Raw genomic sequence first — 71,344 nt, forward strand, 5'->3', positions numbered from 1 at the left:
CTGCTCTCACCTTTGATTGGTTTTCAGCTGAATGTCCAGGTTGGGCATCATTTTCCAGCAGCACTGTTCTCTTCTGGTGAGCCGTGAAGCATGAAGCCATTTTGATTCCTGGCCCTATTGCTTCTTTGGAGGCCTGGTTTGTCTTTGGTATCAACTCTCATCCTTTGGGATTCTGAATGGGTCTGTGTTCACTGCTGCTCTCTGGGCCACAGGGATATTTGTCATTATCCTTTTGAGACACTGTCTCACTATGTAGCCCAGGCTAGATTTGAACTTATGTTTGCTTCTGCCTCCCAGCATTGGGATTACAGTCATACACTGCCAGAGCCAGATAGCACAGTAAATTTAAACTCCTGTGAAGTCAGATCTCTTTTCCATGTCTGGAGTCTTGAGAGGGTCTTTCATTTCACAACCATAACTGCACTGGTTATCCATGGCTGTGTAACAAATCCTCCCCCAACTTAACAGTGTTCAAACAATGAACTTTGTCACCATATGAGTTTTTAAAGGTTTAATTTTTATTTTTTTGTGCATGAGTGTTTTGCCCACATGTATGTGCACCTTGTGTGTGCAGTGCCCACAGGGGTCATAAAGAGGGCATCTGTCCGCTGGAACTAGGAGTTACATATGGTTGTGAGCTGCCATGTAGGTGTTGAACTGAGGCCCTCTGGAAGAGCAGCCAGTGCTTTTAACCACTAACCGATCTCCCCTGTCCCACCTTGTGGTTTTTGTGGGTTAGGAATTGAGCAACTGGATGAAGTCTGCTGCTCTGGCTCAGCATCCTTGATGAGGTTCCATTAAGAAGTTCTAGAGCAGAGGACTCTGAGAAGAAAGTTGCTTCCAAGATGTGTGAGGTGGCGCTGGCAGGAGGGTCCAGTTCCTGACCCAAGGCGTCTTGAGGGGCTTTCTACTATGGTATCCACTTGCCTAGGGAAAGATACAGGAGAATGAGGAGGAAGCTACTGTGGGTCTCAGTCTTGAGTGTCCCACGCTAGCTTTCTGCCACATTTTTAATTGGAAGAGAATCCTTATGTATATAGTGTCCACTTAAGAGCATGGGGATTGTGTGTATGTGTGTGTGTGTGTTTGGGGGTTGGGCATATGCACATATGTGCACACGCATGTGAAAGTCAGAGGTCAACCTTGGCTGTTATTCCTTAGACACTGGCCACCTTGCTTTTGTAGTGTTAGTCTCTCCTTGGCCCGGAGCTCCCTGATTAGGTTAGGTTGGATGGTCAACAAGTGCCCGGGGGTCTGCCTGTCTCCACCTCTCCAGCACTTCTGTCACAAGCATGTACAACTACTCTCCTTCTTCTCCCCCAAGGTGGGTATTGTGGAATTGAACTCATGTCTTCATGCTTTCAGCAAAAGCATTTTTGCTCTATTGCTCTAGCCCCCAGACTCTGTCATTTGAACATTAGGAGGACCAAAGAACTCATGACAAATGTTTTAAAAGAACTCCAAATACCATTTTTACAAACTATGAGAGTTTGAAAGTGTTTTTGAGTGTGTATATGTGTGAGTTTATGTTTGAGTGTGTGTTTATATGTGATTTTGAGTACATGCATGTGTGTGTATGATTGTATGTATGAATGTACATGTGTGTGTGTGTGTGTGTGACTGTACATGTGAGTGTAGGCTTCCCAGAGGTACTCAGTCATATGACATCCAGGTCCTTCCCTTTAGGGCTCACAGATAGTACCCATATATCTTTTCTTAGTGTGGTCAGTGTTCTCAGTCTAGTTTTTGTGTGGAAGATAGAAATCAGGTGGCCAGATGTGGGGACTTAAGTGGTGTTTTAGAAATCTGGATGATCTCTCTAGAACCAGGTCATATTTTTTCAGCTATCTATTTATGTTTGGGTAATAATTTTATTCATGCTGTTTCCTTTTCCTTTGCCAGTACTGGGGGTGGACTTAGGGTATCATGCATCTGGGGAAAATGTTCTATCAGTACTGGGGGTGGACTTAGGGTGTCATGTATTTGGGGCAAATATTCTCTCACTGTGTTACAGCCCCTGCCCTTCATGGGCTTTCAAGAGTTGGTTCATGGACTGAGTAAGAGATATTCTTTCTCTTTCCTTCTGCTCCTTGGCCCCCTTCCTTGTTTGAGTATACTGCAGTATAGTAAAAGGTTGCTAGTGTGTTCCTGGCTGCTCTCTGCTTGTTCATTTCCTGGCCTCCCAGACTCCCAAAATAACCACACAGAAACTGTATTAATTAAATCACTACTTGGCCTATTAACTCTAACTTCTTTTGCATCTTAATTTAACCCATTTCTATTATTTTATATTTTACCACGTGGCTCGTGGCTTATCAGCAAAGTTCCTGCATGTCTGTCTCCTGCAGTGGCTCCATGGCTTCTCCCTGACTCCGCCTCCTTTCTCCCAGCGTTCAGTTTAGTTTTCCCAGCCTACCTCTATTTTATTACTACCAAGGGTTCTGCAGATGCCTAGGGTCTGGTCAGTCACCTGGGACCATGTTGGTGTCTGAGGGCCATACTGATCTGGGTGACTGGTGTTGCCACCAGTGCAATGGTGGCATCTGGGCCCAAAGTACTGCCAAGAGCCATGTCTGGATCCATGGCGCTGCTGCAGCGAGGATCTGTGATAGTGTTCATGCTTGCTTTTAGCACAGGGGATCACAGAAACCACACAATCTGAGGGCTGCATTGAGCCAGTCCTACCCTTCGCTGGTCCTGGGATGATAGTCTCTACTGGATATTGTGGCAGGAGAGGCTCCCCCAACCCCAAACACACACACACACTTGGGAAAGATGGCTCCACCTCTCACTACAGGCATGCAGCTTACCAGGGCAGCACACTAGAGCTGGACTTATTGTCCGCATGCAGGTGAGCTGACTCTGAGGGTATGAGAACAGGAGAGCTGACCCCACCTCCCTCCTCTGCCATGTGGTGGCATGGACAAGGGAAAGATGCCCTCTCTGCCCTGCCACTTGCTACCTATGGCAGGCGAGAGAGCTGGCCCAGGGTCATAAGAGCAGCAGGGCTAGCCTTGCCCCTCACCGGTTGTAGCACTCAAGGGAGCGGGCGCGGTACCTGGACAACACACTAGAACTGATCCTGTTGTGAGGGGGGTCACAGGTGAATGAACTAAAGGGTAAACTGGGTGACTGAATGCGTCACAGTGTATCTTCCACGATGAGATTCTTCTTTTTGTCCCTTTTAAATTTTATTTTGTTTTGAAGGGGAAGTTGCACGGGCAGAGGTGGAAGTGAGGGGATGGGGAGACAAGTGGGATCAGGATGCATGATGGGAAATCCACAGAGAATAAATAAAAGTTGAGGGGGGAAAAATAGGCTGTAGGCAAGCCTGTAAGACATTTTCTTAACCAGTGATTGATGGGGAAGGGCTCAGCCCATTGTAGGTGGGGCCACTCCTGGACTGGTGGTCCTGGGGTCTGTAAGAAAGCAGGCTGAGCAAGCCAGTAAGCAGCACCCCTCCATGGCTTCTGCATCAGCTCCTGCCTGCAGGTTCCTTCCCTGATTGAGTTCCTGTCCTGACTTCCTTTGATGATGAACTGGGGAAGCATAGGCAGAACAGCCCTTCCCATCCTAACTTCCCATCCTAACTTGCTCTCAGTCACGGTGTTTCATCACCGCAATAGAAACCCTGACTACAATAAGTTGGTACCAGCCCAGTGCGGTATTGCTGTGCCAGGCCTGGCCATGTGATTGGGAGAATTGTGAAAGGACTTTGGTACTTTTGTCTAGAAAAGCCATTTATGTTGACAGCTCAGTGGGATGTTCTGTAAGAGCTTGGAAGATAAAGATGTCGAGAGCTGTAAAAATGATGGAGGCCTGGCTTGTGAAGTTTCAGAGGGAAGCAAAGACTCTCCTGGGCCATTTGAGTAAAAAAAAAAAAAAAAAAAAAAACAACTGTGGTTCTGTCTGAACTGTGGTTCAGTTGGGGCTGAAGACACCAGCTGCGTTGAGAAGAGACCATTAACATTGAGGTGAAGTCTGGGAAGTGTCTCAGTGGTGCGGGAGAATTGTCTGTATTCTGTCAATCATGTTTTAAATAAATGCTAATTGGCCAGACAGGAAGTATAGGCAGGTCAACCAGACAGGAAGTAGAGGCAGGGTGATGAGAACAGGAGAATTCTGAGAAGGAGAAAGCCCACTCCTCCCATTCCTGCCCAGATCACTGAAAGGCAAGATGTAACCTGCCTGGCTGAGAAAGGTACCGAGAGCCATGTGGCTAACATAGATAAGAACAATGGGTTAATATAAGCTACAAGAGCTAATAAGTAGCCTGAGCTAATGGGCCAATCAGTTTATAACCTAATGCAGACTCTCTGTGTGGTTTTCTTTGGGGGCTTGCAGGCTGTGGGGTACCAGGCAGGACAAACCCCCCCCAAAAACAGGCCCTCCATGTTACAGCCTCAGGGTCAGCACACAGAGGCTGTGTTCTAGAGGTGGCCACAGTTGTACCTTATACTGGAAGCCGAATTTGGTATCCTAAGAGTCACCCAGGTAGTGCTGGTTCTGAAGGCATGAAGGGGTCATAGAGAGCAGCTGTGTGAGGCTGGGCACTGTGTGGCAGGGCTGGAGTCCCTGAAGAGAGCCTAGGAGAGGCTATTGGTGAAAGCGCAGTCCAGTTGTAGCAAGAGACCCCAGCATTTTGGAGAGAGCAGTGCTGTGGGGTGATCACCAAGGACAGCAGCAGGTGTGGGGTGTGCCAGCCTAATCTAGGAGACAAGCTGTGTGTGCTGCAGAGGGTGGAGTCAGAGAGGTGACCTGAGCCCTTGAGAGGAGCCCAGAAGATGGCAAGTGGATCCCAGATATTGAACACTGTGTTGTTTACACTGTTGGAGTTTGGTTTGTTCAGATTGTGACCATGCCCTGGCTCTTCCCTCTTGAAACAAGAAAGTATTTAACTTCATTTTGATTTTTACAGGAGCCCATGATTGACAGATTTCAGACTTTGGAAAGAGATTTTAGAGTTTTAAAGACACTGAATATTTGAATTTGTAAAGAATGTGGGACTTTGAAAGTTATTTGTGTTTCAACTGTGAGATCTTGGGGAGGAATGGGGAAAGAAAAGTTGCTGTTTCATGGTGAGGTGGTCGTGTTGCCAGATGACAAGGACTGGTTGTGCTTAATGGTTTTATGTCAACTTGATATGAGCTGAAGTCATCAGAGCAGGGAACCTCAATTCAGAAATACCTCATTGAGACTGGGATATAGGTGATCCTGTAGGGTATTTTTTTAACTTAATGATTGATGGGGGAGGTGCCATTGTGGATGGTGCCGTCCCTGTGCTAGTGATCCTAGATTCTATCAGAAAGCAGTCCGAGCATGCCGTGATCTGTAAACCAGTAAGCAGAACCCTTCATGGCTTCTGCATCAGCTCCTGCCTGTAGGTTTCTGCCCTGATTGAGTTCCTGTCCTGACTTCCTTTGATGATGAACTGTAATGGGGAACCATAAGTTGAACAGCTTGCTCTTGGTCGTGGGGTTTCATCACAGCCATAGAAACCCTAGCCAAGACACTAAGTTAGGGACCCACATACTCACTAGGCTAGGGATTTGCACCTCTCTGATGACAAAACCATGGAGGGACTGAATCTTTCCAGGTCAGGTGGGGGTTGCCTGAGTCTGTGGCAGGGGCAGAATAACCCACTTTGGGGTGTACACCCTTCACCTTCATGGATTCCTGCCTGTTGACAACCAGAATCTGAGCCACAGCCCAGGCCAGCCAGTGCTGGATAAGGAGGAACCAAAAATTCTTCACTGAGTTAAATCAATGTTTATAGAGGGACACCCGAGGCTTCAATCATCTGTTAATGGCTCCTGATGGCACAAGGAGGCTTTCAGTCAGGCGAGACCGATAGCTAAGAGGCCATCTTCCCGGAAAGACGATCATTGGCGTCTTTTCAAAATGGACTTTTACATTCTCGCTGAGCTTTAAAGAACGCCAAGTGGAGCTTTTATCACCTGAGGGGATTACCTCCCAGAACAGGTTAACACCACTTTGCTCCTGGCGCTCATCCTGGGAGGTATGGCATGCCATCTCAGTCTCATGACACTGTGGACAAAGGGTGCGTGCCAACTACGCAGGCCCCCTCCAGGATGGGGCTACGGAGGTCGTGGAGGAAGAGAAGTGGCCTCCAAGTGCCTCCAGGGGGAATGGCTTCATTCCATTTAAGGGTTTTATTTATTGATTACTGGTACCATTTGTGTGTTTATGAAGCGTGTGAGTTCAGGTGTACATGCCATGGCAAGTGTGTGGAGGTTAGAAAATAACTATCAGGGGCTGCTTCTCGCTTTCTATCGCGTGGCTTCTTGGGATTGAACCCAGGTCCACTTTTACCTACTGAGCCATCTTGCTGGCCCATCAGTTTATTTTTTTTATAAGATAACAAAATGGTCAACATTAGTTTTCAGGTTTCTTTGGTGTTCACGTACATACAAATATATCGGCAAAATGTTCAGTGGGCTATTTGCTATCCTGCAGCCACCTTTTCCTCTCCTCATCCCTTTTCCGCCTCCCCTTTCCTTAAGAGACAGGATCTAGCTGTCTGTCCCTGTAGTCCAGGTTGGCCTTCAGCTCCTGCTGTCTCTACCTCCATAGTGCTGGGATTGCAGTACGTGCTACCACACCCTGCTCATATTCTAAACAAAAGCCTCCTCACCCTCTGTCACAGCAAGGCTACGCAGGCACCTCTCTCCTGTCACTGACCACACAGCACAGCTGTTCTGGGCCATTCCTGGCTGTGGCTGTCCTTTTTGTCCCTCTCTCCTAAGCCACTATGCAATTCCACTACCCTGCAGGGGTTGTCCCTGCTCGGGTCCCCTGCGTAGCCGGGGTAACATGATGGCTAATTTTTTGTGTCATGGAGGCAGTCATCTGGCAATGTCTGCAAAGCTCCAGGCGGGTGAATTCCCCAAGAAGAAGGGCTCCCTGGGATCCATCGATTGGTTGTCCAAGCCCCGATTTGTTTCTTGGAGGTAACCACCATGAGCCAGGTGGCAATTTCTCACTTCCCGTGAAGATCTGTTCCCATAGGAGCAGCCCAGGGCAAGGCTGTGCATCTGCCTTCCGACTTAGGTGGGAACAAGGAGGAAATGACTACTTAGGATGCTGTAACAGCCACATGAACCACACAGTAATCTACTATTTCATTTTGAAATGACCAGTCAGTACTCACTTCAGATCACCGCTCACTCTGAATACAGAGCGGTGCTTAATCCGAGATTCAGTAACCAGTGAGTTTGGCTCGAGCATTCCAGTTTCTCTCTGGTGTGATGTACCCTGAGTGGGGATGCCACATGGACCCTGCCCAGAGCCCAGGAGTGTGAAGAGCCCATCAGAGCTTCCAGGGACCTATTGTTTGGTTTCTAGCTGGTTCTCAGGCAGTGGGCTGACTTAGCAGGAGCCGGCATCCCCATGGAGGCTGAACAGTTTCCTTCACTCTTTTGGTCTCAGCTCCTGTTTGGCTATTGGTCAAGGTGGGTGGGTATGTGCAGAGTGCCCTGGCCATCCAGCATTTGTGCCCGCTGCTCACCATGAGGCTCTTTCCTACTTGCTCAAAGGGGACCTCAGAGTCCTCATAAACCTAGTCCAGGCAGTGATGTTCAGATGTGTTTATAGAGTCTTCTCGAGAGAGGAAACATTTGCATGTGTGTGTGTGTTTGTGTGTGTACACTACCTATGTGAGTGTGTGTACATGTGTGTACATGCACGTACCAGGAAGTCATCCTCAGGTGCCATCTACCTTTGTGTTAAGACAAAGCGTCTCACTGGGACCTGAGGCTTGCCACCTGGGCTAGCTCATTGACTGGTAAGTTCCAGAGATCTGCCCATCTCTGTCTACCTCCTTGGTGCCAATTCACCTGGCCTTTTCCACGAATGTTGGGGATCAAACTCGGCTCCTCATGTTTGCACAGAAAACACTTTACTGAAACATCTCTGAGTTGCAGACGGCTAGAATATCTTTGTAGACCTGCTGAGGTCGCCCTTTCACACCCAGGCCCTCACTGCCACCGCCTGCCATCAAATCAATTACACTTTCTATTCATTTTCTACTTAACCCCAAAAGCAAACTTGTTAAAAACAAAAACAAAAACATGAGCAGGGATGAGGAGATGGCCCAGTGGATAAAGCACAAGCTTGAAGATCAGAGTTTGAATACCCTGGACCCCTGTAAAAGCTGAGCAGATACCTGTAATCCCAGAAGTAGAGAGACAGGACTGGGAAATCCCCAGGGCAAGCTGGCAATCTACAATAGCTGATCCATGAGCTCTGGGTTCAATAGAGAGACCCTGCCTCAATGAAGTGAAGAGTGAGGAAGACACTTAATGTTCACTTGGGGCCTCCACATGCATGTGATTACGTGTGCACCCTCAAGCGTGTCCCCGCTTGTGAATACACATACACGAATGCATACCACATACACACACACAGAGGGATGTGCTGTGGGGACAGAGAGAGGGATAATGAGTTCTTCCGTGACAGTCCAGCACATTCCTGCTTTGCCAGTAGAAAATACTGTGCCTTTTAGTCCCAATTAGTAAAACTGGCCATTTTGCAGCTTTTTTTTCATAAGATAATAGGTTCTCCTGGGGCCTGAGAGACTCTCCCACAGCTAGGGCTGTTGGTGGAGCTCTCTGTTTGGGTAGGTGAGGATGCAATTAACGGGGGCCGTAATGTGTTTGTGTTACTTGGGGTCAAACAGGAGTATCAAGCTCGTGTTACAGATCTCCCTTACGCAGACCGAGCCACAGTTAGCTATGGGAACAGCAACTTGGAGAATCAGTCCCAGCTAGGAGTCCCTGAGCCTGCCTTCACCGGGATGGTGATCACCTTTCTCCCGCCACACAGAAATTTTGCATTCAAGTGACTTTCCACAGACTAAGTATATGCCTCTTTTTTCTTTTCTTTCTTTCTTTTTTCCCTTCTGAGACAGGGCTTCTTTGTGTAACCTTGGCTGTTGCTCTGTAGACCAGGCTTGCTGTGTGCCTCTATAGAGCCTCAAGGGTAAACTGAGGTAGCTGATCTTAGTAAAAGGGTCACTCATGTCTGTGAAGGTCACCACCGACCAAGTCAGCTCTTCCCCTTCTCTGGGTTGGGATCCTTCCCTGAGAAGCTTGACACCTCTCTCTCTCTCTCTCTCTCTCTCTCTCTCTCTCTCTCTCTCTCTCTCTCTCTCTCTCAATTCAGGGCATTGCAGGCAGAGCTGAGTGAAGCCACAAGAGCCAGTCTGTCATGGTACGGCTTATGACCGGTCCTGGGAAAATGGAAATACTCTCTGCAAATGCTCTGGGAGTGGCGGCAGCTTGGTGGCCTCTCACCTCCATTCAGAGGAATGGAAACACTGCACATTTATCAAACACGTGATGGGTGCCAGAAAGCCGAACCAAAGTGTGTGTTCCAAGAATTCCCCATACTGAGAAGGGGAAATGGACTAGGCCCTGAGACCCAACCAAGAAGCCACCTGCAATTGCTACCCACTTGCAAAAGAAAAGCTAGTTTTCTTCAATGGAATCCTACTGGGTACACTAACCACATTTAAGGGCAGGCTCCGTGCCCAGCAGTAGATGGACCACACAGAGCAAACCCCGTGGTATTTTTGTAGACTTTTTGTCCCATCATGCTTTGGATATATATATTGTCTTACTGGTCTTCTTGTATGTCATGGTTTTCAATTTTGTATTTTTATTTATTTATTTTTTGTGTGTATGTTTTTTTCTTCTTTTAATTCTCTCTCCTTTTTTTCCATCTTGTTTGTTTTCCAAAAAGCAAGAAAAAAAAAAAGGTGTGGAAGTGGGTGGGTGGGGAGGTTGGAAGGATCTGGGAGGAGGGGAAACCATAACCAGAATATATTGTATTAAGAATACTTTTTCAATAGAAATGAATGAGAAAAGAATTTGCAGCCCCTGGAACCTCCAAGGCAGTCTCATGGCCGTGCCATGCAGAGTCCTGGGTCACAGATGTGGCGTGAACACAGAGGACGGCTGAGGGACCGGGCAAGGCTTTTCCAGGCGAGAGGGAGGGAAGAGGCCAGCACAACAGGGAGCAGCATGCACAGAAGCAGGGTGGCGCGTGCGAGGACTTGTGGACTGTGACGTCTCCTGTTGATAACTCTAAGGACTATCTGGAGACTCCCTGGGAGACCTCTGCTCTGGAGCTTCCTGCTGCACCCCCCTCAGTCTGATAGCCGGCCTTTTACGTCGCAGGGCATCACCTCCAGGACACTGCATTCCTAACGTTCAGTGCTGGCTCTCACTGGTGCACCTAAATATACGGTCAGCCTTGTTGCTGGGCCAGGAGGACCACAGGGCGGCATCTGTGAGCCCCTGCTGTGTGGCCTGATGTACATGCTCTCTGCTCAGCAGGGCCCTCATCAGCATCTCTGGCTATGGAGAGGGGAGCTGTCTTTCCTGTGTCCCAGGAGTGAAGCACGGGGCACCCTGTCTACAGATGGGAAGGAGGTGACTGGGCACTCTCTTGATTCTCCGGTAAAGCCGGCCTTTGTTTTCCATCCAAGTATTAACCAGGCCTGGCCCAGCTTAGTTTCTGGGATCAAGTGCGTTCAAGGTGGTAGGCTTTGCAGACTTTAATTTTTGTTTGAAAACTTCCCTTGCCCACCAGGGCCTTCTCTCTCTAGAGAAGGTTCTCATGGGACCCACTCTGTCTTAATACAACCCAGTGGGATCAGCGTTCAGATTCAAGGTCAGTGTGGACGGTAATGGTATAGGCAGGGCTCATCCTGGCACACAGAGGACCAAACAGTTGTGCCAAGGGAGTGTGGGGGCCTGAACATTCACAGTGGATACAAAGGCTGATGCAATAAGATCCGAGAAGCCTCCAGATGGACCAGATCACTGGACCCCACTATGCATCTTCCTTGGGAATTTGGGCGGTTTTGGAATACTTTTTTTCTGAACTGAGGTCTGAGAATAAGGTAGAAGAGACACCTAAGGGACATGTCCAAGAGAGGACTGTCCAGGGGGGCTCTTAGTCTTCTTTAGTTTTGTTTGCAAATCATAGAGAACCAGCATCTGTCGGGACTGCTGTTCCCCTGTGGTCCATCTGCCAGGCCCCGTGCATCCCCTTGTCCTCAGCAAAGAGAAAAGCCTGCAGCGCAGTGTGCCAAGGGCTTAGGGGGCAGGCTCTTAACACAGCAGGGCCCATCAGATACTGCTTCAATGACAACTCAGGCTGGTGCCTGCCATCATCGGTTCCCAGGAACACAGCCTCAGAAAGTCTCTGGGCTGGAAGGAACACTGGAGGTCAACCTCTTCCCGCCCCTGGGTGGGAACTTCCAGCCTGTTCCAATAATTCAAGAGTTACTTCGACTGATCAGAAGACCCAAAGACGATTTGTTCTGACTTCTTAGCATGCCATTAAAGAGTTGGTTCAACCACGGACCACTGTGGACCCCCACCCCAAGGATGAAGTGTAACACATCTCGTTTTGTGTCTAGCAATGAGGGAAGCGATAAGCCCAGATTTGGGAACACAAATCTTTTTGCCCTTCACACTACAGCTATGAGAATGGTTTCCATGGTTACAGCAGCTTCTCAGAGGTGTCGGGATTTTCATTTTTTTCCCCCTGTAGTCTCCTAAATGTCTAATTTATGAGTAATCAGTTTAGGCAACCTGGAAAGTTTCTTGTATGTATATGAATATCAAGAAACATATTATATATTCAAAGCCCAAAAAGTAGGTTGACAGGCAAAATTTTGGCACATTTTTCTTCTCCCACTATAAAAAGAAATTTGGACTGACTTGAAAATGTTCAAGTTAAACAAGATTCAATGAAAGAAACTCCGTCTTCAGATTCTTCAAAGGCACGTGAGCCTCAGAGGGCTGGGGCTGACCTAATTATGTTTTCTTTAATGTGCAAGAGCTATTTGCCCAGCATCCCATCTGCATCTCGCCATCACATTCAAATGGCAGGGACATTGATTTCTTTTTTAAAAGCATCCTTTGAACATGAAAGTGTTTTTTTTCTTGTTTTTTTCCCCCTTTCCTCCTCGTGAAAGCTGCAATAAGGATGGATCGATAATTACATTGTTGGATAAAAATGAATATAAATTTTATTGAAAAACAACCCCAGCAACAATGTGAGGAGAGCGTCAACAGGCAGCGACCCACATAATCCAGCGCATGTGTTAGAAGGATTAGTCACCTCTGCAGCTTTAGGTGCTTACTCCAAAAGAAATGGCAGACCGCAGATAAAGAGCCTTGGAAATCTGACAGTCGTGAGCGAGGTGGTCACACCATTAACCCCGTGTTTACTGCAGGTCAACCAGTGTAGTTCAAGAATTAGTGGAGAGAGAACCCAGCCATGGGCAAAGAAAACTGGAGAACACTGGGGAAACTTTTCTCCTTTTCAAGTCCTTTGAGAATCTCGCAGACTTTATTGGCAACATGGCCCCCCCTGTTTCACGACAGGAAACGGCTCTTTATGTCTAGCTCAAATCCTTCATGCTTCACTTAATCTATTTACGTCTCTTTCATCTCAGCGGGCTGTGAGAAGTCCATCCTGGTGGGACAATGAGACATATGGAGAACTCAGAATATTCACAATCAGCCGGAGAGCAGTCCAGCTGAGCTGGTGGCACTTCCGAAGCGAACTGAAAAGAGGTTAATTGCACCCTTTTGCTCCACCACGCCCCATCCTTCTGCACCCTGGCACCCTTCCTGGGGCTCGCCTGGCACAGTGATGAGTGTGATCAGTTTCACCCTGTCCTTGGCATAGCAATGAGTGTGGTGATCAAAGCGACCTCGTCCAGGCAGGCTTGTGTCCAGGGTTTCTGTCTCGGGAAAAGATTTCTGGGCGAAACACTCTTAATTCTCATCACATTCTGTGTTTTCTCACCATGCCAGCCAGGAAGTCTCCCCAGGCTCTTCTCACAGTTTGCATGGCAACGCTGACCTCGGCTTATCCACGTGGGATGAGAAAAGCACCTAGTGATTTTTAACGGTTGAGGGTTTGCAGCGGTGTCGACTTCGCATATTGACCACCAGGGGGCGCTCGTGCCATTCGATCGGTCACTGGGACTCGTGGACTCGGAGACAAAGAGGGGGATTTGAATAAAAAGCCTTCAAAAACGCAACCTCCGAATTTCCAGCCTGGGCAGCATGCGTGTAAAAATTCATGAAGATTGGATTTAGTTTCATGTATCTTTACTTCAGTGGAAAGAAACGCAGGCGTTTTTCTGAGTGCTCTTACAGTTGCCTTGACAAAGGGGCTGCCTGGTTAAATGAGGAGGGAGGGGCGTGTGGATGACCCACGCGCTCCGGGAGAGGCTGGCTTGGGTCTCTGGTCCTGAGGACAGCTCCTGTTTATTTGGGGGTAGCATCCTCTACGAGCTCCCGAGTGGATTAATTATACTGTTTTGAAAAACATGGGTATCATTTTCTGCAGGACTAGCAGTGGCAGTCAGGGCTGTGTCTAGTGTGTGGCTGGAATCGCAGAAGCACTTAATATTTTGTTAAAATATAGCACACTTCTTTCTGCTCATAAAACACAAGGGGTGAGGAAAGGCTCTTTCCAGGCTGTGCAAACGCCACCGTTTCCGCTCCACCTTGTAGTGGTGCCTAGTGGTGCAGCGTGGCGATGCCTCCCTGGCTTTTGTGCGTTTTCCAGGAGGGAGTGACGAGATGCTGACAGGTGAAAACTGCCCGAGGACCCAGGGCATAAGCCCAAGGCGGCTCAGTCCCCAGCAGCCATGCTAATCACAAGTGAGGCTACCCAGCTTAATACCAGGTTGAAGGACTGAAGTTTTGGGGTTCTGGAACTTCAGATAGGCCCCACCCAGCAGACACCCACCCAGAGGTCTGGACGGCTATGGCTGAGTCCTTCCTGCTAACCTCTACAATCCCAGAATCCAACGCGGGGCCATGTAGCGGAGGTTATGAGCATTCCAGGCTGGCTCGGGCTGCAGGTGAGCCTGAGGACATGTGGAGTGGCTCTCAGAAGTGAGGGATGGGGGTACTGAGATAGGCAGAGCGAGCAGACACCTAGAACCCCGAAGTTTGGTGGGGACCATGCTGGAGTGCATCCCTACATCGGGATGGGGTTGTAGTGGCCTCTTGGGGCCTTTCTCAGGCCTTTTCTGCCTGCTGCCTGCTGCAGCCTGCCTTTCCCTCAGCCGTTGCCATGGAAACACCAGCCTCAGGTGCTGCTGAGGGCCAGCTAGGCAGCTGAGGATTTTTAGGACAGGCCTGAGCAAGCAAGAGGCCCTCAACTGTTCCCAACAGAAGGCTGAAGTCAGGGCAGGAGTTGTCAGCTCGGAGAAAGACAGGAGGGAAAATGGCTATGATAGGGCTTTCTCAGAGACAGGCACAAACCTTCTCTCCAGGGGCACGTGGTGGTCCCTTCAGCCTAGTTTTGCTTGTAAGGGTCCTGGAAGCAGCAGAATTCTATTATCATATACTGTCCCTAATTCTGCTGAAGTTTCTCTGGGACTCAGGTCTCGGTTCACGGTCATCAGCCAGGCTCCTGACTGGTCATGTAGACGTGTGAGACTCCTGTAGGGAACTGATGAAGGGCCTGGGCTCAGGCTGGGGGCATCCCTAGGCTCTGGGCTGAACTCTGGTAGGCACATGAATCGGGGATCTCTCACCCTTACTTGTGGGCTGCTGGACTCCCAAAGATACCACTCCACCTCTGGTCCCCACCCAGGACATCCCTGTGTGCACGAGGCTGTTTTCTGCCCTTGTCACCTCCCAGAGACTCACAGGGATTGGGGGAGAAGAGCCTCTAGTTGGCTGACTGTTAGCTAGCTCCTTTTCCACATCTCCGTTCTCGCAAGCTCTTGAAGAACATGAAGTGGCTAATGAAGAGGCACTAGGAATATGGAAGGCGAGCGGGTCCCACATTCCCTGGGGTCCAGAAGCAATGGACAAACACTATTTCTTGGGTGACTGATCTCTCTGGTAGACTCAAACTCAAGCATCATTCTCTAGGCACTGTGTGAAAAGCTTCCAGGGTGGGCAACATCTGTTCTCCCACCCAACTCTACAGCAAGGTCCTAACACAAGAGCAGGCATGGGCGCGGGCGTACACTTCACAATACCTTGGATTTACATAGCACCTTTTTCTTCCAAAGGGCCTTTGCCTCTGTCCCCTCATCCACAATCGCACTGAGTCGAAGCCCTCAGCAGCACAAATTCCTCAATGCCTTTGGCAGAGCAGGGAGACTGAGGCAGAGGCCTAGAAGTATTTTCATGCAGATTAGTGGTGTCCCAGGCTCCCGATTGGGCCCTCCCTGGGCAGGGGTGGCCTTGGCCCTGGGAGGGTGCGGGTATATAGCCCTTCACTGGTCATTCACTTTGTACTTCAGGATGTAGGAGTAGAAGTTGTGGTTAGCGTTCTCTAGCACCATGACGTAGACTTCTTGGCAGCCTGTGGTGCTGCAGCTGCCTTCCCAGTATCCATCGGGGTTAAGGGTCAGGGGCCACGTGTCCTGCCCTTTCACCAGCGCTTTGGCGATACCATGCAGCTTTAGTTTGAAGGGTACGTTGCGGTTGGCGGGAAGGACGCCAGAGAGGGGCTCCAATAGCTCATTGCCCTGCCCCCAGTTGCCGAAGCTCTCGGGGAACATAGGCCAGTTAACCTTGGTGTTGGCGCAGCACAGAAGGTAGTTGAAGACAAAGACGAAGTTGCCTTGTTCTTGCCTCTTCTTCACAAAGATTTTGAGGGCGAACTTGCCCGCGTGGGGAAGCTGGACTTTCAGCTCTGTCCTCTTCTCTCGGTTCAGCTGGAAGATGTAGCGCAGTTGCGTCTCCTCGGTGACGGGGCCGTCATCTCCATGGAGGGAGGCCAGGACGCTGATGCCTTCCTCCACGCCAAAGCTGACAGAACAGCGACCATCACTGGTGTGGATGATGGGGTCGGGGTGGGAGGGCTTCGTGATGCCCATCTGCTCCGAGAACCAACTGGGGCCCACGGGCTGGTGAAGCTCCGCGGGCAGCCGGCCAGAAAGGTCCACGAAGTTGCACTTGAGCGTGTACTCCAGTACTGAGCTGTAGATTTCAGAGTTGCCTTTGGCAAAGATCTGTAGCTTGTGGGTGCCCATGGTTGGAGGGTACACCTCCAGCTTCATCCCGTTCTTCTTTAGGCTCAGGAGCCCGTGTTCCTGCTTGCCATTGAGCATGAACATGAACAGGGTTGGGGCACAGCTCTCGATGGTGACCGTGGCTTTCCCATTCACTGTGGGGAGGAAGTCTGTGTCAGGTGACATGGGCCCAGAGGGTGCTGGCGAATGCTTGACAACTAGATCTGGGGGGAGGGGGTTGGAGGGCGAGGGGATGTGACCTACAGAGTGTGTCCCTGTCTGTGGTGTAAATACTTCTAACAGGCTCAGTTTTACCAACGTGATGTCGCTGAATGCGGCATTCCTCTGCTTCGTTTAGGTGAATAGTTTTGAAAAAGCTGATAACTGGGGGGAAGGGACCCATGAAAAACCCTGCCCCAGCCATTTGGTTTACATTAGATAAAGCCTGTCCGGATATTTTACCCTATTCCTGAGCAGGGAAGGGGCTAGATCAATGGGCAGAAAGAGTACCATCTCCTCTAACTCTCTCCCCCCTTTTAAGATTTATTTTTCTGTGCCTGTTTGTATGTCTGCGTGAATGTGGCGTGTGTGGCTGCCTGTGGAGGCCAGAAGAGGGCGCTGGATCCTTGGAGCCGGAGTTTCAAAAGCCTAACTGTGAGCTGGATAAAGGTGCTGGGGACAGCACTCAGGTCCTCTGGAAGAGCAGCACCAAGCTCTCTTAAACACTGAGCTGTCTCTCTAGCTCCTGCAATTCTTAAGCCTTACTTCCATATTGTGCTTACCCCCATCCCCGTGATTCTTTACCGCGTCAACAGCCGTCACATGATCGCGTCACTTTACTCAGGGGATTTGTGCCCAGGAGTGTTAACGGGGTATTTTCCTGTTCTCCCCTCCTCACACTTGCTTCTCACATAGGAGTGCCACAGCTGTGTGTTTCTGGACTAGGCTTTCACAAGTTAGTGCCCCCATCCCCTCCCACTGGCAGCTCCGCCTCGACCTGCACTTTTGTATTTCTTTATCTTGGTCAATGTTTTTCTTCTGACTTTCGCAGCTCATGAGGTCTTTTTCTATCTGGGCTTCCCTGGCTCCTCAGGACAGTGCCTGCTCCGAGAGCCTGGCCTTCTGCTGGAGGTTGGCCACCCCATCCCTTACCCCAGCAACTTCTCCAGCCCTCCATGGAGGGAAGCTGGCAGAAGAGGAGACTGGTTCATAGTCACTATGAATCCGCCTCTCTGTACTCGGCAAGGACTGGCCCTGAAGACTTGGCTGCGAAGAGCCCGCGCCAGCCCTCAGGTGAGCTGGACATGGTGGAGGGCTCTTTCAGAGGACCCACCATGTTCAGAATGAATGCTGGGAACACTTTTCCATGCTCTGCCTTTGCCTGGGCCTGGGTTCTTTGGGAAGAGCTTGGTGCCTCCTAGAGAAGCCTTGGTAGAAGTGTGCTGAGCATCTTAGAGGAGGTGAAGTGCCAGGGACCCCAAAGGCTCTGGAGAAGCCATGCCTGGAACCTCTCTATTCTCCCGGCTTCTTCCTTCCCTCCTGTACCCACTGACCCTCCCCCGTCTTGAGGTCTCTTCCTTCCCTTCCTTTTTGCTCTTCAACTTCGCTTTCTTGCTTCTCTCCCGTCTCTATTCTTAAGGCAGCTCACAACCACCAAGAAATATTCTTTCAATATGTAGCATGAATATGGAATTGAGTTTTAGATTAGTATAAATTAAGAAATCTGGTGTTTACATTTTTATGTCTCCCAAAAAGGCAAACTCAGCCCAGCGATGTGACGACTGCGCTGTCGGGGTCTGCTCGAGTCTTTCTTACGGTTTAATGTCTCACAACAGAGACGTAGACCTCTCGCAGCCTCAGGTGCAGGAAATGAGATCCAAAGTGAGCAGCCAGCGGCTCTTGCTTCAGCCTCCAGAGCTGCCATGTGTCTGTTACTTGCCAGAGACCACAGGAGTCCTGTATCCAGGTCAAGAAACTCATGGGGAAGTTGAAGGGCCAAGAAGTACCAGCTCCCTGCTGCCCCCTGGCTGCACCCTTTGCCCCATCCTCCTTACTCTGTCACCCGGCAGTGTAGGGTGGGGTCAGCGCCATTATCCCTCAGGCCACTCTAGTCGGTTGCCTCTAGGAGCTCAGGCCTCTCTGTCTGGGATGCAAGGAGGCCCTCTGGTGGCAGAGCTGATGCTGAAAAGTGGGTGGGGCTTAGATGGAAAGGAGGAAGTGAGCTGAGCAGCCTTCCTGAGTTCACTTGTGTGTCTAGAGCAGGGCCAGGCTCTGGATCCTCAGGGAGTCATGGGAAACACGAGAGCCCTTTGAGACCCATGACTGCGATTCTGGGATCAGGTCTTGGCCTTCACTGACCTTCAGAGTATTCAAACATCCCCCTGCCATGGTCCCCACCGTGTGCCAGGGGATGCCAAGAGTCAGTTCAGGCCAGCCGCAGGAGACAGCTAAGCTTGGTGGTCTGCTTTCCTTGGGTTACTCTAGTGGGAGGACTTCGGTCACTATTGCTTCCGTCTGTGCACCTGTGGCTCCTTACCTGTCCGGATCATGGGCGTCTCTGGGTGGGCACTCAGCATACCCTTGTTGTAGAATTCACTCTTGTGGTACATGTTGTTCTCAAATTGCCTCAGGGACTGAGGTGGCTTCAGCAGTTGCCAGTTTTTGTTGTCTGGGAAATGGTCCTCAATGAACAGGGCGGGGTGGGTGAGGAAGTAGAATTCGTTGTAGCTGGAGTGGAGGAAGACCTGGTTAGTTGCCATGTGTAGGGGTCCGCCTGACCACCTCCACCCATGTCTGGACATCTCACAGGAGACCCTTGGGACACCTTTATTTAGTTGACCCAAGCACTGGAGGGGTATTACTGACACTAGAATGGAATGGGTACTGCCTGTGGTCCGAATGTGGGACACTGGAGACTCTTCTTCAGTGGGTGTGGGCAGTGAAGGCATAGGGAGGCGGGGAGGCAAGGTGCCAGCCCTCTAGTTCCACCATTGAACCCTTCTTGTCTCTGGGCCTGGGGAGCTGTGCAGTAGGGGAATGAGAAGGAAAGAGAGACTCAACTTGAGCTTGGGGATGCTCTGCTTTGCCTAAGGGGTCACTGTTGAGGGTAACAGAGGTATGTAGGGTAGGTGTGGGAGAGCCAGGGAGAGCACACATCAGAGAGAACAGCCAGTTTCCCGAACAAAGGTGACCAAAGCGGCCGAGGGATTACAACCCACAAGAACGTCATGCTTGGCTCTAGGTTAAGTTCAAGGTTGGCCAGGCCTTGAAGAATGATCATGGTCCAGCCTGTATCATGAGGGCCCAGGGTGACTAAGCTCCATCTAAGCTCTCCTCTTTGCCAACCACATCTTTCTTCCTCCTTCCTCTTCCTAGAACAGGAAGTGGGGAGAAGACAAGCATCTGAACACTTAACTGCTGGCAGTGAGGTCCTTTAGCCCCGCTCCTCCTCACATACCGCCTGGGGCCAACCCAATGGGATTCTGGGTTTAGGTGAAAGGAGCCATGGGGAGTCTGAGGAGAGACCTAGCTGTGGATGGGTGAGGTGACAAGAAACTCCACTTCTTCATAAGTGATCCAGGGCCAGATTTGGGGGATGGTGGCTGTAGCCACACAAGGCTGCCTAGCCCATCTTCCCCTTCCCCTTGTGTCCCCCCTTCAACCTGTGCCCCCTCCCACACCACACAGAGACCAGGTGCTTGGCCAAGCTGAGCCTCGTACTTACAGAAAGGTAAATTTGGAGGTGGCAGTGTCTACCAGGCCACTGCCCCAGGTACTGTCCAGCAGGTGCCAACGGCCCTCAAGGTACACAGCATTCCAGGCGTGGTCGAACTCTCCAGAGAAGCTTTGTCCAGTCTGGTAGCCAAAGCCCTTGGAGTAGCCAGGCACGGTGACACACTGCACACCAGCGATCCTGGGGTGGGGACATGGGTCTGAGAAAGGGCTTGAGTGCTGGGGGTGGGGACGGGAAACCAGAGTGCTGGCCAGGTCCTGTCTGCATAGACTGGCTGCAACCCTGCTGCTTGCTATTCCCCTGAGATGCTTCAGCTCACTTCTGAAGTGTCTCCCCAGGGCCTGCTTGACATGATCTGATGCACAGCTTCTCAGGAGGAAAAATGAGGACAATGGTGAGGGCGGTCTCAAGAACACAGGGAGCAGGGAAACCGCAATGTTCTCAGAAGAAAACCAACATGAAAGAGCTGTACACAGAGGCTGGGAAAGTCAAGACACCTCCGGCGGGTGCTGGTGGTGGGGGTATGACGTAGCTGAGACCCAGCTCCTGCCTATGCTCTCCCTAGCATATCTGCATGGGAATGGGAGAGGCAAGCAAACTGGTGTATCCAGAACTGACCTAGGGAGAAAGGATTGGCTGCCAGAATACCTGGCCATTAGTTTTAGTTTTCACGAGTAGGGAACAGAAGGCACCATGCTGCATTGATGTCTTTTACTGACTGACTGCCTGGGCCACTGTGTTGGCTAGATTTATGTCAACTTGACACAAACGAGAGTCATCAGAGGAGGGAGCCTTGACTGAGAAAATGCCTCCATAAGATTGGGCTGCAGACAAGCCTGTAGGGCATTTTATTAATTAGAGATTGATGGGGGGGGTGTGATTGTGGGAACTGGACTGGTGGTCCTGGGTTCTATCAGAAAGCAGGCTGAGCAAGTCACGGAGAGTAAGCCAGTAAGCAGCACCGCTCCATGGCCTCTGCATCAGCATCAGCCTCCAGATTCCTGCCCCGTCTGAGTTCCTATCCTGACTTCCTTAGATGCTGAACTGTGATGTGGAAGTGTGAGATGAATAAACCCTTTCCTCCCCAAGTTGCTCAGGTCGTGGTGTTTCATCGCAGCAATAGTGGCCTGACCAAGACAGTCTCTCTCTGTTCTGTGACAGTGGAAACACTGGCTGGCCCTGGCTTTGGGGGTCTTTTTTTAAACAATGTATTCCTCTTGCAAAGCAGGCACCACTTTTGGGGAATTTGGACTATGGGAGATGGGTGCCAATCATTTTTGGAGACATAAAACCAGGTCTGGGCTGTGGCCAGCACTCCATGACTGAACCAGCAAGGCCCCTGAAGGCCCTGCCTTCCCAATACCCATTGATCCTCCTCTTCGTCAGCTCCTCCCCCAACGTGGCTCTGGAAGAATGGGCAGTGACAGTCTGGCCCACTTGAAGCTGCTGGCCCCAGTGCTGCCAGCGCCCCGGCGTTGGCTCTGTCAATCAGGAAAACTTGCACTGCCCCACACTTTCCTTGCGTTCCTAAAAGGCCAGCATGATAAGCGCCCGAGCCTATGGAGTGCTGGATGTCCAAAGTGGCTCTGCAGTGGGGTCCCTTTGCCACAGCAACTGTCCTGCCCTCCACACAGTGCTGACCCTGAGACTCTCTCTGATGCCTGCATCAGGTCCCAATCCTCCAATCACTGTAAACATCCGGGCCTTAAAGGAAAGGCACAAGATGATCACACATTCACTGTGCGGATAGGGAGAGGCGTCCCCATGGAGATGAACATTAAGCAGAGTGCCACATGTCATTTGTTGAGCCACTGGGCAAATGTGGCATCAGAAGATGAAGAGACCCTCATGGCTCACACTGCTTCCCATGCGGATAAACACGCATGCTACCACACCAGCCTTAGCCTTCCTCTACCGGCAGAGCCACGCCGAGACCACTCACACTGAGACTCCTCATAGGGGATGACATTTGGTGAAGCCTGTCCTTTTGCCCACAGTGTCAGAGAGGGTTCAGGCCCCCACTTCCCGGGTGATCTTGTGAGATTCTAGCAGCTGGGCCCTGTAGAAAATACTTCAGGGGCACTTGGGGACAACCTGTTGACAGACACCAAGAGCAGCTAGACCCGGATGGCAGGATTTTCTGCTGGTGATGGTCCAAAATGAGTCCTAGAGCAGAAGGTTCCCGGGGCGGGAAGCCTCCGCAGACAGACTCTCTGGGTGAAATGTGTGTATGTGGGGAGAGTGAGGACAGGGCGTGGGAGAGATCCTTGATCTCTTTGTAACCGAATTATGGCTGGTTTTATTTCTTTAAATTCCTCGGCATCTTAATTTTTCCCCTTGGGGTAGCGGGGGGTGCTGTAGCTTAGGAAGAGAATGAATGCCTTGCATGCATGAGGCCCAAGATTCAATCTCCAATACTGTATGAAAAGCAGGGGAGGGGAGCTTACCAACATTTTAAAATAATGATTATGTTACTTTTAGAATTGGGAAAATCTATACACACAACTTAAGTTATATCCTTCAGTGAATTATTTCCCACAGATGCTCAGAACGTTGTGTATATGAATTTCAGTCTGCTGCGGAGGGCAAAGGGAAGCCTATTGTGTTTGAAATGGCTCCTTTCATAGTGAGGGCAAGTGGTGAGCGGAACTGCTGGGCTTGGTTGGGCGGTGCTGGCTCTCTCTGCTCAGAGTGCCGGGATCAAGGAAGGAAGGAAGGAAGGAAGGAAGGAAGGGAGGGAGGGAGGGAGGGAGGGAGGGAGGGAGGGAGGGAGGGAGGAAGGAAGGAAGGAAGGAGGACCATTTAGCGTCCACGCCATCTCTGGGTGCTGGAGCAAACTGGGCACCCATGTAAGCAGTCTGGACCTCCTCCTGGGAGAAGCCTGTTTTAAACAGTGTGCTGGGGGGTGTTCTTCCACCAGAAGAAGAAGGGGAAGGAAGATCTGAAGAAGCGAGAGTGGAGTAGCAAGAAAGGCCTTGCCTAGCCCAGGAGGAAGAAAGGACAGCAGTGACACAGACCTGCATTGCTCCAAGCTGGCATGGGCGGCCAGAGGGTGTAGCCAGGAAATCAGGACTCTATTCCTACCTGGAACAGTCACCTGCAGTGACCTTGCTAGGCTCATTACGGGCAAAAGGGATGGTTGGCATGAAGTGATCTCCAGGGGGCGATTCTCCTCTGACAGGCAGAGGAGAGGGAGGAAGGGCCATGGGGAATGCCTGTGGCAGAACTAAGATGAAAAATGAACTCAGCTGTAAGTTTATGCATTGCTGGAGTATGGCATGGGGATATTTTATTATCTGGCAGCCATGTGCAAGATGAATTGGACAGAAGTCACAATGTAGAGTGTTGTCAATAATCCATAACCTTTATAGGAAGTAAAATAACTCATATGCGTAAAACAACGATTGGAGAACTAGTAGCTTTGCGTCCAGCCTCTCTGGTCACTGGCCAAAGCATGATCCGTGACCCGTTCATGTCATTGAAAGACCACCGACTGTATAAATGGTGTGCCAAGCACAGGAGTGGGTACTGGGGCACAGCACAACACACCACACCACAGACCCAATAAGAGATTGTTCCAAGATGAGGCTCAGTGGCTGCCTTGGAAGTGGTCATGTTTGTAAAGCAAGGGGTTCAGGGAACTGTCACTGAGAAACCCAGACTGAAAGAAAAGTGCTGAGAACTCTGGAATAGGAGCTGGTAGAACTGGTGAAGAAGCATGGAGGCTGAGAAATGTTTCCACCCTTGAATAGCTTGACTAGCCAGCACCAAGTGTGGCTCAACAACCCACCTCAGGCTGTAGAACCTTTTCCTTTAGATAGTTCCAACAGTACCAGTACCAGTGTGTCGGCAAAACCAACTTGCATGCAAGACCCATGAGCAAGCCTCCTGAGACACCCAGAACATCAGGAGAAAAACTGTAGCTCAGCCCCAATCAGGGCCAGGGCCCAGGGAGCCAATCAATGCAGGGAGATTTCAGAAGCCCAGTTGGTCATCCACTGGGGCCTGCTGCATACACACGCAGCAGAGATGCAGGCAAACGGAAGGCAACATTACCTGGTGACTCTGCCTGGCTTCTCTAACTGCCTTAGCTTCCACGAAGGCATTTCCTTGTCACTTACTAAAGATTTGAGCATGCCAGCTTGCTCGGGTGTGTCCCTGAGTACTGACTGAAGAGGTGATGGGTTAATATCATGATGGTCGTTTGATACAGACATGGTCCAGGCCCTGCCACAGGCACTGTGTGATGCAGCTATAGCCTGTGAGTGGCCAGACCCTACTGGCAGTGTGGGGGAAGGGCTGGGCAGGCAGAGACAATCTGCACACAGCAGCTTCTGACCACAGTGAATGAAACTTGCTTTTCTTCCCTTGTTCTGTTGAGAGAGTGTACTTTCTATACTGCAGAAGCAATGGCGTGTCTCACAACGTGCATCCCTGATTTCTTACAAACTTAGGCATGTCTCTATCCTTGCTACACATCTGTCCATTTCATGATCACAGAGGTTTCCTGTCTAGCCGCGGTTCAGAGAAAGAGGGTCCCTGACTTGGGGACATACAGCAAGCAAAAGGCCAAAGTAAAACTGGAGCATAGCAATCCTGAAGCCAGCCTGAGAGCTTTTGGATCGCACCAGGACTTTTGCGGACCAGGATTCCATTTTAATTTGTAAGGCTTTCAGTGATACATGACAAAATTAAAAGATGATTTGCTATAGTAACAGAATTCAAGTTCTCATCCTCCGTCATTGTATCTACAAGGAAGGGGAGTTCTTGATGTCCTTTTCAGAGGTCTTATGTGACAAAGTCAGAGCTGGCAATAATTAAATCATTCAAGCCAGGCCTGGGCATGCAGGCTTTTAGCCTAGCTATTCGGGAGACTGAGGCAGGAAACCTGCCTGAGTGACAGAGTGAGTTGAGGGCCAGCCTGGGTAACTCAGAGAGATGCAGTCTCCAAATAAAAACTGGAGATACAGTTCAGGGATAGCGTTCTCAGCTAGTTAGCATGCCCAAGACTCTGGGGCCAGGCTCCAACACTGATGAAAAAGAATAAAAAAAGACTACTGAGCTCCTGGGGAATCCGCATTTCCGAGAGGTTTGGACGACCACGGCGGTCATTTTGGCCAGCAGCAGCCGTCTAAGCAGGCACGCCGCTGTCCTTGCTCTCTGCGATACTAGAAGATGGATGGATGGAAATGCTGCTGACATATGATTGGTGACAACCAGTCTGCTCAGTGTCAAAGCCTCAGACCGGTAATAAACTCCTGGTTATCTCAAATCTCTGGAAAATCTGCCAGCTGGTGGTGCTCGGGCTGTGATTGCGGGGAGAGAATTTACTGCAGGCTGACTCGGTGGCAGGAGCCTGGGGAATTAACCTTGGTCCCTGCAAGGAGATTAGGCAGAATCAATTAAGGTTGTGGGCAATGGAGGCTAAAGAGAGACTTAATGTCCAATGATAAAAAGTCAGAAGGAAACTGGACCAACATTTGCACAGGCGAGGAACGGGACTAACAAAACACGTCACACTGGAAACTCAGGAAAGACGAGGGGGAAATGGATAACGCCTGGAAATATCCAAGTCCTTACCAAAGCACTTTATTAAGTCAGTCTTTAATGAGGCCTTGCAAGGAGGCAGAGGATTGGGCAGGAAAGCGCGCTGGCCTCTGAGTACAACCGTCTCTAAGAGGCCACCCTGACAGTCCAGCAGCCTAAATCAGCCGGTGTGGGTTGCGTGTCTGCAGTTATTAAGGAATCCGCTAATAAATTTGCCAAACGTCTGGCGGTTATTTCAGGGGTGAAGGGACTTAGGGAAGCCATGCATGAATGGATTACTGATCTTTAAAGCAACACTGAAGGGAACTCACAGAACTGGGAGCTATTATTCAGCGTCCCCACAGTGCAAGGGATTTTGGGCATGGTCACTGCTCGGTTGAGTCTATAAACTGATGTAAAATGTTGGGGTGTATTTTAATGATCAGCTGCAGGGCAGGATGTGGCCATTGTTAAGCATCTGAACCAGGTCAGAGAGCTGACAGTTTCAATCAAGACAAGTGTCAGTTTTCTGAATCTATGTGGGTGGGCTGGCGGATTCTGTAGGAAAGTTTGCAAAAGTGTTCCTATATTTATGAAAGACGGGAAAAGTTAAAAAAAAAAGTATTTCCAAAGTCAGCCGGGGGGGGGGGGAGCATCTCCAAATGGCACTTTCCCTCTTCCCAACAGCCCTCCTGTTGCCTTGAAAGCAGCAGTCCGTGATACACAGATGAGGATGAGGACTGGAAACCCGGAAGTGGTTAGTTAGGGATTGGAGCCCAGGCCTTTCAGGCCACCACCGCCGTACCAGTGGCACAGGGAGCCAGGAGGCTTAGGTGAAATACAGAAGTGCTCATCAGGACACTCAGCGGCAGGATGCTCAGTGGCTATGGGCAGGGATCCTGTGCTGGAAGGAACCCACAACACACCATCAAGGGTGGGGGCGGGGCTCATGAGGCTCCACCCTTTTCTGGGAACTACTGGTAGTTAATGATTATTGGGGAAGGGAGAGTCATTTTTCTCAATGGTAAACTGCCCTTGTTTAACTAATAACCCCCACTCATGCAGACAATCCTAATTAAACACAGTGGCCCCCAAAGATATGAAAGCAGGAGGGGGGTCCTATTGGGAAGAAGGGGTTCAGTTTGAGGGGGGAGAAGAGCATAAGAGAGGACCACGGGAGATCTGATCAAAGTGCATCATATATGTATGAAATTGTGAAAAAAAATGAATAAATTGAGCACAAAACCCCAACTTATTTCAAATCTACAAATTCCTATGAAAACAACCATATTCTGAAACATGCCAGGCAGGCACTGAAAACGTATTGGTGGTGTTCTGTCATTTAAAAGAAAACACACAAGTCTGCCGGGCAAATCCTGCCACTTCTCTTCGCTCTGTAAGTGCCTACTGAAGGCCTACTGTGTGGACCATTCGATGCCCAGAGAAAGGCAGAAAGGGAGGGAGGAAGACAGAGGAAGAAAGGAGGACAGAGAATAACTCGGCGGAGAACCAGGAAGGACAAGGATGTCTCTGTTGCCATTGCCGTGTGGGGAATTCGGGGCCACTTAGTTTTCTTTTCCTTGTTTTGTACAGTTTTGCAGATTATGTACAGTGAGCGATTTTTCTCTAATTCAAAAAAAGTTATTAATGGGCTGACAAGATGGCTCGGTGGGTAAAAGCGCTTACCACCAAGCCCGATGACCTGAGTTCAATACCCCATGTTACAAAGAGAGAACTCACTCCTGGAAGTTGACCTCTGACCTACACATGGATGCTATGGCATGTATGTGCACTCCTACCCTGAGATAGAGATATAAACATATTAGAGTTGTTATCAGAACAGTTGTTGTATGCCTATAATCCCAGCACTTAGGCCAGTCTGGGCCACAGGGCGAGTTCAAAGCCAGCCTGAGCTACATAGCTAGACTCTGCCTCAAGCATCACGGGAAAGATGTAGCTTGCTGGTGGATTATTTGCTTTCCCTGGGGAAGGCTGTGGGTTGGATTCTTCAGTATCGCCCAAAATAAGAAGCTCTGAGACAGGAGCCTAATAGAACACAGACGAGTTTGTAGACACAGGCACTCGCTCACTTTCTGGGGAGGGGACTTTCTGGTGACCCCCAGGACTTCCTGCTTGTTCCCGAGGAGAACCCAGGAGACTTCAGAAAGGGAGCATAGGGAGCTATAGGGATCAGTATGGCTCCTCCAGCCTTGAGGCTGTCTAGCGTTACTGGAAAGTCACGTGGCCTGTTCTTTCAGATGCTCAGCCCATAGCTCCTAGAACGGCGCCCAAAGACACCGCTGAGAACCACCACCTGGATTCCAGGCTTTCCTACCAATGGGTCTCTCCAGGTAGACTTCTGTAGACTCGTCTAGAAGTCCCGCCCCCTCCCCTTCCCCAAAGGACAGCCTTTCACAGGCCCCTTGGCATCGGTAGCCACTGTCCTCTGGCTTCCAGGCCTGCCATTCTTTTAACCTTCAGCTGCAGAGAGAAGGGAGAAGGCAGAAAAGGGGCCTTTTATAACCAAATTATCTTTGCGCATTCATCTGCCATTATGTTAATGCATGGCGAAGCCCGGCAGATGGTCCAAAGTCAATTACGCTGGTGTTAAAAAGGGAGAAATTGACCTTTTCAGGACTCACTTGGATTCCCAAGAAGAGTTTGCAAACTCAAGCTCGGGGCCTGGCATGGGGGCAGAGGCACAGAGGGCTTTAGGAGAAAGAGAAGGACACAGTCAGCCCCGGGACTCCAGCCTATCGCAGGCTGCCTTTCATACCTGCACATTCTTTCAAAGAGGCCAGCATAGCCATCACAGTTGGTCTTCTGGGTCCTCAGGATGTCAGTGGGTTTGAAGGCTTGGCGGTCCTTCTCTTGGGCGGCCTCAACATCGTACTCTGGAGGACAGAGGAGGGGGATGTGAGCACGCAGGGCTCTCAGAAGACCGAGGCCGGCTCAGAGAGGAAGGGGAAGCCACAGAGTCTGCAAGCAGCATGGCCTCCATCTCCAGCTGTCTCAGGAGGAAACTGGCAGGAATAGAAACAGAACTCCAAAAGGGAGGTAGAGGCTGAAGCAGAAAGGGCCAGCTGGCCCTCGTGCTGAATACCTTTAATCCCGACACTCAGAAGGCAGAGGTGGGCAGAACTCTGTGAGTTCAAGGCTAGCCTGGTCTAGAGAATTCCAGGCTAGTCAGGGATGCATGGTATAGGGGAGGAGGCAGCCTCCCTCAGGTTCAGATCTTGGGGAGGTGAGTGCATTTTCTAAGCTATACCTGGAGGACAAAAGAGCTTCAGGGAGGTAGGGTGGAACACTGCCTGTTCTTTATGTCAAGGGACTAAGGGTCCACTCCACTACTTGGTGGGTCACCATGTCCCCATTTGCAGGCGTCAGCCCGATAGTCCCCTCTGTGGCTTGTCAGAACCTGGTGAGATTCCCAAGTTTGTCCTATGGGGAGCTGTAGGCAGCTGCTCAGGCCTAGGTTCCTGAGATGGCTCTGAAAACGTTGGGAGCAGGTGGAAGCCAGCGGCCAAGGACAAGGATGGAACAGCAGGAGGCAGGAGTGAGCACCCTCCCTTTCTGGGGTTGTTTTAAGACCTTCTGGTGTTGTTACTGTGCTCAAACCACTGTGCTCTCCTCAGCCTGTGGCCACTCTTCTTGGAGATGGCCTGTCCCAGGTTCTCATCTCTGTAGAGCAGGCTTACTAGGAATCCAGGCAGCTTCGGGGTGAAGGCCCAGGTCTGGAGGATGTTTTTTTTTTTACCTTCTTTGGTTACTTTGGGCACTAGGGAACCCTTATCCCTGACCTAACTCACTCCTCCTCACACTGAGGAGGCAACAAAAGCAGGAGTCTGAGGGAAATGGGCATCCAGGGCTCCCAGTGCTGCCCCCTGGTGGTATACCTATGTGGTGGCAGATCCAGATCCAGATGGCTCGGACCTTTTCCAGATCGCTGTGGGCTTCCTGGAGCAAGTCACTCACCAGTTCATCCAGGCCACTCTTGACTGTTACCTGTGAGCAGAAAGAGCAGCCTGCATTGGCACCCCGGGATATGGGAGTCTAACACTGCCTCCTATAGCCTTCCATTCTTCCTCCAGGCAGGAAGCTGGAGTGGGGCCCAGGAGGACAGAAGCTATCTGGGGATAAGCGTAGAGGTGGGGGAGTTGGACAGAGCATGTGCTCTGGCCAGATGAATCTCAGGCCCTAGAGCCTCCTCAGCTTTTCTCTTTCCATCTGGGGCAGTCATGTGGGCATCTGGGTAGCTTTAGCAGCCTGTGGTCGTGGTTAATATTTACTAAAGCATATCTATGCTTGGCTAGTTTTATATCAACTTGACACAAGCTAGAGTCATTTGGGAAGAAGAAACCTCGCTTGAGAAAATGTCCCCACCAGATTAGCCTATGGGCAAGCTTATGGTGCATTTTCTTAACTGATGATTGACGTGGGAGGACCCAACTTTCTGTGGTCAATGCCACCTCTGTGCTGGTGGCCCTGGGTGCTATAAGAACGCAAGTTGAGTGAGCCAGGGGGAGCAAGCCAGTAAGCCCTCTGCATCAGTTCCTGCTTCTAGGCTTCCTGCTTTGAGCTCCTGCTCCGATGTTCTGGGATGATGGACTACAGGTTTTAAGATGAAACAAACCATTGTCACCTTAAGGTGTATTTGGTCATGGTGTATTATCGTAGCAGTGGAAAAGCAACTAAGACACCACCTACGTATTTAACACAATCCTTGGGCCTTCTGTTCCTCACTCATCCTGTTGTGGTTGAAATGTGAAGTGTCCTCTATAGGCTCACGTATCTAAATGCTTGGTCTCCAGATGGTGATATCATTTCAGAAGGTTATGGGACATTTAGGAGGCATAGCCTTGCTGGAGGGGCCTTGAGGTTTTACAGTCAGCTCCATTTCCTGTCTGTTCTCTTCCTGCCTGGGGTTGCAATGTGTCCAGGCCCCCCATGCTCGCACTGCCAATCCCCTCCCTGCCACAATGGACTGTAGCTCCTCGAACCGCGAGCCCAAGCGAATCTTCCTCCGCTAACTTGCCTCTTGTCATTATGTGACCACAGCCATAGGAAAGTGACGAACGCGTGCAGTGAAAGGTCAGTCCTAAACCATCTGTCTGGTTTATTCAGGACATGTTCAAGAGGGGCCTGGAGGTGGGTTTGTCATCCTGACTTAGGGAATTCTAAGTCACCTTTGGGGGCCCTTAATGAGGGGGCCAGTTCTCCTACCTGTGAGGCAGAGGCATCAAGCTTCTCAAAGTGCCGCAGATCCAGGGGCATAGATTTCAAGCTGGACCTGTCCCAGGGGTAGGCTGGAAACACAGGAAAACCAGGTCATCAGGGGATTCACGGAGGAAGGCTGTGAGCCCAAGCCTTATGATCACTCGGAGGGTATGTGGCTGTTTCTGTTTAACTTTCCTTACGCTGAAACACTCATTCCAAGAGCTGCTCCTCCTTAGCAGGGTTCCTTTGGACAAAGTAGTTTGGGAACTGTGACAATCCCTGTCTTGAAGATCCACAGGAACTTGAGACTACTTTGAAGATCCTGAAGATTCAGTGCTAAAGACCTAGGCTAATACAACTGTGCCCAGACAATTATTGATGCGCTCTCTCTCTCTCTCTCTCTCTCTCTCCTCTCTGATATTTAGCTTGTTTTTGTTTTTTAAACATTCTGTTAGACGTATTCAATAGTGTTGTTGGACCCTGGCATTGTCAATCAGGAAGAGTCCCAGGACCATGAACTTGGTGTAAGGTAGCTCAACACATGTTGGGTATAAGAAAGCCAGGCAAGGCTGGCCACCTGGGTCCCATAGGAGGCTCCCTGTGGGGGGATCAAACTTTGAATCAGGTCACAGGGGTAGCAAGGAAGAGAGAAACTGGACATTGATGTTGGTTTGTGGCCAGCAGCTACCTAGGCTTTCCCATTGGACACAGTGGGAGAGCCCCCGTCAGTGCTGGGAGGCAGATGTGGGACTCAGGAGCTGACATCATCGGGCTCATGATTACCCATGGAGTTGGAGCTGGAATATCTCAATGAACACAGATAACCATGAGCCCAGCTACTGTGGTACTGCAGTCACCTCCATCAGAAGGGCGACAACTGGCCAACTCCTGCCGAGTGCCCCACTTCTCAGAGTTCTCATCAGGATAGTTCCCATCACTGCCCGGCAACAACATCAGAGTGACAAGTGGGTACCAAGTGGACTTTCACATCACACTCAGTTTAGCTCTTCCTTGCTCCTGTGTGGGGTAGCATTTCTAAAATGGGGTTTAAAATTCTATTGTATTAGCTCCTCCTTTCCTGGCTCCATTTTTTACAATATTTGATGTTTTATATTCAAAATACCCACGTTGATTCATGCCTCATTAAATCTGCCTCCTGAGCAGATTATGTAAGATTCAAATAGAAAAACAGGATTTTGGAGGACGACGTTCAAAACACCAGTAGCATTAATTAACTTATTCTCATTTTAAAGCAAAATAGGCAGGTGTACATGGTGCCATAGACAGTATCTGGCCCCCCAAGTGGGGGAAACTGAGGCCTAGAGGGAAAAGCAGGATTCCAATCCAGACCACATATCACCTCATACTACCCCATTCAGTGTTTTTTTTTCCTCTGCCTTAACCTGCTGCTCATGGATATTTGACATTCCATTATATTTACTTATGTGCATTTTTTTGTGACAGTGGGATTGAACCCAGAACCTTGAGCATTGGAGGTAAGCTTTCTACCACAGCTACATTCCAAGTCCTCCATCTAAGGCTAATGTATTTTTCTTCTTCTTTTTCCTTTTCCTTCCTTCCTTCCTTCCTTCCTTCCTTCCTTCCTTCCTTCCTTCCTTCCTTCCTTCCTTCCTTCTTTGTTTCTTTTCTGAGACAGGCACTCTAGTTCAGGCTTGTTTTCTCTACCTAGCAGAGGATGACCTTAGACTTCTGGTCCTCTGAGTAACATACAGGAGTATGTCAGCATGCCCGGTTGATCTGGTTCTGACATCTGAATTCACCCGTGCTAGGTGGGCACTCTACCATCTGAGTTGCATTTGCAGCTCCAAATCATCATCACTCTGAGTTCTGCTGTTAGTGTCTCCTGCAGAGGACTGCTCTGTCACCGGAAGGGACTGATTTTCAGCACTGGCATATCTGACATTATAGCTTTTCTTTCTACACTTGGGTCCATGACAGACATTACTAGTCAATCATGACACTCTTTCTCCCAAATCCACAGATCCTTTCAGACTCTTGATGTCTCAGTAAGCTGGTACCAATTGGCTGGAGACTGGACCATGAGGCCAACTCACGGCTTTATCAAGAGGCCCCAGAGAAGGCCTGGGACTTACCATGGGCATCTTTCCCTCCAGGCTGCCGGGGTCTCATGTTTCCATTTTTGTCACCTTGTAAACCTGCAATATCCCAAAGGTCAGAGACACTCCAGAAGAGACAGAAAAGCAAGCACTGATGATTCGCTAGGCGGCCGTCCTGGCTGCTCAACCTCTTCACGCTTTCCCTCATACTCCCATCCCTTCACACCACTGCACCGTGGCCAGACCTTCCCTGAGGTCCATGGGGGCAGAGGAGAGATGGGATACAGGAACTGAATGGCAGGAACAGGATCTATGAGCCAGAATGTCTTGGATCTCAATGCTTTATATCCTTCATCAGGCCCACACGGTCCCATCAAGACCACTGTGGTCCAGTGATCCCCACCTCCTCTATGTTTGCCATCTTGGAACATAGCTGCAGACACTAAGAGTACAAATTAGCTCCTTCCAGATCACCCCAAGACAAGAGCTGACTATGGGTAAGAATGATAACAAAGGCACAGAAGGTAATGGGGCCTCGGGGCCCAGAAGGTCATGTATCCCTCGGAGGAAGTGGCCTGATGCAGTGAATTCTGGGAGGTTAAGGTGGGATGGCAGCCATCAGGAGAGTCCCTGGGAAAGAAACAAGGGAGTTTTTGCCCACTGGTTCCAAGCCAGGTCAGAAAGATGCGGTCTCTCTAATGACAGCATGTGAAGTTGGGGGTGGCCTCACTGAGGCAGGTGGCTTGTGCCCCTAGAGGCCACTTAGGGCTGTAAATACAAGAGCTGAAAGCTGAGAAGTGCTTGCCATTCCCAGAAATAGGTTCTTTTTTTTCTTCTTTCTTGGAAACCTCCCCCCATCTTCAGATGAAAGGACAGGGTTCAAAATAGTTAGCACTTACTAGGAACTCAGAATAATCCAGCAAGGGAGAGTTACTTATTTTTTTCCTTATGAAGTAAAAGTAATCCAAAAGAAGGGTACGTGAAGCCATACAGTGGCCCCCGGAGCCATGCTAGGCTGCCTTCCTGAGATCCTGACTGTTGAGGACAGTAAGGATGGTCTCAGAGCATTTGGGTTCATTGAGTGGCCACGGGAGGGACTTGAGCCTGGCTGCTCTTGCAGCCTTCCCTCCTCTGCTTGCTTTCCTCATGAGGCCCCCGTCAGCTCAAGAGGCAGGGATGGAGTGTCACTGTGCTCTTGCCGGCCTACACAGATTGACAACTGCCACACACGATAGGTAAAGCCAGAGGTTTCAGGTTTGTGCCTGGTTTTTCCTCTCTTGGCTAGGTAACTTTCTTGGCTGGCCACGTATCCTGGCTGAGTCTCACTTTGCTGACTTGAAACTCTTGTGAAGAATACTAGTTTATGCATGAGAGTCACAGAGCTGAGGCATAGGAAGCACTGTGTAGGCCGCAATGGCATCTTGAAACACTGATGGCAACAATCTGGGGAGGGGAGGCACCATTGGTTGCATGCCATAGCGCCTAGACCTTATTACAGAGACACAGAACAGCAGGCTCCGGGTGCTGGGCTTTGACTGTAAAATGCCCCCATAGACTTATGTGTTTGAACACACTGGTCCCCAGATATCGGTTTTGGAAGGATGTAGATGCCTCTCTGGAGGAAGTGGGTAACTGGTGGGCAGGTCTCGGGTCTCTACAGCCTATTTCTACTTCCTGTCTGCTTTCACCATGCAAGGCAGTGAGGAGTCCAGCTGCACACCCTTGCCATCATGGAGCTTCCTGCTGCCAAACCTTCTCTGTCACCATGGACTGTGTATCCTCAAATCATGAGCCCAAAACGAGCCTTTCTCCCTTTAGTTGATTCTCGTTAAGTGGTCACAGCAACAAGAAGACAAAGCAACGGGCCTGGATAGGACAGTCATGCTTCCATCTTCCACCAGGCTGTAGGCTCAAGCCCCTCTTTGATTTTTCTTAGAAGATGTGCAGGCTGGAGTCTGACTCACCCACTCTCCCTGACAACCCTCTATCGAGCGGCACTGTACGGATACATACGCTTCGCCAAAGAGAACTTCTTGAGTAGCTGGGGCATGGCGTCTTGGGGGTGGATTTCCACCGTCAGCTGAGTACCTGCAAAGGGGGAGGTGACATCTTCAGCCAAATGCTGCCAGGAAGGGCACACCACCCATGACAGATGTTCAAACAATTGAACACGCTTCATTTTAGATCTTTCTGTTGACTAGGTAGCTAATCTGGGTTTTACAGAATAACTCAAACAAGGAAAGCAAGCACTCTCTACCCCTTCAATGCAGCCATCATCCTAAGTAGAATCCATGGGAAGAAACACCTGCAGACCCTGGGAAGTCAGTGATGTAAGAGAATGGGGGTGGGGTGGGCTGGCAATGACCAGGGTGCGTGCTGTTTGAAAGAAAATGGCCTCCAAAGGGAGTGGCACTATTAGGAGGTGTGGCCTTGTTAGAGTTGGTGTGGCTTGTTGGAGGAAGTGTGTCACTGTGGGGTTGAGTTCTGAGGTCTCATATATGCTCAAGCCACACCCAGTGAGACAGACCACTTCCTGTTGCCTGAAAGATGTAGAACTCAGCTTCTCCGCCTTCTCCACCATGTCTGCCTGCACATATGCCTTAATTCCCGCCATGATGATAATGGAATAAACCCCTAAACTGTAAGCCAGCCACCCCAATTAAATGCTTTCCTTTATAAGGGTTGCTGGGGCCAAGGTGTCTCTTCGCAGCATTAGAAACCCTAACTAAGCCATGGTATGAGACATCGGTATTGAGATTAGCCTTCTCTTTCCCCCTCTGCCTATACTTGGTCAAAGGCAGAAGTCCACAATGGAAGTAAAAGAGCACTCAAGAAAAAAAATTCAATTTCTACTCAAAGAGTGGGAATGGGGACCCCTAATTGTCACAGGGAGTTGGGACATCCTCTGCCATGTTTTCCCTTTAGCCTGTATTTTCCTGATTCAGCCCATGGGCAGGTATGCAAGCAGCTGTGAGGTTAATGGCCAGGCATACATGGCATGCATAGCCTCTCCCTCTGTCTCTCTTTCCCTCTCTCTCCCTCCCTCTCCATCTCTCCTCCTGATTGTTCCTAGACACAGTTCTTAAGAGTATATGATAGAGTGAAAAGACCAAAGCTTTAGCTTTCTGGCTAGAGGAAATGGAAGTGGCGGTGAAGGCAGACTTCAGGGTGTAACTCCCTAAAGCTCCCGCGGCCACCTCTGAGCTGTCCTTCACAGGTCTCATGTACTGTACCATAGTCTGAAAACTGAACTCTGGGGAAGACCAATGTCCTCACTCTGAACTGGCCACAGCATGATGCATGCATGCATGCATGCAGGCCCTGCAAAGGCCACCACTTAAAGCTGCTCTGCAGAACACCCAGGAAGATCTCAATTTGAGAAAGAAAAGATACTAACCGATGTCAGTCCCATGACAACCCACATTTAACTCAAAGACGTTAAAACGACACAACAGCCATGCTCTGGAGAGTAAGGGCAAGGCATTTTGAAATAAATGGAAAGACACAACACTCAGCAAAAAAATGGAAGATGTCAAGAACCAAGTGAAGATTTTCACACTGAAATAGAAGACAGGTTACAACGTTCTCCAGGACAAAGGAAAGAGCTAGAGAGCAGTACACAGGGTCCAATCTGAACACTGAAAAAGCCAACAGCACTTCAGGGACCATAGGACCATAGTTAAAAGTCCATTGTTCATGTCACTGACAGACATCTCAATCGCAGACAATACAGTATCTAAAAAATAACAAACCATTCAAATTTGACAAAAGGCATACACTTATGGACTCAAGTTTAATGCGTCCCAAACAGGATAAATAAAAGAAGATTCAAGTCCAGACATGATATAATCACATCAGTAAAAGAAACCCTCCTGAAAGTGCTGAGGGTAAGTAATACATTATATCTCAGATTGCTACAGATTTTTTTATCAGAAATAAAGTCAAACGGATGTGAAATCTTTAATAAACTATGAAAGGAATTAACTGTCTCTGTTCAATAAAAACACCACTTGAGAATGACATAAAGACATTTTCAGATACAGTGAATCCAAGACACTTTGCTCAATGACAGGCCTACTCAGAGCAAGGAGCGCATCAGAGATAGAGAAGTATTATAAAAGCGTGGGGAAGAGCCAGCTTATCAAGATGTGACAATGTCAAATATATATTCACCTGAATACAAAGCTTTAAAATACGTGGACGAACACTCACAGAATTATAAAGAAGAACGGACAAGTGTACATTCTAGTAAGAGTTTCAGCGCTCCTCTCTCAGCGATGGAAGCAACCAATAAGATGAAAATCAGCCACTGAGGAGAAGTATTAAGCAGCACCGTCAGGTGGCGTGGCCTGTGGTGGTGTGGAGAATGTCACGTGCTGGTAGTGGAATACACATCATGTCACGTGTTCATGGGGTATTCGCTAATATTCCTGGTGTGTGGAGGACGCCCTGCACTTCCCAAGTGCTTTGCCTTGATAAACATCAGGACACTGACATCTTTGTTTGTTTTTTTTTCAAGGTAGAGTTTCTCTGTGTAGCTCTGACTGTCCTGGAACTCCCTCTGTAGACCAGGCTGGCCTTGAACTCACTGAGATCCGCCCGCCTCTCCTCCTGAGTGTTGAGATTAAAGGCGTGTGCCACTGCCCAGTGTGGATACAGGCCTCTTTAACACTTTTCAAATCAGTTTCTATGGGCAAATTCTCCAGCTTATTGAAGGGAATGGGGATTTTGTAAGGCTTTTATTTGACACTGGCCAGCTTTCCCATGAATGGTTCAATTGATCTATGATTCCACCAGTGGGGTAGGGGATGATGCTTCCCCCCCATTCTTGTTGGGGTTGATGTCAAAATTGCTCCCACTTTGTCTTTTTCCCAATGAGAAGCGTTTTGTTTTACTTCTCGAACATAGGCAGCCCTCAAGAGTTAGTATGGCCAGTTAGCATGCGGTGGAAGCCGGGTTACTATTCAAGGTTTGAGTTCAGCCGCGGAGAGGCTTGGCAATGCTTGCTTGCACCCTTGGCATCCCCGCCACAGTGCCGTGTGTGCACCAGACTGTGGGTGAGAGACCACAGGGAGCAGAGCAGGGCTGCTCAGGTGAGGCCATCTGAAACCAGCTGGTCTCCAGCCAGTCCACCAGCTGACAGCCAGCACATGCTCCAGTCCAGCCAAGAGCCCAGATCAGCTGGGGATGGCGTGGGCAGTGATCGGCCGGCAGACCTGTAGGCTTGGAAGGTACCAGTGCCGCTAGCAGCTGAGCCCTGTGCTGGTGGATAACAGAAACATGCCTGCTAAGCTTACTGGCACCCGCTTTCATAAATCCTTTAAATTTTTATTAACGAAGGGTACCTTATTGTTTTATGTATTTCTTTAATTTTTTTAGTGTAGTGGGTTTTTAAAAGATTTTATTTGCTATTTAAATTTGTGTTTTGTGCGCTGACTATAAATATATACACGTATGTGTTTGTGTATATATATATATATGTATATTGTTTCCTTCAATGATTTTGTAAGGAAGAGTTCCCTTTATTAATTCTTTGTTAAATATATTGCAATTATTTTCTTTTGTGGAGAAACAATATTGATTTTCTTATGTACTCTTAAAGCCTGCTTTGCATGCCAAAGAGACCAAAAATAGGATGTGTTCTCCCAAGACCAAAAGGCTTAACATTCATTTAAAATATTTAATTATTTATTATCTAATCAGTTAGTTAATGTGTGTATCTGTGTGTGTACGCCTGTGTGTGCATGTGCCTGCATGATTGTGTGTGTAAAGGCTGAGAGAGGACACCAGCTATCCTCTTTCTCTCTCTACCTATTTCTTTGAGGCAGGGTCTCTCCCTAAACCTGGGGCTTGTGTTTTGTCTAGGCTGGAAGACAGCAAGACTCAGAGAGCCTCTGGCCTCTGCCAGTCTCGGAGCTGGGTTCCAGGTCTTTGAGAGGGTGCCTGGCTTGTCACGTGCGTGCTGTGGTCTGAACTCTAGTCCTCATGATTGTGGAGCAAGTGCTCTTAACCTCTCAGCCATCTCTCTAGCCCCACATACAGCTTCAAAGTATAGCATCTAACGCATTCGGTGCCAGTGAACACCGGCCTTGTGATCGTGTGTGGTGAAGATGCTGGGTATTTCAGGGTTTGGGGCACGAGTCCATTCTGGCCAGAGGATCAGAGCCACCATCGCTCACAGCGTATTCCCTTGTGGGCCAGGTCAATGTGTCCTCGTCACTTTCTCATGCAATTCTTTCTGAAGTGTTTTCCAAGGTCATGTGTGGCCACAGATGTCTTAGGGAAGATGAAGTGTGAAATGCTCCCCCACGCGCTCTCTCTTTTGTGGGCAGTCACCCAAAGTGCTTTCAGCCCCACAGTAAACGGGCCTGTCCATCCAGGGTTGTTTGGAGATCGCTGGGCAGAAACGACCTCCATACCCTTGAAGGAACTGTGAAGGGGAGCAGCTCGTTGGCCTGTGGTGCGACAATGAGGTTGACATTTCTCCTAACTTAGGTACACCCAGCCACTCCCCATCCAGCATGTTTCTTTGTTAAGAAACAAATCACTGCTGAGGCGCCCTGGGGCCATGGGGAGGGGGCCTCATGTTTATGGGGTGGGGCTGTGGTCCAGCAGCTCTGTCACCATCTGGGCCCCCTTTCTTCTCTCTGCAAATCTTCACTCTGTCTCCTGCCCAGAACCTGGCTGCCCCTAGGCTGTGCTATTGTGTTATTCCGAATGCAGTCAAACTCTCACCCCGAGTCTGGAGTCATGTGCTCCCCCTGCTCCCCCAGAGATTGAGGAGAGCATCTGAGAGATGGCCCTTGATACCCCAGAAATGGCCTGGAGTCCTCACTCTGTGTCAAGATGGAAAGCATTCACTAGAGAGGGAGACAGTGCACCAACCTCACTTTTAGATCAAATGAAACTCAGGTTTTAATAAAAAAAAATAAATAAAAATCCTTTCCCAGCTCTCGTTAGAGAGAGGCATGGTCTAGGGCCAAACTCAAGTCAGCTAGATCACAAGCAGATGCCAATCATACTGACCTTCACCACCAAGCAACTGACAAGGAGGCCTAACTGGCCTCCCTCAAGGCACCCTTCCCCAGCAATTCATTTGCCATCTAAATAACCTTCTGAAACTGCAGGCTTGGGCATTTAGTAAAAGCATTTTAGGGATTATATTCTTGCCAGTCCTATGAAGTGGCTTCCAGGCCACCCCCTTTCTTAACAGTGCTGGCTCTCCTTTTCTCTTTTCAAAACAGGGATGCACACAGGGTACCAAGTCTATGTGGGCACTGTCCTGGGCCTGCCATTCACCCAGTCAGGTGGTATTTCCTACACGACACCTCTCCTAATGGCTCTAGGTTTTAATCGGTATTTGTCTAAAGGCTTAATTTACTCAGAATATCTAATGTGGGCCTGGTAAGTGGGTTTTGTGTTGTTCATTAACTCTGACTGATTGGAAGTGGTTGCCTGGAGCATCGATCAATTAACAAATACTGCCATGCAAGCCCATGTGCATGAGTGTGTGCATGCATGCATTCACGTGGGGGTAGACAGGTGCGCAGAGGAATCCCAGGACTTACGTTTGACACTCAGCACCATTGAATCTTTTTACACGTGCTGATACACTCACAGCCTGGACATACTTTTATGTTACACTGACAGTCAGGAAAATCTTAGTAAAGCATCTGTCATCTTAAGGGCACTCTCAAACGAACCATGCACAGCCACATCTTCCAAGACGCATGCTCTCTGCATCCAGGCTGTAGTAGTTGGCAATCAGTCAGCTGTGCAAGCTGGGAACAAGCATGATGGGTGTGATTTCAAAACCGACTCCTCAGCCACAACCCCGAGGGACTGATGTCACAGCGTCTCCAAGCAATCTCGTTCCTGTCATCCAACTCACATGCCCAATGTGGAGCCATCTTCCAGAGCCCATTTGTACTAAGATCCATGTTTTCAAGGTGCTTTTCATCACCCGCTGTATAAAATCTACCACTGAACAAGCTGCTGAGCAGGGGCAAAGCTGAATCTTTCTGAACCAGGGCCTTGCATTTCTCGCTGGGGTGGGGCAGGGATGTTGTATTCAGCCTACTTGAGAGGTCCCTGTCTTGCAGGGGTAGGACAGTGTGGTACCAAAGTTATGTCCACTTGGCTTTAAGAGGTACACAGACATGCTCAACTCCTGGGTCTGACTCATTCTATGGAGTTGCATAACTTCAGGCAACATGTTTGGGTGTCTCTGTGCCTGAGTTTCTCCATTTTTCCATCCATAAAGTGGATCTCACTTTTGAGAGGCGGTAACTTCCCATAGATTGTGGCTGAGGGGAAGGAACGAGGAACCATGAAAGGTGCCTAGCTTCATATCTGGCACACCCTGGTGTCCTACCTATGGTCTATGCTGCGATTGTACCTGCCAAGAAAGCTGTTGTGGGACTGACAGGGTCTTTCCCTTCATGGGGTTTTTCCTCTTTCCCTTGGCCACAGCCACCCACTCTCCACACCAACCAGACACATGCCCGCCTATGGTGTCTTCATGCCAAAGCTTCTAGCTAAAAGGCTCTCCCCATATTCCCATTGTGTGTTCCCCGCCACCTCTTTTTTCATTCAGATGATATGTCTCAGTTATTGCTCACCTGTTCTTTTTTCTCGGGGGTGAGGATTCTGGAGATCAGACCCAAAATCCTCATGCATGCTAGTCGAACACTAAGCCACACCCCAGACCCATCTATTCAGTTGACAATTGTTTCCTTATAGAGAATTTTTAGGTTATCCACACAGGCTCTCTGACTGCAAGGGAGATTTTGCAGACGCGTCTTAACTATAGATCTCAGAGTGATTATTCTAGGCTATTTGGTTGGGCCTTAAATGTGACCACATAAAACTTTATAAGAGGAAGAACTGCCTGCTTATAAGGAGAGGAGGCGATGTGATAATGGAAGCGGAGACCGGAATGACGGTCATAAAGTCAAGGAATGCTGGCAGCCTGTAGGAGCAGGAGGCAAGGAGTGGACTCCCTTCCAGAGCTTCAAAGGCCCCAGCCTGCCGACACCTGCCTTTTACCCAGAGGAGCTGACTTCAGACTTCAGACTCCCAGAAGCTTAAGACAAAAATCTTCTTGCCGTTCTTAGCCAATGAGCTACAGGACACTGCCCCTCCATCCCTCCTGCTTTAATTTCTCCATCAGCTTTGGTTTTGTTCCCCACACGAGATAATGGCCACCCATTCATGAGCTTTCTAGCAAGGTATCTCTGTCATGAGCGTTGGGCAGCCAAGTCAGTATAAGAGATGTATTATGGCCTGCATTGGTACTTGGGCTTCAGGTACTTGGGCACGCCTGTGTCCCTTGGGTTGTATGGCATAGTTTCCTTTTATATTATGGCATCAGCAATGGCAGCGAGCCTGAGACCCCCCCCCCCAGGAGTCTTCTCATCAGGTTCTCTTCCAGCAGTAGTTTTGGAAGCCTCACTTCCATCTCATGCTCTTAACTGCAGACTCAGCCTGGCCAGCAGTGCCCCTCCCTGCCTACCATTTCCAAGCACCCAGAGCAGTACTGGGAAAGCGAGGACACTCAAGGAAGGAGCTGGTGGCTTCACCTTGCCTGCCGCAGACTCAGCTCTAAGTGGCATGCTTCAGCAGGCTCAGCTTCAGCAGAGGTCAAGGAACCTTTGTGACTCAGGATAAAGGAGGACTTGGATGCTGTGAGCCAGCGGGGAGATCGGTTTCCAGGGAGCTGCTCAGCTGTGTGAAGGTTAACAGCTGAGACCTTGCTGGGGTTGGAGGGGAGGGTACCAGTGAGCTGGCCTTGACTCTTGCTGGATAACCATCCTAAGCCTTGGTCTCCTCATCTGTAAAGCAGCAAGACTGTCACCCGGTTGGGACTGCTTTGATAATTCACTGTGTATACCGACTGGGTCCCAGACACATGCCTGGCACTCAGTGAGTGGTAGCTGTAGCTGTAACAATGGCAGTGATGGGGATGGGGTTCCATGACCCAGGGGCTTCATTTCTTGACTGAGGGGGAGGGGAGAAGGGAAGACTTGGACCACGCAGCTTCTCAGTTCTTCCTCTGTGATTCTGGGAGATGAAAGGATGCTCTAACCTCCGTGGATCAGAGAGGAGTTACTCCCTATAGCCTGATCTCCATATCCTGTGTTCTCTGACTGGGGCTCCAGAGCCAGGCACACAGGCACAGGAGATAAGACAGCTAGCGATGAGCCTCCTTACCTTGGTTGTCATAGGAAGTGATGACCTGAGGCTGCTGAAGGCATTGCTTCTCGGACAAGTTTCCTATTTAAGAAAGACAAAGAAGGTGCCAGTGACCACTGTGACCACGGTATAATGTTCCCTGGTTGGGGGACAGAGGGACCTGGGTGCACCCGATACAATTGTATGCTGATGGGGGCCAAGCATATCTACAGGCCTGGTCCAATGGTGCACAATGCCACGGTGTGCACATCTCTGGGCTAGCACAGCCATACTCCTGGGAGTCCACAAGTGCACACGCCTGCAGCAGAAGCCTGCCCAAGCTGGGGTTCACTTCAGTGGTCTGTGAAACCACCACTTCAGACTTTTGACCACAATTTCCAAAGCATTTTCTTACACACAGATGCCTGACTGATCACCATACCTTTCTGTGAAGTGGGCTGGGAGGTTCCAACACAGTACTTGAACTCTTAAGTTTCCCAGCTCCTAGTTCATCTTCCTTCTGAGGAGCAAAGGCAGCGACTTGCCTCTAGTCTTGAAGATGGGAGGATACTCAGTTTGGTTTTGTTTCACCAATATTACAGGACGTCCAACATGTTTGAGTTCTCTGTACCCATTGGGGACATTTTCAAGTTGTGATAGCTCATAGGGTCAGTAGAGATGTCTACTTCTTACTACAGGTCATCATGGGGACCCATGGTCTTTTCTATATCTCCTAGACATGAATTCATTTCTGCTTCATGGCTGCTCTGTGGCTGTTGACTGTCCCCTGAACTCTTCTTCATGGACATAGGAAGAATCTAGGGAAGGTCCAGGATTAGGGCAGAAGGAAGTTCCCACACCACTATTCCCTTTACCCTTCACTATCTCCTCTTGCTCACTGTTCAGCCTGGGAACTAGCATATCTCTAGGGTTGCTCTCCTCAACAGTGCAACCAAGCATCTAGGCTACTCAGGGCTTCTCATGCCTACTCGTAGCAGAAGTTGGTCAAGGTAGGTAGGTGAGGCACCGAGCTGGACTAGACTTGGGATCTACACAGTAGGGGCTTGCCCTGGAGAACCTGCATGCTCCAGCCTTCTCCCACAAACAGGTTGACGCCAGGTTCCCAATGCTTCCAGAACACGGTTGACTAACTGTGTGCCAACGTGGGGTGACGTGGCATTGCTGGGCTGGAGCTCTAGGCCACTTAGGCGAGGACAGGGAGGCTGCCTTTCTGCGGGCATGGCTGGCTGTACCTCCATGAGGAAACAGGAGCTGGGAAGGGAATCCTCCAGGAGGGTGATTGGCTGGCACAGCTCGGGTGGGGTATTTATAGTCAGGGCCGCACAAGTGGTTTCTCTCTAGCTGTAGGGCTGTAGGGCACTGGACACTGTGCTGCTAGGCAGACTTCAGCCAGGACCAAGGAGAGCAGCCAATCACAGCAGGGGAAGCCCGTTGCTGGGCAAGCTATGGAGAGGGGTGGCTCAGCCCAAACACCTGCTGCTCCCAAAAGTTTGGAGTGTTCCAGGATTCCCCACCCTTCCTCTCAGCAACACCCAAGCCCAAGGAATATACAGGGTGGCAACAAGAGGATAGATGTGCCCCTTTGGGTCAGCACCACGCGCAGTCACATTTGTGCACACTGTCAGCACACGCCACGGGGCAACTTCCTTCTGTGAAGAAACTCCTCCAACTGCCAGGGCTGGGATCCTGTTGGTTACTGGGACTGGGTGACTGGGGTACCGACAAGGCACCTATGAGACAAGGTCAGTTTCAATGCTAGTGTCCTGAATCCCAGCATCAAAAAACATGGAAAGAAGCAGCTCTCTTTCCCCTCTGCATGCACACCATTTAAAATGTAAATGAAGCGGTCCATCGAAACTACACCTATTGGTAGGATGGCCGAACCACCGTGTTTCCTGGATTTAGGGCTTCCAGAGACACTCTCAGGAGCCTTGTATTTATACCACCTCTTCAATCATGAGATTTTTTTTGCAAGGACTATTTAAATCACCCTCTGTGGACTGATACCGAGAACCCCAGAGTCTTTTAGAACTGTCTTGAGAGTGGCTTACTATTTCGTTACGACTTCTTCCCAACCTCCCAGCCAACTGTGAAGATGCTCAAAGCAGAAGATATCAGTATTTCCTGAAAGGCCCTAAAAGGGTTGCCAGGCGATTCATCCAAGGCAAGAGAGCTCTGCACCCACAGGATTTTCTCTTTGCATCCACCAGTGGCCGTGTTGCTCACTCACATACTCACACATGGACCTAGCAGGCACGCGCACATGCTCTGGGCGGTCATTCCAAAGGCTTCTCGCTGGCCCACAGCACTTTACTGGCTATGATGTCAACCGTCAGCGCCCCAAGTGGAGTCTTTCCCTACAGCTCAGCTCCAGTTAAAGAAGCCTTTGTGTGGATCTGTTAGCCAGGCCACAGAAGCATGAGTTCCTTAGCGGGTGTGTATGCGTCTCGAAGACGACTCCTCCCTTTGAACAAGGTAAGGGACACGGGGAAAGTGCAATCATTTGAACACACCCCACAAGGACAGGGTTCTGGACCCACTTGTTATCTAGTTCATCTCCAACACTTCCATACTTGCGCCTGGCACAAAGTAAATGCTAACGACAGCGGTTGAAGGAATAAGCATGGATGAGTTTAGGTTTGTATTTTGCTTTTCCTTTTTGGCACTGCCTGAAGGCTGACGAAGCAGAGTCATTCTCTGAGTTGTACTCTTGTCTCCCCCTTTGTGGAGGGTCAGCTGTTTGATCCACAGCCCACATGGCTGGGGTCTGATGGAGCTCCTGAACCACGTTCTAGGAGGAGAGGTCTGATTCCTAGCAGAATTCTGCATTCCCATCATGCATATTATCATCGATGGGTTTCCCCGCAAAGCCAGGGTAATCAGCCTCCGAGGGACACAAGGTCCACTATATTTGGTTTGTCCTTCATGTTTCAGAGAGTTTCGGGCCATCACGAATGAGCACTGCCTGGACCCAGACAGAAGAGGCCTTGGAAACGAACTTCTTATTGTATTGTGGAGCCCAGGGAAGTAGGTCAGTAAGGATCTATAGCACCCTTGACGGCTCTTTCCAGGCCTCAAGTAATACTCTTTTAAGGCAGGCCACTATCCTAGTCTGTTCAGAAACAAACAAAAGCCATTTTAAACCTGTGTGGTTTTTGTGGCATGAGCAGCCCTGCCTCTGGTGGGAACACACAGACACAGCCCTGCCTCTGGTGGGAACACGCAGACACAGCCCTGCCTCTGGTGGGAACACGCAGACACAGCCCTGCCTCTGGTGGGAACACGCAGACACAGCCCTGCCTCTGGTGGGAACACACAGACACAGCCCTGCCTCTGGTGGGAACACACAGACACAGCCCTGCCTCTGGTGGGAACACGCAGACACAGCCCTGCCTCTGGTGGGAACACGCAGACACAGCCCTGCCTCTGGTGAGAACACGCAGACACAGCCCTGCCTCTGGTGGGAACACGCAGACACAGCCCTGCCTCTGGTGGGAACACACAGACACAGCCCTGCCTCTGGTGGGAACACGCAGACACAGCCCTGCCTCTGGTGAGAACATACAGACACAACCCTGCCTCTGGTGGGAACACGCAGACACAGCCCTGCCTCTGGTGGGAACACGCAGACACAACCCTACCTCTGGTGGGAACACACAGACACAGCCCTGCCTCTGGTGGGAACACGCAGACACAACCCTGCCTCTGGTGGGAACACACAGACACAACCCTGCCTCTGGTGGGAACACGCAGACACAACCCTGCCTCTGGTGGGAACACGCAGACACAACCCTACCTCTGGTGGGAACACACAGACACAGCCCTGCCTCTGGTGGGAACACACAGACACAGCCCTGCCTCTGGTGGGAACACGCAGACACAGCCCTGCCTCTGGTGGGAACACGCAGACACAGCCCTGCCTCTGGTGGGAACACACAGACACAGCCCTGCCTCTGGTGAGAACATACAGACACAGCCCTGCCTCTGGTAAGAACATACAGACACAGCCCTGCCTCTGGTGGGAACACGCAGACACAACCCTGCCTCTGGTGGGAACACGCAGACACAACCCTGCCTCTGGTGGGAACACGCAGACACAACCCTGCCTCTGGTGGGAACACGCAGACACAACCCTGCCTCTGGTGGGAACACGCAGACACAGCCCTGCCTCTGGTGGGAACACGCAGACACAAGCCTGCCTCTGGTGGGAACACGCAGACACAACCCTGCCTCTGGTGGGAACACGCAGACACAGCCCTGCCTCTGGTGGGAACATACAGACACAACCCTGCCTCTGGTGGGAACATGCAGACACAGCCCTGCCTCTGGTGAGAACATACAGACACAGCCCTGCCTCTGGTGGGAACACGCAGACACAACCCTGCCTCTGGTGAGAACATACAGACACAGCCCTGCCTCTGGTGGGAACACGCAGACACAGCCCTGCCTCTGGTGAGAACATACAGACACAGCCCTGCCTCTGGTGGGAACACGCAGACACAACCCTGCCTCTGGTGGGAACACGCAGACACAGCCCTGCCTCTGGTGGGAACACGCAGACACAACCCTGCCTCTGGTGGGAACACGCAGACACAGCCCTGCCTCTGGTGGGAACACGCAGACACAGCCCTGCCTCTGGTGGGAACACACAGACACAGCCCTGCCTCTGGTGGGAACACGCAGACACAGCCCTGCCTCTGGTGGGAACACGCAGACACAGCCCTGCCTCTGGTGGGAACACGCAGACACAACCCTGCCTCTGGTGGGAACACGCAGACACAACCCTGCCTCTGGTGGGAACACACAGACACAACCCTGCCTCTGGTGAGAACATACAGACACAACCCTGCCTCTGGTGGGAACATAGAGACACAGCCCTGCCTCTGGTGAGAACATACAGACACAGCCCTGCCTCTGGTCGGAACACGCAGACACAACCCTGCTTCTGGTGGGGACACACAGACACAACCCTGCCTCTGGTGGGGACATGCAGACACAGCCCTGCCTCTGGTGGGAACATACTCACTACCCCAAGCAAAGCCAAATCCTCTCTGATAGCCCAGCCAGCAAATAAATGGGTGCTTGTTCACCACAGTTTTTTTTTTCAGCTGCAACCTCCAGAAAAACAGGACCCCTGATGCCAGGAGAACTTTCCAGACTCACAGTGGCCAAAAGGCCTGGCTGAGCTGCAAGCAGCCGTCTTTGCTCATTGATTAGATGTTAGGGCCAGTTTCCCGATGAACACAATCCAAACCTTCCAGTTATTTTTCAGGGTATTGAATTATAGAAACTGAATAGAAAATAGAAAGAAAAAGAGATTTACCTTGAAAGCCGTTTCTTTCCAATTCTTGCCATTTCCGGATTCCATTTCTGACACCTTGGAATCCTGTGAGATAAGGACTGGCATGAGGCTCTTTGTGGAGGGGCCCTAGGGTGAGTGCCATGCACCGCTGTACCATCTACAGACCCATCTGTCTTAAACAAGGCTGGTGGGGACCGAGATAGGCTGCCCTTGAGGAAATGAATGCGACCCCTAAATTAAAAACATCTTTAAAATGTTAGAATGGTAGTTTTTAGTGATGGTGGGATTGGCTATCAGGATTTTCCAGAAGGAATTTTTGCTATACAAATGCCCAATACTCATTATCATGCACATAAATAAGAAAGCATTGCTTTCTCTCTGCTTTGCCTGCCAATTTCTGGTTTGGGGGGGTGCGTCTTGAAGTGGGGCAAGAAAGCATGGGACAGAGACTGCCTGTCCCTGTCGGAGTGGAAAGTGACAGTTGCCTACTTTCCCAGCCTCCCTTGCAGCTAGAGTATGGGCCTGTGTGGTAGAGGCATGGTCCATCCGATGCACCTGTGTTCGGTTCTGGTCATGACGCAATGCAAAAGGGAAGGGAGGCTCTCTCCCTGGCCGTGGCTGGAAGTGGCAGTTGAGAGGTCAAGTTCCTGGCACAGAATTGACGCATTTCCAGGCAGTGGGAGCCACTGCAATAGAAGCAAATTTCTGGTGCAGGAAGAGTGTCTGATGGACCTTGGTGGCTGCAGAGGGGCCATCACAAGATCAGCTCCGTGGCACGCTTGGGGGCAGTGTTCCCGGGAGCTCTGTCTCCAGGATGGCTCTTTAACCTTTCACCCACTCAGAAGCCCCCAAGTCCTCCTCAGCCTCCCCCCACTCCCTTGATATTTTCTGCAAAAGTCTCCCCAGTCTGCTTTGTGGGAAGTGCTATTTTAAGGAAATACCTGGGAGAATGCTGGACTCCCAGAGAAAAGAAGAGACACCCTGCCAGTCTTGCAGCCTAAACCCCTGGCGACTCTCCTTGCCTTTGTGTCCCTCTGACTCCTCTCTGCTGCAAGGCCACTGTGGCTGCCTTGTGACAGTAATGGAGCTTTATTCTCCTCTGACATAGGATTCAGGCCTCTAGCTGCGCCTCAGAGAGCAACTAGCTTGCAGGGGACAGGAAGAGACACCCGAAAGTCGGCAGGGCTCTTTTGGGTTCTTGCACATTTGTGCAAGGCCTCCGGACAAGGACTGTGACTCGGTGCTTTTCTCTCTCAGGCTGTGTCCCAAAGTATGGGTACACACTGGCCAGTACAGCCTAAGGCTTCCAGGGTCTGGAGACCTTGGGGACTATACTTTGATGTGGAATAGCGGACCTGGTTCTCTCCATTGTGCGGCATCTTTAAGAAACCTTCATTGGGAAAAATCTTTGTTGAAAAATACCAGTGCCTTTCAAGTAGGGGTGCTTTACCCTTGACTTAGGGCCAAAATATATATACTGATCTGGGGCCATGGGCATTTTTGGTAGAATTCAGGTACCTGGAGGGCAGTTTTGATATCCAACACTTCAGGGCTTCTCTCTTTACCCTCTCTGGTGACTTCAGGACAGATATGATGCAAAGGGACTCTACTGGGCAGTGAGGACTACCCTGACTTGGAACTGGGCCTCACTTGCTATACACGGGGAGCACGGTCTTTCGTATTGTGTTACATGCGACAACAGCCATCTCATTTCCATCAAGAAGCAGAGGACATTTTCTTTCTCCTCCAAAGACCGTAAGCCGGTCTACCCCTTTCTCCCAGAAGCAGAACAAAGAATTAGAGACTTGATTAAGCTAAGCAGCTCCCGTGCCCACAGTCCCTACTTCGCTCTAACTGCTGTGAACACTCTCGGCCTGGGGCCTTTCTTTCCCTCACTACCCAAGCTACATCACTGCTACAGCCCGGGGCCGCAGGTGGGTCAAGGCCGTCTATAGAACCACTGTCCTAGCAGGGCGACTGGGTGGACAGTGGGTGTCCCATGTACACAGAGGCTTTGGAGCCAGAAAAGCCAAGACAAGGCGTCCCGAGTAACTCAGAGCTGAAGGGAGAGGGGGAGTCAGCAGCCATCTTTCTCTGCGTAGTTGCCGTACATTTCTCCTAAAGAAGCGGCGCAGGGTTAGCCTCGGAGACCCTAAAGTTAGCCGCAGAAATTTCCTTTAAGATCAGCGCCATGAGGCCCGCCACGCTTCTCAGGGATTTGTCACCATTTATACTCTATTCAACTTGTGTATACGGAGAATAGAGGGGGATCCCGCCTTCTGCAATCACCCCATAAGCTTTCACTTGTCAGTTTTCATTTTCCCATCAAGTCTGCAGAACAGTAAAATTGAAGCTAAATTCAAAGTGCGATCAGAAGACGTCAAACTCACTGCATCGCACTCGAGCCCATATTCTCTTTACCCATTCATGCCTTAAATTTGTTGGAGGTTGGAAGGGTTGGAAGGTGAAACTGAGGCTCTGAGTTATCTCAAACTCTGACTCAATCAAGAAGATCCTTTGGGGCCCCTGGTGCTCTATGGAGTTTGGCATTCTGCATGGGGACTAGGCCTCTGCAACGTGTGATCAGTCTAAGGCCCCGGCTTTTTCCTGCAGAGCGTTTTCCAACGTGGTTTGCATACTTCAGGGAATAGCGGGAGGAAACGGGCTTCCGATACGACAGAGCACCCATAGGCCTGCATGGGGAGTCAACCTGGGACAACCACCGCGCGGCTGCCGCTGCTGAGTGTTGCCAAGGGACACCGGTGCTGTGGCGTCCGGGCACAAGCAGCCTTGGGGGAGAGGCTTGGGCTGGCCTCGTTCGGGGCGCCCCCCGGCGGGCAGACCCCGGGGCCTTGTGGTTGAGGTGCCCCGGGATCTCAAGAGGACCTGGGCCAGGCGCGCGTTACCTCCTCGGTTTTGCAGCAGCGCGCTCGGGTCCTCTTGAGAGTCCAATTGCGTGGTTTGGGCCGCGCGCCGCTTCTCAGAGTGCACGATGAGCAGCATGTCGATGGCCACGGCGTTGCTGTCCTTCTTCAGCTCCATGGTGCCGCCTCCCTCCGGGCTCGGCGCCGTGGCTGCTCGCGAGGCTGCCTGCGCTGCAAATGGCCCCGTGCTCGCCGCTGCCTGGCGCGGGAGAGGGCGAGGGCGCGGGAGAGGGCGCTGCCCGGCCGCCAGGTCCGCCCGGCGCCGTGTTTCGCTGACTCTGCCAAATTTACCATTAGGACCCGCCCGGGAGGGCGCTACCCTCCTGAAGTGCTTCTAAGTCACCTTTGAAAGAAAATCCCCAGGCCGGGCCCTGAATTGCACCCGGTCCACACTTTGCAGGCTTTCTGACCCTTCCTCCCTTGCAAAGGAAGTTCAGGTCCTGGGCTCCAGCAAAGTTCTCCCTTCAGCTGACTTCATCTCCACCATCAAAGAGAAGTCACTGGCCAACCCCGAAACTTCAGATCAGAGCTGGATTAGTTTGGGAAAAGAAAGACAAGCAGCTGAAGGTTGAATTGCAGGGTGTGCAAATGTTGGTCACGCTTTTAGCCTTGATCCCTTTGTTCCCTTGGGTGGGTTAAGGACGTTGATAGCTCTTTTCGTAGGTTGAGGTGTTATGGTGAGGCCCCCAATCTCCCATTGACGGCTGGTTCATGGGTCGTGTCCACTGGGCATCAAACTAACAATCATATTTTGCCTGAGATGGAGGTCTTAAAAAAATCTCCATTCCTTTGGGAAGACTAGCTCTTGCCTGAGGGGAAGAGAGGAGGGGGAGAGAGAGAAGAGGCCAGGGAACTGGGAGCTGCCTGCTGCTGTTAGGGAACTGGACCTGAGAACCCCTTCTATTTTTAGCCAGGCCTGCCCTGCCCAGCCAACAGCGACAGGGCGTTTGGCTGGAGGTCTAAGGAGTGTTTACATGGGTTTCTGCCTGGGAGCCTTTGGCACCATACTTCCACCAGGTGGGCGACAATTCCCCAATTTGTGTTTACACAGGTGATAGAAGCCACCTCTGCATGGAGGACTTGCCCTGTACCCCTGTCGTGGTATACAACTCCTGAGAGCTCTGGACCTTGTCCTTGCAATAGTCACTATCATATAAGCCGTGTTCCAGCTCCAGTGGCACCACTTGCTGGCCCTGTGACCTTGGGCCAGCCATTTCCCTTCATTTCTCACCATCAGGGCATCGTTGGGGTGATAAAAATCCTCCCAGGGCTCCCGTGAGAATGGCATTTCTGTACGGTTCCTGGCACACAGGTGGTCTGCAAATAGGAGCCGTCTTTCTTCTCTCCTTTTAAAAGGAGGAAGCATACAGGTAGAGAATCATGTCAGTGGTGGAGCCGTGGGGAGCACACTCTTAGATACTGAAGGTCCTTCTCCAATGTCCATGGCTCACACTTTGGTGTGTGTGACGGCTGATGCCCCACTGGGTCACCACTGCCCCCTCTCCAACTGGGTGTCTGTCATTAGCTTCCAGCAATGTTGAACTGGTGTTGCTAGACAGCTGAGTCTCTTGATGGACAGGGGAGATAGATGACACTTGAGGCAGGTTTCATTCTACTAAAGTGAGTCCTGTTCCCTGGTTATATGTGTGTCACCACACACACACACACACACACACACACACACACACACACACACCTGGCTGGGCAAGAAAGGACTGGATTATGCAAACCCTCTGGGTCTTGGAAGTTGTTCAGGCAGACATGGGAACCTGAAGATCTGCACGCATACCCGTCTCCTGGTATGGCCTAAGTCCTTCGAGAGCCAGTGTTGTGGTTTGGATGAGAAATGTTCCCCACCTGTTCACTGTTGAGAGACTTGGCCCTCAGGTGATGTGGGAGGAGCTTACGAAACCTTCAGGAGGCTGGGCCTTGTTGGAGGAAGTAGGTCACTGGTTGGAACCAGCTCTGCTTTCGGTCTGAGTTCTCTGAATCCTGGTTGGCCACTGAGCTGGGAGCAAGCAGCCACATTCTCAACAGCAGGGCAAAAGCCTCTCCTACTGCTGGGAACTCTGCTGTGGTTTCCCCACCAGAAACTGAGCGAAAACGAATCTCTCCTTCTCTAGACTGCCTCTCTCAGCTATTTCGTTCAGAGACGAATGCGGGCCTGCTATCTGAGAGCAGCTAGAAGGGGATCAGTGTAGCGTGATTTCTAACTGGTCTTAATAAGAAATAGAATAAGATCTGGGCCAAAATCTTCCTTGTTGTAGGAAGCCATCCTGTGGGTTGTAGGCTACTTTGCAGCATCCTACTAGATGTCAGTAGCACCTCCTTCCCAATCTTAATGGCCTAGAATGTATCCAGATGTCAACAGATGTTTCCAGAACTGCCGTGAGAGCCTGAAATAGCGTCAACTTGACTCTGGATCCCGGTGCTGTCAGACACTTGGACCTATCCTCATGGTTCTTAGTGACAAGACCCAATTTCAGTGGCCTGCAAAGCTGTCCTCTGCCTGGAGCTTGGAGGAAGGACTGAGTGTGCTTCTCCCTCTCCCTGCTTGAATCCCATCCCTTGGCCTGGGTTGACTCAGTTGTGTTCCCTTTTCTGAACACAACTTTTCTTGGAAAGAGAGGGAGGATTATAGAGAAGCTGAGGAGCCTGAGACATTAGAATGGATCAGTCAGGAAGGGGTGGGATGAGGAGAGCAGCAGAGAAAGACCGAAGCGACGGACACAGCATTTAGGCAGGGGTTCTACTCCGTCTGCTCAAATCCCGACTCCAGTTGAATCTTCAAGACGAAAGGAGCTAGCCTGCAACTCACGCCCTGCATCAGCTCATGCCATATACACCTCTGCTGCAGCCCAGTTCCAAACACCCCTACCCTTTCAATTTTTAGGTTTTCCTCCATAGGGTACCCCTTCATCCTGACACCAGATTGAATAATGGGCTCCAAAGATTTTCATTCCAACCTAACTAATGAATCGCTCCTCTTGGTTTAGGTCTGATAAGATAGAGGAGGCTACGTCCATTTTTGGGTAAATCTTTAATTATTTAAATCACAGTGAAGTGGAAATTTCAGAATCCAAATGACACAGAATAGTCAGAATTCACTCGGCACCGAATAAGCAATGCTTTGGTAGAATGATGGATCACATGTACGAGAGAGGGTTCACAAGATTATGATGGAGCTGAAAAGCTCCTACTGCCTTAGGGACATGATCACTATTATAACAACTGTGGCACAACACAGCACACACGTGTTTCTATTGATGCTGCTCTAGGCAAACCTATTATCTGTCAGTAACCATAGCAATATATTTATGCAAAGTACATACTTGATGATAGTAAGATTATTTTACTCACGCTTGTATTTACACTATACTTACCCTCTCTCCTCCCTACACTATACTTTTCTTGTTACGGTGTGCTCTTATTTATAAAAAAGCTTGCTATAAAGGAAACCTGACTTTGTTTGAAGATGCCATAATGCTATCTTACATATGCTAATGTAAATACTCTTTTTAAAACAAAATTTCTTGCTCCATTACTGTGCTTTTTTTCTTGTGTTTGATTCAGTCTTGTGTTTGTTCATCTTAACCCCAGAGACAATGGCTACTCTATATATGCACCTGCATCTCTATCTCTCAATATCTATCATGCATTTACATATCTAGTTAGTGATATCTTCTAACTGAAATAGGTAGTAGGCTACACCAAAGCCTCTTAAGTGGTTCAGTGAGACCAAAAAGATGTGAGGTATTAAAAAACTTGGCAACAATGAAATGTTTCTAAATGTACAATGACCCAAAATTAACTCAAAATCAAATGTGTAATTGGTCTGAGGTATTACTGACAGGTCTCACCCTAAATGCATTGTGGGACTTGACCGCAGCCTTGGTTCTGAACACACGACATGCACACGTAGCACCGTGCATGCCATCCCACCACGAGACACCAACCAGGGCTGCCCTAGATACTTTGGCTCAGATCCAAGGCTACATTGTACATTATAAATTGGAATGAACTGTTATGTTTCTATATGTGCTGAAATTTTTGTGCATACCAAATTTTGTACATAGAGTTTATTTATAGAAAATAAAAAATTTTAAATATATTCCTACTATTATTCCCCCAGGATAAAAACACTAAATTAGTTTACCTTTTTACTGTATTGTGTCAGAATATTTGATTCTAAAAATTGCTGCTCAAGTTGCTGACATGAATTGCATTTTAAAAAATGCAATGAATTTCTGTTTGGCATTAGGATACATTTTCCAACAATTTCTGAAACAACCCTAAATATCCTTATGCTGTTTGGTCCTTCCTGTTTAAACAAAGCCATGATCTCAGCATTAATGGTTATAGAATCCAAACGTATTGAAGACCTGGATATCAATCCACACACCTACAATCACCTGATTTTTGACAAAGAAGCTAAAAATGTAAAATGGAAAAAAGGAAGCATATTCAACAAATGGTGCTTGCATAACTCGATATCAACAAGAAGAAGAATGAAAATAGATCCATAGCTATTGCCATACATAAAACTCAAGTACAAATGGATCAAAGACCTAAACGTAAAGCCAACCACACTGAACCTTATAGAAGAGAAGGTGGGAAATACACTTTAACGCATTGGCACAGGAGACCACTTCCTAAATATAACTCCAGTAGCACAGACACTGAGAGCAACAATTAATAAATGGAATCTCCTGAAACTGAGAAGCTTCTGTAAAACAAAGGACTTAATCAACAAGACAAAATAGCAACCTACAGAATGGGGAAAGATCTTCATCAACCTCACATCAGACAGAGAACTGATCTCCAAATATACAAAGAACTCAAGAAACTTGACATCAAAAGAACAAATAATCTAATAAAAAATATGGGGTACAGATCTAAACAGAAAACTCTCAACAGATGAATCTCAAATGGCTGAAAGACACTTAAGGAAATGCTCAAAATCCTTAGCCATCCAGAGAAATGTAAATCAAAATAACTCTGAGATTCCATCTTACATCTGTAAGAATGGCCAAGATCAAAAACACTGATGACAGCTTATACTGGAGAGGATGTGGGGTAAGGGGAATGCTCTCCATTGCTGGTGGGAATGTAAGCTGGTGGAGCCGCTTTGGAAATCAGTATGGTGATTTCTCAGAAAATTAGGAAATAACCTTCCTCAAGACCTGCAATACCGTTGTTGGGTATATACCCAAAGGATGCTCAATCATACCACAAGGATGTACTCAATTATGTTCATAGCAGCATTGTTTGTCATAGTCAGAACCTGGAAACAACCTAGATGCCCCTCAACCAAAGACTGAATAAAGAATATGTGGTACATCTACACAATGGAGTACTACACAGTAGTAAAAAGAAATGACATCTTGAAATTTGCATGCAAATAGATGGAAAAACCATATTGAGTGAGCTAACCTAGACCCAGAAAGAAAAATATAATGTGTACTCACTCATAAGTGGCTTTTAGACATAAAGCAAAGGAAAACCAACCTACAGTCCACAACCCCAGACAACTTAGACAACAAAAAGAACCCTAAAAGAGGCATACATAGAACTACACAGGAAGGAGAAACAGACAAGATCTCCTGAGTAAATTGGGAGTGTGGGGGTCATGGGAAAGGGAAGAAAGGAATGGGGAGGAAAAGAGGGGAGTGAAGAAAAATGTATAGCTCAATAAAAGCAATAAAAAAAAGATTTTGAGTCTTACAAAAAGTAATCTCAAATACTGGTCAAATCTGAAAAAACACTGAAGACACCCTATGCCCTGCAGGAACAAATACTCAGATACAATTTAATTTTTTGTGTAAAAAATAACAATTATGTTATTAGTATGAATAGTTGCCTTCCTCTTCAATAAATGGCAAAATTATACATATAATAATGAATTGTTTTAAAGTATGTTTCTCTATGGTTTATTGTCAGTAAATGCTTGATTTGTATTATTTTATATACTTATAGACCTGTGATTGCAGAAATTTTTTTTTTGTTTTTTGATGAAAAGGGGTCACAAGAGGGAAGTGTTTAGAAGCCCTGATATGCCTTTTCCGGCTTGGTTTATGAAATACACTGCATGATGCTCATACAACGATGAACTTGTTTAATAATGTATTTCTCAGATCACAGCGCTCTTGACAAACAATGCATGGCTGTTGCCTTGTTGTCAGCTTTATCTTCCTGGTTTGGCATGCAGGCACGGGCAGCTGTCACCCACACTGTTCTGAGCCCGGGCTGCTGCCTTGGAGATGGAGCAGGGGCGGGGAGCTTACTCCTGGCTGTAGATTCTCGTCTGAGAGGAGTGTTTCCTTGTGTCCTGTCTCCTGCTGCTGCTGCTTGTCCTTAGAGAGAGAAGCTCTTTAGGACTTCCAGTTTGGACCCTTTTACTTCCCTTGAGCTTCCAAGAGGAAAACTTACCTCTTCCCCAGAGATGTCGGTACAGTGTAGGCTTTTTAGCAGGGAACCTGCTGGCACAGCGTACTTTTCTCCATCGATGTATCAGGGAAGGGTAAAAGGAAGTGAGAGGACACAGGAAGGTGACCAGGCCAAGTTCTTAGAGCAAGGTGACTCCTCTGGGTGTGTCATGGTGGTCTTCCAGCAGCAGAAAGCCCGGGAGTTCTGCCAAACTCATGACCAGGATGGAAAATTCAGAAGACCAGACAAGAAAGAAACTAGCCACCTAAATTCTGTCATTTAGGCACGTTCACGTGGATGTGTCCTGTTACTTAACTTTTCCTCTGCTATTGCTGTAACATATAATAAGTGGAGTATAAAACCCATAAGAAAATAACAACAGACTGGTATCTACGCATAGCTTGGTATCATAGTTTTTCCTCTTTCCGTACACACAAGGAGCTTCCTCAAAAACTATTTAAAAGGCTAATCAGTGACAACAGTGGTTTCTTCTTTGCCCAGTGTTAAGAGTTTGGTTTGTTTCACATTATCCTCTCCCCCGAGTGACGTCATGGCCAATGTCTGTGTGCCTACACCTTTGACCACATGGCTGGCTCCTTCCTTAGAATAGAGTCCTGGAAGTGGGATCACTTACTCAAAAGGTTATGACTATTTTAAGGCGTGAGATATATACAATGTCAAATGACTTTCCAAAAAGATTGTGTCTACTTACAAACTCTCTAGCTGTGTGTGTCAACTTCCTGCCATCTGTCACATGCATTGGAGCTGTCGTTACATACGACTTTAACATTAGGACTGGTAATTAATGCATGTTGTAGATTTTAATTGCATTTTATTACCCCTGGAATAAACTTTGTATATGTGTATATTTATGAGCGGGTTTATGTGTGTGCACCCCTGCCTATGGGCATGTATGTGATGGCCAGAGGATGACCATTTTTTTCTTTTCTGTTTTTCTCTCTGTTTCAGAGAGAGATAGAGACTCTCACTGGCCTAGAACTCACCAAGTAGGCAAGCTGGCTAGCCAGCAAGTCCATCTTTGCCTCTTCAGTGCAGGGATTATAAGCATGAGCCACCTCGTTTAGCTTTTTTACATAGGTTCTGAGGATTGAGCTCCGGGCCTCTGTTGCAAGGTTTACTAATTCAGCCATCTCCCCAGTCCAGCTTTACGTGTGTGTGTGTGTGTGTGTGTGTGTGTGTGTGTGTGTGTGTGTAATTGACTTCAAGGCTCATATTCTTCCTTTCTGTTTCCTACTGCAATGGCACAGACATTTAAACACTAGTTGGAAGGAAGAACACTCTTCCTTCTACTCAGATCTTTCTTCTTTTACAGTGAACTCCCTGATGAAGTCGTTGCCAAACCTCTGACCCCTTTAATCTCTCCGAGGACCAGGCCATTGCTTCATGCTTTACTCGATCCTCAGCCTCCTGCTTTCCCCACACGCTGTGCCCCTGTGTGCTACTCGCTGCAGGTGCTCAGAGAATGTTTGAGGCAAACTGGACAGACCCATCTCGGCCATATCTTGGCGATATGGCCGAGCCTCCCGAAGCAGTTGCTCCTCTGCACCGTTCTCACAGACCTTCAGGGCCCAGGGAGGGAGGTTAAATGAGGACAGGTGGCTTTAAAGGTGCCTTTCTTGGCTGCTGGCAGAACCTTCTGGAGCACAGATTGGGGACAGCTTCATTCAGAGAACTGCTTAGTCCTGTTTATACACCCCTACCCTTTCTGCAGCCAAGAGCCAAAGCATGATTTTTTTTTTAAACAATCTCCACTCTTGCCCTTTCTGGTGTCTGCCTTCCCAGCCTGTCATTAGTCATTTCTCATGTCACCCTAACTTTTGTGAGCCCTTTAATTGGTTTCCTGTATTTTTTTTTCTGTCCCTAGCTCCTTAAAGTCCCATCTTGTTGCATACATTCAGGGGCAAATGTGGTCCAAACCTCAAGTACTATGACTGTTGGAGTCCTGCTCCATGATATTCCTGGCCATTTCCCAGGGATAGAGATGATGAGAATCAATTTGTCTCTCACTACCATTTCCAGAACATCCTGGTCAATGCCAAGAGAGAGAGATCCGGCAGCACATGAAAGCCAGACGAGCGGTTGCCTCTTCAGCCAAGCACGCATCACCAACTTATCGACATGTCCCTTGCATGTTCCTTGTGAGTAGGAGACCACTTCCACCCCCTGTTCCTGCTCAGGTCAGGCCTGTGGTAGAGCTCACATCTTGTGCTCTTGTTTCCAGAGACTCATCCTGCCTATCCCACAATAGCTAGCCTTGGACTGATAGATCTGTGTCCATTTTATTGACAGGAAAGTAAAGGATGAAGAGTCAGGAGACTGAAGAGATGGTTCAGCCAGTAAAGTTTCTGCTATACAACCATGAGGAAGACAACTGGAGTTGACCTCTGACCTCCACAATCATGCATACCTAACATGCATGTGAATCTGCACACACATGTAAATACATTCACCAACATGTAGCAATGTACACACACACACACACACACACACACACACACACACACACACACACACACAGAGGCAAACTTGGGTTTCCTCCATGGCTTCTGGGGAAACCTTGTTTCCCCATAAAGTCAAACACACTTGTGTCCTTTCCAGGAAGGCTGAGGTTTGGGACTGATATCTGTAGGGCCTGGGGAATGCTAAGAGTGACAACTGTTCCTTGAGAAAGAACCATTTTCTGGACAGGGGGAAGCTGTCTAACAGGCAGATGAGTCAGGCAGAGACAAAGGCTTTGTAGAGTCCACACGGAGCTACAGACACAGCCTTTTGATCAATTCTGTCGACCCCCGGGGGGCCAGTCAGGAGGGTGCCACTGGGAAAGACAGCCTAGTGGCCTGGATCCCAGGGCTGTGAGAGAGCCAACTTTCAGTGTCAGTGCAGACTCAGGCTTGGCCTGTCCCCGGGGCAGAGTGTCTAATAGGAGCCATGGGTATTTTTAGTCTCACGTGTGCAGGCGCAGGACAGGATGGGCTGGATGGGAACAGCTGATAAGCCATGGTCCTTAATAAGCTGGGAAAGATGACATGAGGGGTGGAGAGGGGATACTGGAACTTTTCACAGCCCTTGTTTTTTTTTTTTTTTGCTTTTTAGAGAACTCTCTTTACATAATTCACACGGAAAGATTGGGGTCAGGGTGGTTATAGATAACCCTGGCTGCAGAAACCTGGAAATGGTGTATGTTCACTGCCTGCATCCCATCAGCCCCTCCATACAGGCCTTGCTCTGCCCTGGTGGGGAAGAGCTGGGGCAGGAACTACTGGGGGTCATTTGTTCTGGCTAGGATGCTCCCAAAGACCAACCTCAGTTCCCTGTGTGATTCAAAGGAGCACAGGCGATAGCTAAGTGGTATCATCCATTACTATGAGTATAGAGACGAGGAGATGGAGGGTCAAGGAGGTCCAGGGACTGGGTAAGGTCACCCATCTGGGCAGAGGCAGAGCTGGTGTGTACCTTCTTAGCATGGATGAGCGCCGACCACTGCTCTCTTGTTGTAATATTCAGCTGTATCTAGGATGCCTGTTCATTTTCTGTAGCCTACAAACATCTCCTCTGCCAACTCTGTGTCAAGGACTGTATGACTGGACTGGGCAGTGATGATGATACCATTCCTGCTGTCAAGGAGCTCTGGATTTACTGAGGGCCACATACAAGTGTCAGCCCAGCTGACCCTCTCCATGTGGCTGGAATACAAGCTTGCCCTGGGAGGAGAGTGCTTGGCCGGTGTCCAGACTTTGGTGTCGAGCGTGAGGACAGCAAAATCTCTGCTGGTACGGTCAGTTCTCCTTCTCTGTGGCAACTTCTGAGGGCGAGGCTGGGCAGGCGGCCAGGGAAGCACAAGTGCGTTCTCCACCCATGCCTCCGAGCTTTGCGGTGCACGGAGCCTGGGGCAGGGCGCAATAAGCGAGGGCCTGGGCGAAATGGCACATGGAGGCTGCACCCAACACCCGCTGCCGTCAGTCACCACCGTCCGCGTTTGTGGTTTGACAGCAATGGCAGCCAGAATGTGAACAGTAATTGGGGCGAAAGTATTGAAGAGAGTTCCTTGCAGCCTTCGCTTTGGCCCCGGGCCAACTTGGCATGGGACTGCAGCCATCTGTTTGTATATCTGCCTATCCATCCTCTTCAATACTTGAGTACCACATATCCGCCTCTATCCATTTCACTTAGCCGCTTACCCACCCACCCCTTCATCTATCGCGACACAGACATTGATCTTGACCCATCTGCAGCCATGCCCTTCTATCCATTCTATCGGACATCACCCATTCATCATCCATCCATCCTTTCTTCCCATCCAATCACAACCCCTTTACTCCATCTGGAACCAGACACCATGTTCTAGGCCTGGGTTGGATGCAGTGGAAGCACAAAGATGCATGAGTCCCTCTCTGTAGTTGACCTAGAAAATAGCGTGCAGATCCACGGAGAAGGCAACAGGTTAGAGGAACCCCAGAGGGTCACGGAGAATCTGGATGGAGTGAAACAGAGGACCATGAACGAGCATCAGTTAGGATTCTTGGGCCTCTCTGGAAGGACTGAGATGGGGGAGGAAGGCAGGCAGGCTTGGGAAGAGTTTCAGTTATGGCCTGGTCATTTGTGTCCCCCCCCCAATCCTATACGGAAATTCAAGTCTTCACTGTGATAATAATAGCAGGTGGGTCTTTGGGAGGTAATTAGGTGACGGGTGGTATTAGCATTCTTAGGACACAGGAAGAAGGACCAGGCCTTCCAGACACTGACTTCTCAGTTTCTCAAGCACCACCTTGTGAGAAGGAGGCTCGAGAGCATGCGCAGCAGTGGAGGCTGGTGCCAGATTGTACCTGCTCGCCACACGGTGGGAGCACCCCTTGGTGGTCGCATCAGCTCCAGCGATCAGCTAGACTCTCTCTGGCTGGAATTTATCAGCTGATGTTGGGCCAGATCTGGGGGCACCCACACAACAGCTTCCAGATCTAGCCTTGTTGGGGTGTCCTCCTGTGGGTGAGGTGGGAATGAGAAGGGCAGGTTCACTTCCTACCTTCCCTCAGGACACCACCCAGGCCTGAACCCAGGTCACAGTTTCCTGCTGGCACATTATTCCTCTCTTTTCTAGGTCAATACCTATTCTTCATTGCTTGATCCCACCAAACTGTCCCCAACCATTCTAGTAAGTATCTAAGGGTCATTGATTAACAACCTCTGTTCCAAAGCTGAGCATTTCCAATGGTCAAGGTAGGTGGCTGTGGGACCATAGCAGGGTGGAGGCACGGCTGCATTTGTACAGACAGATGCCTCTGACAGCTGCACAGATGGTTCTTCCAGGGCAGTGGGGGAGGCTAGGAGAGGTAGGAGGGTCAGTGCCAACTAGAGATTCTAGGGCTGCACACCTCTCTCCCACTCTACGCCATTCCCAACTCATGGGTCTTCAATTCTCTGAGGTCAGTCTTTCTGTCTGTTGAAAAAAAGAAACCTATGTAGCTTGCGTGTCCCCATTCAGGGAGCAGAATTCACCAAGAACCAAGAGAGGTGACTGAGCACAGCCGGTACTTGATCTTTGGACTCCTCCCTGGTGTGCACACCCTTTGGGTAGCCAGGGAGACATAGGCATGGGAGAGGAGTTCCTTCAGGCCTGAGCTACCTCAGTTACCCGTCCTTCCTCCCCAGCTTGCCCCTCGGCATGGCCGGCCACCCACCTGCCAGCTCAGCTGTCCTTCTCCCTCACCATGTAATCCCTGCCAGGAAGAGAGGAGGGAAACATGAGCCGGGCTTGCACCCACTGCATCCTGCCATCCTGTCCTTCCTCCAACCAGGAGGGGGCGGGTGGCTGGGGTGGGGACAGGGGAGGACAGGGCTGGGGAAGAGCTCCCAGGCCCAACTGCCTCTGGCTGCAGCAGAGCAGGCAGCCTGTAGCAGGCAGGGTGCGGTGCATGGCAACTGTAGGGCTCAAGGCTTCCCTCTGGAGCCTGCATGCTGACCTGCTCGGCTTCCTGCAGCCCAGACCTGCTAGGCTGGCTCAGCCCAGTTCCCTTGAGGAACCCATTTGTTCCTCTGTATCAGGCGGGCTCCTGGTAGGGGTTTTCTCTTTGTATTCTAAGACTATCCAGGAATGACAAGGCGGAAGCGCCTGCACTTTCCAGGCTAGCTGTAGCCTCAGCCTCCCCAGGTAGCCCAGGAACCACACTTACTGCCTAGACAGAAGGCGAATGAGGCAGGGGAGCATCTGCTCTGCGCCGCATAGGGCACGGGCAGCATCGGACTGCTCCTGAGCCTGATGCAGGACTGCAGGGATGTAGCCTCAGCTGCTCATTTCACCCTCAGAGCATCTATCATGTCCGTACAGGAAGAGCAGGGATGCAAGCAGGCTACACATGAGCATCTCACTTTGCTAACTCAGGTACACTAGGGTGCAGGAGTGTGTGCCAGGTGTTTGTGCAGGGAACCTTCTAGAGGTGATTCTGTCTGTTCATGTAGAGAACTACTTTCTGGTATAGATAAGGTATTGCTTTATGGTCATTCATCTGTGGAGTATGTATGTGCATGCATATTCACATACATGTGTGTGTATGCGTGTGTGCGTACATGTACCTACATGGGTGTAGTTAGGCTATCTGAACTTTAGGGCTCTTTGGGTACTTGAAATGTTGGAAGAGTCAATTGATTTCTCCGGACCTACATTTCCTCATGGAAAAGTAGATGTATTCATTCCGGCCTGATACTGATTGTGGCCCACGTAGTAAATAAAGGGGCCAGGATGCCATATCCTTTCCCTCGCCCACTGCAGAGATGCTCTCAGGCTGCCTGGGGTCTGACCCTAAAAAGGGGGGAGGGAGGGTGAATGGTGGGGCATGGCTAGAGCCATGGGGTGTGGCAATATTGGCTTCTCGTTGGACACTGGCATGGTCTTTAGGTCATGCCCTGAGGGCACCTTAAAGCCACTCTGGCTCCACCATGCAGGTCCAGGAGAAATCAGGTTCAGGTACTTTGAGCAGCCTGGTTTCAACATCTATCTTCTGATATAGAAGGGTGACGATAGGACACAGGCCCAGGACATCTCAACTACTGTGACCTTAGGTCACGGATGACCAATGCCTCCAGGTGCTTCCTCTAGGCCTGGCAAGGCCTGCTGGGTGCAAGTCTCCACAATGCCCTTTTTTAGCCCACTCCTGGCTTCTGGCCCCAGAAGCAGCCCTTGCGCAAGCCAGGCAGGGAGCTGGCTGCTCACAGGGTTACCCGAGGCAGGCAGAGACTGGACAGGGCCAGGCCCTGAATCACTGGTGACAGTGACTTGTTTGTGGCAGGACAGTTTGCACTCCCCAGGTGGTCTCTGACAAGCTGCCACTGAGGGAGGAGCCTTAGTGATGACACAGGCCTCTGGCCAAAGCTTAATAGCCATCTGTTGCTGGCCTGGAAACATCCAGAGAAGGAGACAGGGAAGGGACAGAAAGGCAGATGCAGGGACAGAGAAACTCAGGGAGAGACTCGAGACAGAGGGAGAAAGTCAGACACACAGAGCAGAGAGACAGGTCCATGAATAGGGTCAGGATGAGGAGAGAGAGAGAGAGAGAGAGACAGAGAGAGAGAGAGAGAGAGAGAGAGAGAGAGAGAGAGAGAGAGAGAGAGACTGAAACAGAAGGAAAGAGATAAACGGGCAGAATTAGTGGATAGGACATGGAGACAGAGTGATAGAGACAGGTGAGGTTTTAAGATGAGAGGACAGAGAAGCCAAGACTCCTCTGGGTGCAAGACAGTGGCCTGCACTCTGGGGTGGGCTGGGTAAAAGTCCTGCTCTTTGCATGCCCCCTGGTGGAAAGGAAGATCCTGAACCTTCTGCCTGGCTCTGAGGGAAGATGTCACGTGAGCTTCTTTGCCCACCCCACCCCACCCCACCCCGCTTGGCTCCAGCATCCAGGAAGTGGCAGTCAGGCATTAGTGGGCAGCAGAATCACCATGGGGCAATCCTGGTGTCTAGGATGTGTTCTAGGATCTGATTCTCTCTAGTCAGATGGAGGCCAGGAACCTGCAAGCCTGACGCGCTCCTAGAAGTTTCTACAGAAGGAATAGCACCAGTCACAGAAGCACTTCACTGCCTTTCCAGGATTGGCTCTTCCTCTAGCCTTCTCTTCCCATTCTGTGAGGTGCCTGGGGAGGTGAGGGTCAGGCTGGAGCCAGGGCAAGGAGATATAGCAGAACTCAGGTCTACAGGGTGAAGGCCGTTACCTCTACATGTGGTGGTTTCCAAAACAAAACAAAACAAAAAAACAAAAAAGCCCCCCAAAACTTATGAAGCATTGTCTTAGTTTGTGTTTCTATTGCTTTGACAAAACATCATGATCAAAGCAACTTGGGAAGAAAAGAGTTTATTTAACTTACACTTCTACATCCCAGTTCATCATCAAGGGAAGTCAGGAAAGAAACTCAAGCACGGTAGGAGCTGTTGCAGAGTCCACCAGCCCAGGAATGGCTCCATTTATAATGTCCTGGGCCTCCCCCATCAATCAGTAATTAAGAAAATGTCCTATAGGCTTGCCTACAGCTGGATCTCCTGGATGCATTTTCAGTTGAGGCTCCCTCCTCTCTGATGACTCCAGCTTGTGCCAAGCTGTCATAAAACCAGCCCATACCAGTGTCTTCCTTTGAAACAGTGGGGCTGTGCAATCATGAGACATTAAGGTTCCTGTACATCCACGTTGTTACCTGGTCCCTATGTGGAGCCTGGGGACACAATGATAGTCTCCTGTACACTTATGAGACATTGAGGTTCCTACACCTCCATGTTGTTATCTGGTCCCTCCTCATAGCCAAGGAACACAACGATAGTCTCTACTTACCCCAAAGTTGGCTTCTCCTTGATGAAACACATTATAGCCATGTGGAAGCCACCATCGTCACTTCCTGTAGTCATCGTCTCTGCTACCTCCAAACTCCACCATCACCTTTCTCATAACCTCCATCACCTCCGCCTCCATTTCCCCACCCTTATCCTGATCATCACCTGAGCCGTTCCACTGATCAGTTCTACCACCTCTGCCATCTCGACAGCTTCCATCTCCACATCCTCCCCAACCACCTGTGGGGCTCCCGTTGCTACTACCACAGTTCCCCTGACCTCCAACATCTCTACCACCTTCATCTCCATTGCTCCCACCTTCTCCAACCCCATTTCTACAGCCAGCATCACTTTTATCATTCTCTTAGTTACTATTGCTGTGATAAAACGCCATGACCAAAGCCACTTGGGGAGAAAAGGGTTTATTTGGCTTACACTTCCACACCACTGTTCATGGTGGAAGGCAGTCAGAACAGGAACCCAAACAGGGCAGGGACGTGGAGTCAGGAGCTGACACAGAGGTCGTGGAGGGGTGCTGCTTACTGACTTCCTTCCCATGGCTTGTTCAGCCTGTTTTCTTATAAAACCCAGGACCACCATTCCAGGGGTGGCCTCACCTACAATGTTCTGAGCCCTTCCCCATCAATCACTAATTAAGAAAATGCCCTCCAGGCTTGCCTACTGCCCAATCTTATAAAGGCATTTTCTCAATTGAGATTCCCTTATCTCAAATGACTCTTGCTTGTGTCAAGTTGATGTAAAACTAGCCAGGACAGTCACCTCCACTCCTTCCATGCTACCCCCCCACCACCACTATCACCTTCATCACCTGCACCTTCACCTCACCCACACCACCTGCCTACCAAAACAACTCGTCCTCCATACCAAAACAGTAGGAAACAAGAGTGAAGCAGTGTGATGTAGGCAAAGGAACAGGGGTCACAGATTTGGTGAGGTAGCCTTCCTTTCTCTTTGTCAGTCTGTGTTTGGGGTTCTGGTCAAACATCATATTGGGGTGATATCCTAACTTTACATTGTACTTGAACTCCATCCCCGGCACCTTGAGGCCACACAATCCCATTGTCTGTCAGTGTGGCAATAACCAGCAGGACCTCGGGTCAGGGAGCCTTTCATCAGATTGTCATGGTTTCGTTGTCCTAGACTGTTGACAGGTGCTGTTCCGATTGATCAGCTTCTGGGTAATGTGGATTATTAAATATTTCTCATAACATCAAAGCTACGGCAGGTGAACTGTGACTCAGTTCATGTTACTTATTAATGAGGCTGGTGATTTCAGTAAGGGTAAGGCTCCTTCGTCACTGTTCCATGGCTTCTGGGGAGTTAAATTGCCTGGAGAGTTGAATGTAAAAAAAAAAATCTAAGCTAAATATTGAACCAGTGTTTGTTAAAAAGATGGGATTTGGAATCTGGTGACTTATTTCTGAACACAAGAAAGGTTTTCAATGATTGCCAACAAGATGATTGTTGTAGACAGAGTGATCATGTGCCTGTAACATCCATATGTTACAGTCAGAAGTGGGAGAGGCATGGGTGGCTTTAGGAGGCAATTTGTCATCATTGAGCTTAGTGCTCTTATAAAAAGGAGCCTCAAGATCTCTCCCCTCTTCCTGTTGTCTAGGAACATAGTGAGAAGCTGGCTGTCTACAGTCTAGAAGGAGGCCCTCACCAGAGCCCAGCGAGGTTGGGTCTTGGAGTTCTAGACTGTCAAACTATGGACTTTCTTCCTTCCTTCAGAACTGTGAGAAATAAACCTGTTTTTTTTTTTTTAATAAAATACCCAATTTATTATAGTAGCCTGAACTGAGACAAAAGTCTCGATCAAATATGATTTCTCAGGTTCTTGGAGCTATCTGCGCAGACAATCTTGGGGTTTGTTTTCTTCTAATATGTACATGCTCCTCCCCAAATCCTCAAATACGTTCTTAGATGGCCACTTCTGAGCCCCCCGCCCCTTGTGAAGAAAGCAGGGTACAGGTAAGTGGGGAAGAAAGCAGGGTATGGATAAGTGGGGAAGAAAGCAGGGTACGGATAAGTGGGGAATGCCAGGCAGGGTTCATCAGTGCAAGGAAGCTCCTTACACTCTTGGCCCTGGAACCATAGCCGGTGCTGATGAAGACGAGCAATTTCCCACCACTCACAGGAGTACAGTGAAGTCTGTCTTGCTGTGGGTGAATGAATTGCTTGTATTTGACTGACGGAAGTAGATGGCTGTGTTGGCTAAATTTCAATGTTGGCAATCGCCTAGGAAACCTAGTTGTGTCTGTGAGGGCGTTTCCAGAGAGGTTTAATGGAGGAGGTAAACCCATGAAGGTGCCACCGTTCCCATCACTTAGCTTTGGCCCCGGACTGGGATAAAAAGGGAGGAAGTGGGATGGAGCCCCAGCACTCATCTGGATCTGCTTCCCAACTCTGGATGCAAGGCCAACAGTCACCCCCTGCTCCTGTCCCAGACCCTGGCAGTCATGGACCATACTCTTAGACCATGAGCCACCATGAACCCTTCCTTCCTGAAGATGCTTTTGTTAGGGACATGATCAAAGCAATGAGCAAATTAACTAACGCAAGAACATTACCGACAGTTTAGAAAACAATTTGGTAATTATTAATAAAGTTGAAATGCGCGTACCCATGACAGCTCAGATCATGTACCAAGCTGGAACTGAGAAGATTACAAACCAGAAAACAACTGTGCTAGTTTGCTTTCCATTGCTGCAACTGAGCACTTAACAAATCCAACTTGGGAAGGAAGTGTTTATTTGGCTTACAGTTCACAGTTCATCACGGAAGGAAGCCAAGACTGAAAGCAAGAACACGGATTGGGGAGCTGAAGCAAAGGCGTGGAGGGGATTGCCCATTGGCTTGCTCCCCATGGTTTGATCAGCCTGCTTTCTTATACACCCAGAGATCACGTGTCCACAGCGACACTATCTCCAGGAGCCTTGGCCCTCCCACATCAATCATTAGTCAAGAAAATGCACTCCGAACTCATGTATAGGCAATCGGATGGAGACATTTTCTCAACTGAGTGATCTTCCCCAGATCACTGTACTTGTGACAGGTTGTTAAAAAGCCATACAGAACAGCATCTCTTACGTATGATTATGTAAGACACGGTGTCCTTCTATAGGAAAATACCATAAAGCAGTTACTGTGGGTGGACCAGATCTACAGAACCCATGTTCATAAGCATCCAAAAATGAGTTAGTAAATTAAGGTTAGAAAACTTTCATAACGTGTAAAACAATACTACACATGGTCTACAGATATTTATATCTGTAGAATGGTTTGAACAAATAAGTAGATATGGTGCTACTTTATATTGCAGCTTCCAGAATTGTTTTGTTAATAAATAAAGATCAGGAGTGAAATACCAGGGAATAAACCTGATCGATCTATAGAGTGAAGGAGAAACGATCACCTGACCCTCTTCTCCACCTTTCCTGATCAAAAAGACCTCACAACCTTTAAGTCCCTCCTTATTATCTCTGTGTCCTTCTATCTTCCTCTGAGTCCTCCAAAAACTCTATGATTCACTCCAATGGTGGTCTCAGAGAGCCAACACACACAAACCTCCAGCAGCAACTTCAGAGTAGTGATTCCTCTAGGGAGAGGCAGGAAAGAGATTCATAGAGATCATCAATACATCTGTAATATTTTACTTTCTCCAAAAAAGATCTGAAGCAAATATTGAAATAAAAGTTAACCTTTGTTCAATCTGAGCAGTGGGCACGTGGGTGTTTGTTATGCTATCAACTGTACTTTTCGGTGTGTTGGAAATATTTTTTTTTTCGAGACAGGGTTTCTCTGTGGGTGTTGGAAATATTTTAAAATGAAAATAGTGATTGTGCAAAGGGAAAAGAAAACCTCGACTCCTGCCTCCATGGGAGGGTTCAGGCAGAACTTGAGCATGGTTCTCCTTGTGCATCGAGCCTGTAGATGCTTCCAAAACGGAGCTGAGAGCCTTTGCCCTGGTTCTTGTGGCTATGGGGGGCCCTGTTCCCCCATGCTGTTGATGCCATCTGTGGCAATCCATGGAATGTGGTATCGTCCTCCCAGGAAAGCGGTGTGTGCATGTAGGCATGCCCAGGTGAGTGATGACCTGGCTGGTCAGACATGTCACTGGATACTTCCAAGGACAGGCAGACAGCTTGTCAAATGAGTAAAAGTGTAGGTGGACTACTGATGTGATTTTGTTTTATAATAAATAAGTTCTTTGGCAATTTCACACACACACACACACACACACACACACACACACACACACACACACACTGCATTTACTCTTGTTACTTTCTCCCCTGACTCTTCCATCTCCCTTCTATTTCTGCTGACCTCCCTTTTCCCTTCCTTTCTTTTCCCAGATTCAGGACTTTTAGTTTTGTGGTGTGATCCCTCTAGCTTAACCAAGGTCTTCTGTAAAACAGTTAGATTGGGATTATCTGTTGGAGCCTGGTGGGGTCATCAGTGGGTAGAGAGATGAAGGCAAAGACTCTCTCTTTCTGCGACTCTGTCCTTAGCAAACAATTCAGCAATAAGGGATAGATAGGACCTCAAAGCCTCGCCTTCACCTTTGCCTGGTTACTAATGCCCCATGCTCATGCTGTTGAGCGTTCAGCGCGAAGGCTGTGGCCTGCACACAAGGAGGCATCTTGCAGCCTTTCTCCCACCTTCTAGTTCTCACAATGTCCCAACCTCTCAACTTCAGCAATATTTTCTGAGCATGCCACTGTTGCCTCTCAGAACCTTGTGTAGCCGTAATGTTCTGCCTTCACTGCAGTTTATTGGAAAGAGAGAAGACGTTTTTGAAAATGATTCCCCTACTTCCTTGTGGCCCTAAGCCTACTGTATACACAAGGGATTAAATTGTTGCATACTAGAGTCTGGTTCAGTCTATACTGTCACTCACTGGCTTCCGTCTGTCTACTGTGTCACCTCTGAGCTCTTCCTGCCTCTAAAATCAAGTAATGATAAGAGCGACATTCTCCCTCCTTCTGAGGGACACCTGAGATCCCACACAGGGAATGCTTAGCAGAGCTCTGGGGCAGGGCAAGCCTTCGCTG

At 49.4% G+C, this 71,344-nt stretch overlaps 1 protein-coding gene across 1 annotated transcript; it reads right to left on the bottom strand.

Moving 5' to 3' along the window:
- Positions 1-12,043: 12,043 nt before the first annotated feature.
- On the bottom strand, positions 12,044-51,224 carry Ky (kyphoscoliosis peptidase). The gene is made up of 11 exons (XM_075964863.1): positions 50,990-51,224; positions 48,105-48,167; positions 42,800-42,862; positions 34,601-34,675; positions 32,624-32,686; positions 30,516-30,598; positions 29,189-29,297; positions 28,069-28,186; positions 19,758-19,946; positions 18,570-18,760; positions 12,044-16,188 (listed from the first exon to the last, which is right to left on the bottom strand). The coding sequence occupies exons 1-11, from the start codon at positions 51,123-51,125 to the stop codon at positions 15,293-15,295; spliced, it is 1,986 nt and encodes a 661-aa protein (XP_075820978.1). The 5' UTR covers positions 51,126-51,224; the 3' UTR covers positions 12,044-15,292.
- Between the last annotated feature and the right edge of the window lie 20,120 nt (positions 51,225-71,344).

This window comes from Microtus pennsylvanicus, chromosome 3 (genome assembly GCF_037038515.1).
Source record: "Microtus pennsylvanicus isolate mMicPen1 chromosome 3, mMicPen1.hap1, whole genome shotgun sequence".
NCBI classification, from domain to species: Eukaryota; Metazoa; Chordata; class Mammalia; order Rodentia; family Cricetidae; genus Microtus; species Microtus pennsylvanicus.

Excerpts from the sequence above, each read along its gene's own strand:
- Ky (XM_075964863.1), bottom strand. The coding sequence starts at position 51,125 with ATGGAGCTGAAGAAGGACAGCAACGCCGTGGCCATCGACATGCTGCTC. Across the intron at positions 48,168-50,989 it reads GCTGCTGCAAAACCGAGGAG|GATTCCAAGGTGTCAGAAAT; the intron begins GTAACGCGCGCC and ends CTTATCTCACAG. Across the intron at positions 28,187-29,188 it reads CTGGATCTGCCACCACATAG|AGTACGATGTTGAGGCCGCC; the intron begins GTATACCACCAG and ends TCTGTCCTCCAG.